The sequence below is a fragment of the Carya illinoinensis genome, chromosome 3 (genome assembly GCF_018687715.1).
Source record: "Carya illinoinensis cultivar Pawnee chromosome 3, C.illinoinensisPawnee_v1, whole genome shotgun sequence".
Taxonomy (NCBI): domain Eukaryota; kingdom Viridiplantae; phylum Streptophyta; class Magnoliopsida; order Fagales; family Juglandaceae; genus Carya; species Carya illinoinensis.
Genome location: NC_056754.1, coordinates 44615988 through 44688076, shown reverse-complemented (window position 1 = coordinate 44688076; position 72089 = coordinate 44615988). Strand labels below are relative to the sequence as shown.

The following is a 72089-nucleotide window of genomic DNA, read 5'->3' as shown; positions in this document are numbered from 1 at the left end:
AAATAATAAACTACTTAAATCCATTACAATTCTATTAATATATTGGTTTTCATATTTTCATTTATTTTAATTCAATTTAATATAATGAATGATTTGAACTGGACAAGTCACATAGAAAAAAGAAAATCTCAAGAAAATAAATAATTATTACGAAAAATTCAGCAAATTAACTTTTCTTAACTTTTAGGACTTTTCAATTATGGAAAAATATAGTTGTAAGTATAATTGTGTATTAATCTGTATATCAATGTGATGTGATTGGTCAAAAAGTAAATTTTATTGAAAACAATGTTAATTTAAATTTGAAATATGAATAAATCAGTATTGGTACACAGATTAGTGTACAACTGTGATTGTATGTAATAAAACTCTTCAATTATTAACAGCTGCCAAACGGTGTGTTCTTATCTCTACGATTTGACTAGGCAGGATGAATAGCATGCAGAAAAGTAATTATTTATGCTCAAAATAAGATTTGGTTTCGCCAAATTTGGCCAGCGAAGATAATTTATTTGCAAAATAAGTTGCTGATGGCCATTCTGTTGGACCAAGGGGTGTCTACCCCGGGCACGAGGATACAGTTGAAGATGTGGCATTCTATCCATCCAGGTACCATCTGCATTATCTATTTGCAATGTACCCAAGGGTGGTTTGTCATCTGTCTCATAATTCACCATTTTAAGTTTCATTTTTTTTTTTTTTTTTTTTTGGTGTGAATTCAGATTTCTTTCATGCCTTTTGCTAATCAGACATCATCTCACTCCTTGATAAGATACCATGTTTTATTAAAAAGTGCCAAGGGAACATCCAACGGGACACGTTTTAAGAAATGGTAGGTTAGCAAGGAATTGTAAAATCTATGTTGTTAAATATTTTAACATGAACATTAATAAACGGATCTTTGATTTTATATTATTTACAATAATAAACAATAATAAATAAATACATATCTTTCCCCATCAATTTGACGAAGAATTAGATCTGGCTATGAGGGAAGGGTCACCTTAACAACTTTGTCTCACAAGTGTCTCACGATAGCAAAATGCACTCTAATGCTGTAGGTGAGAACCATTTATCCCTAAGTGCTATTTATAGATTTCTGACCATCAAAAAATCTAAGAGTTTGTATCTGACTATAATTAGAGATATAGAGTTTTAATCTTATCTCTTAAAATTTTTCTTATCTCGTTATCACTCATATTTTATTTGGTAAGTTTGAGCTATTTCAAACTCTATTAAAATGGGTGTGTGGGACATAGAGTTTAAATAAAAACTCTTACATTCTCCCACTTGGCCCATACACCCATAAAATAATATTTTCCGTTCATGAGTTTATAACAGGAAATTAACCATGCTATGCAAATTCATTTTCTGAAACTTTCATAACTCAAAGTACATTATATGAGTTCTGTAATATCAATGTTAAATCAACTACTGATGTGAGTCATGGCGATCCTTTGTTATATAATCAACAAATTCCCTTCCATGTACCACAACACTAGCAACCAATTTTACATATCTTTAATTTGGATAATTAAGGCTAATACCGTAATGTCTTGGGTTCCAATTCATGTCTGTTGCAGACATTATCTTGTCATCATTCTTCCAAACCATTCAATGTACAAATAAGTAGAAAGACAAAAAAACATAAACAAATCAACCATAATAAAATAAAATAAAACATTTACGAGTTTAATAACATGTTTACATCATAAGACCCATTCTGTCAACATACTCTTTAAACTGCTTCGCTACTAGACCCTTTGTTAATGGGTCTGCTATCATAAGCGTAGTACTAATATGTTCTATGGATACTATTTGTTTCTGTACTTCCTCCTTGACACTTAGGTATTTTGAGTTCCATGTGTTTAGCACCTTTAGAATACCTATCATTTTTGGAGAAAAATATTGCAAAGGAATTATTATAATAAATTCTCAGCAGCCTGTCTATAGAGTCGATGACTCCAAGCCCTGAGATAAAATTCCTCAGCCATAAACCATGCATTGTGGCCTCAAAGCACGCCACAAACTCAATCTCCATTGTTGATGAAGTAGTGATTGTTTACTTCATACTTTTTCATGAGATCGCTCCACTGGATAGTAGGAAAACATATCCAGAAGTAGATTTCCTACTATCAGAACAACCGGCAAAATCAGAATCTGAGTATCCAGTTAACTCTAAGTTGTCAGTTCTCCTAAAGGTAAACTGGTAATCTTTATTTCCTTGCATATATCGCAATACCATCTTTGCTGCTTTCCAATGAGACATCCCTGGGTTACTCTGGTAATGCCCAAGCATGCCAACTGCAAAACTAATGTCTGGTCTCGTGCAAATCTATGCATATATCAAGCTCCCCACAACTGAAGTATAGGGAATTTTTGCCATTTCTTTATGCTCCTACTCAGTTTTAGGACATTGTGATAAGCTAAACTTATCACCTTTTGATATCGGAGTATCAAGTAATGAGCAACTTTTTATGCTAAATCTCTCAAGAACTCTTTCTATATAACTTTTATGAGACAATTCCAACAGTCCTTGTTTTCGATCCCGGAGGATTTCAATTCCGATTACAAAGGACGCCTCACCTATATCTTTCATTTCAAAGTTCTTAGATAGAAAACCTTTGGTTTCATAAAGTAGGCCAAGATCACTACTAGCCAACAATATATCATCAACATACAGGATCAAAAATATAAACTTGCTCCCACTTACCTTTAGGTATATATATCGATCAACGATGTTTTCTTTAAATCCAAAGGCAGTAATGGTATCATTAAACTTTAAGCACCATTGTCCAGAAGCTTGCTTAAGCCCGTATATTAATTTCTTAAGACTACATACTAGGTGATATTTGCCCTTTTCTGAGTAGTCCTCTGGCTGCTCCATGTAGACTACTTCATTCAAATTTTCATTTAGAAATGTTGTTTTCACATCCATTTGGTGTAATTCTAAATTAAAATGAGCCACCAATGTCATAATGATTCTGAAAGAGTCCTTTTTAGATACTGGACAAAATATCTCTTTGTAATCAATGTCTTCTTTCTGGGTGAAACCCTTAACAACAAGTCTGGCCTTATGTCGTTCGACGTTGCCTTTAGAGTCGCATTTATTGTTAAAGACCCATTTACACCTGACTCTTTTACACCCTTCAGGCAACCCAACGAGATCCCAAACTTGATTTTGATCCATAGATTTCAACTCTTCCTTCATGGCATCGATCCATTTACTAGAATCACATCTCTCTATAGCTTGTGAAAACGTTAGTGGATCTTCACTTGTCCCAATGTCAAATTCAGATTCTTGGAGATATACCACATAGTCTGCTAAAATAGCAAGTCTTCAATCTCTCTGAGATCTGCGTAAGACTATCTGTTCTGGTAACTCCGAGCTTGGTTCATCAATGGTATTATCATTCTGAGATAGGTGATCATTTTCTTATTCCAATGTATCATTGTGATGATCAATTATAGGAACCATTATCTTTTTTAAGGATGTAAATATGGGGACATCTACTCGTACTTCCTCAATGATCACATCTATAGATTTTATTTTCTCACTGATTTTGTCAAGTTCAATGAATTTGGCATTCCATATTTCCACTATTTTCAGACTGTGATTAGGACAGTAAAACCTATACCCTTTGGATCTCTCTAAGTAGCCAATAAAGTACCCACTCACTGTTCTGGGATCTAATTTCTTTTCATGTGGGTTGTAAAGTCTCGCTTCTTGTGGGCAACCCCAAATATGCATGTGTCTTAAACTTGGTGTCCTAGCAGTCCATAGCTCGAAATGAGTTTTTAGAACTGACTTATTAGGAACTCGGTTTAAGATATAAGTTGCTGTCTTAATGGCTTCACACCACAATGATTTGGGTAAGGTAGAATTGCTTACCATACTTCTGACCATATCCAATAAAGTCCGATTATGCCTTTCAGCAACACCGTTCTGCTGTGATGTCCTTGGCATCGTGTACTGTGCAACAATGTCACACTGTTCAAGAAGTTTGGCAAATAGACCAGGGTTACGACCCGATTCGTTATACTTTTCATAGTATTCTCCACCTCAATCCTACCTAATAATTTTCACATATCTATCTAACTGCCTTTCCACCTCTATGAGAAATACCTCAAGTACTAAAATAGCTTGAGATTTCTTATGTAGCAAATAGATATATCCAAATCGTGAAAAATCATCTATAAAGGTGATAAAATACTTTTCTCCACCAAAACATTCAGTGGAGAATAGTCCACATATATCTGTGTAAATTATTTTAAGCAGCTCTTTACTTCTTGTGGCACCTTTCTTAGTATGTTTGGTTTGCTTTCCTTTAATGCAATCCACACATACTTTAAAATTAGTAAAATCTAAATGCGGAAGTATCCATTCTTTTACTAATCTCTCTAACCTTTCTTTGGAGATGTGCCCCAATCTCTTATGCCACAAGTCATAAGAATGTTCATTCATCATGTTTCTTTTAGTTCCAATACACATTTCATGGTTATGGGTATAGGTATTATGAATAAATGTATCATCGAGACAAAGTCGATAAAGACCATCGGAAAGAAACCCGGAACCAATAGATAAAGAGTTTTTGAACAAATTGAAACTACCATTATGAAATGAAAAAGAATAATCATTAGTGTCCAGTCTAGAAATGGAAATTAAATTACACCTTACAGAAGGCACAAAAACTGTGTTATGAATGTCTAAACAATGACCAATACTCAAAATTAAACAAAAAGTTCCTATGGCCAAAACTTCAGCCTTATTCTCATTTCCCATAAAAATGAATCGCTCACTGGGGCTTGGTGTTTGGCTTGTAAGATATCTCTACATGGTTATAGAAACATGAACATTAGCACCTGAATCTAACCACCAAAAATTAGTAGGAACATTTACAAAATTTGATTCAAAACATACAAGGGCAATAGGCTTACCCTTCTTTTCAAACCAAGCCTTACGTTTCTGACACTCAAATTTCATGTGTCCATTTTTTCCACACCAGTAATATTTGATACTACTATGTTGAACCTAATTAACTTTTCCAGGCTCCTTTCCTCTTGGTGGTCCAATTTGTTTCTTTTTACTGTAATGGTGCTTTTTCTTTCCAGCTTCTTTAGTCACAAAATTAGCAGAGTAATGCCTTTGTTGTTTCAGTCTTACTTCCTCTTGAACTACTATACTTGCCAACTCATTCACATTCCATTTATCCTTAATAGAATTATAATGCATTTGGAATAGACCATACTGAGGTGGCAATGAGTTTAGAATAAACTAAACAATAAATGACTCATCTACTTTCATTCCCAAAGTTTGTAATCTGACGACAATATTTGTCATTTTAAGGATATGCTTTTGTATTCCTTTGGCTCCCTCATATTTCATGGTGGTAAGTCTAGCCATCATTGTTCCTGCTAAAGACTTATCTGCAAACTTAAATATCTCCTCAGCATTTTTCAAAAAATCTTGGGCATCCTCAACATTAGGGAGTGAATTTTTAATATTTTCAGATATAGTCATTTTCATGAACATTAGACTCAGCCTGTTTGATCTCTCCCACTATTTAAATGACTCTTTTTCATCCTTGTTACTCTTTTCAGTGAGGGGTGATGGTTTAGAACTTGTAAGGGATGAGTCCAGGTCAAGGACCCCTAAAGTAAATCTGACTCGCTCAACCCACTCAGAAAAATTATAACCATTCAAAACAGGAACTGATGAAATTTGTGAATGTAATGATGTCGATACATTTACTGCAAGAAAATATTTATCACATAATGCTTTGAGTTAGATACTTATAAACAATAATCAGAATTTAAATAATTATGGATGAACTAGTAGTGTCATCAAAACCCTCATTTGGGAGTAGATCTTAATACACAAAGTGTTCTCACCAATATTAAATTCTATAAATGAACTAAGTGTATCATCAGAATTCTCCTTTGGGAGTAAACTCTGACATACAAATTGTTCCCTCTAACTTTTGATGGATGAACTAGTAATGTCATCAAAACCCTCCTTTGGGAGTAGATCTTGATACACAAAGTGTTCACTCCAACCTTAATTTGATAAATGAACTAATAGTGTCATCAAGATTCTCCTTTGAAAGTAAATCTTGACATATAAAATTGTTCACTCTATCATATCCACCTTACTATGGAATTTAATGATTGTTAACCAAAATTGAAGAAAATCTTGTACCTTTGGGCAACCAAGTTTTTCTTTAATTTTGATGAAAATCACTCGTCCATATTGGATAAATAATTATATATAGCATAATAATAAGAGCCAATTCATACATGTATTTTATGTATGTAATAATAACATGCACATGACATTTAATAAAATTTAATACATGTACTTAACAATAATAACATGCATATAACATTTAATAAAATTTAATAAATGTATTTAAACATGCATATAAATTTATCAATAATAAAATTTTCATACATGTAAATACAATAATAACATGTATATATAAATAAATAAATAAACAAATTTTTTAAATTAAAAAAAAATATTAAAATAATAATATTTTAATCTAACCGGTCCGGGTCTGAATTGGACCGGTTCAGCAAACCGAAAAGGGACCAAGTCAACTGGATGTGTTGACTTGGGCCGGAGCAACTGTACAAGCCCAATTGTTCTTTTTTTTGGTTCTTTTATTGGGCTGGGCCACTGGCCTGCTTGTTTCTTTTGTCTTGTACTGGGCCAAGCCCAGTCGACCCGCAGTCTAGATAGCATAAATTAGTTTATTTGTAATGTACTGGACTGAAGCCCACAACCCTTTAGTCATTACACATTGAATGAAAACCTAATAAAATTGTTCTTCTTCCTCAGGAAAGAACCAGCGCCGCACTTCAACAAGCACACAGTATGCAACACTTCAAGGGTCACGGCAACTCACGGTGGTCCTCGCCGGCGAGGAGGAGAACGGCAAGGCATCCCCAGCCTGCACCCGCCGCCGAGGTCCACCTCTTCTCCAATTTTTTTTTTTAATTATTAGCCACAGAACCTCTACGGCAGTGGGCTTTTGAGCTCTCTGCCGCCATTATAGGAACGCCGATTTCTCAGCCTCCTCGTCGCACTATCCTCCCCCTTTCTTTTTTTAATAGCCCTTACGTCGCCTTTAAGGCCACCATACATGCCACCGGTAGGGATTTCGGCCATCACATACAGCGGCTCTCAACTTCGTTTCTTACATTTCCAAAACAGAAACCTTCAACTTTCTCCATCGTAACACAATGTACAAATATAAAAGCAAATAACACGCAGAAGCTTATGCACAATACATCAAGGGTCAAGAAAGAAAACAGAAAATGCAAAACCCAAAATTATATATGTGTGTGTGTGTGTGTGTGTGTGTGTGTGTGTGTGTGTACTACGTTGATCATCGTGAGGAACAAAATAAATAAAAGAGAATTTTATCGTAATTCTTTTTTCCAATAAAATTACAGTTATACATAAATACATATTCACTTTATATTTTATCGAGATCATAAAAATCTATAACCTGGCTCTGATACCACATGTTAAATATTTTAATATGAACATTAATAAATGGATTTTCGATTTTATATAATCCACAATAATAAAAAGTAATAAATAAATGCGTACATTTCTTCATCAGTTCAATGAATAATTAGATCTAGCTATGAGGGAAGGATTACCCTAGCAATTTTACCTCACAAGTGTCTCACGATGGTAAAAGGTACTCTAATGTTAAAGCTGAGAACCCTTTAATCCCTCAGCGCTATTTATAGATTTCTGACCATAAAAAAATATAAGAGTTTGTATCTGACTATAATTAGAAATATAGAGTTTTAATCTTATCTTTTAGGATTTTTTTTATCTCGTTATCACTCATCTTTTATCTGATAAGTTTGACCTATTTCAAACTCCATTAAGATAGGTGTGTGGGACATAAAGTTTAAATAAAAACTCTTACATACATAAGATCTATATGGACTGTAGTCCACTCATCCAAAGACCTAAGCATGGAAGTTTTTAACTCTGTTAACTTTTTCTCCCAATCTTCAAAGGTCTGGTCATTCCAATCCATCAAAATACTCCTCATTAAGCATACAGAATTGTTCACCAGATGTTTGGTGTGCCTCCCTGTGTTGCCATTGATTCCACAGACATGGTATTATGCATTCATCCCAAGAAGTTGGAAGATTGCTGCCCAAAAAGTATTAGCAAGAAGGTTGCAAGCATAGGTTGAGTCATAACTAGAAGATTCTCTATTGGGTGGGCTGTTACAGATTTTAGGTGCCATAGTTTTGGCTAATTGAGCATGATGTATCATCATGGGATCTGTGGATTAAGTTGATCAATTTATAGAGAGATTTCACCTTTAAACTTATCACTTGTTTCTAAGTTTTAAAAACACCTAGTTGGTTAGGTGAGATTTTTTCCGAGTGTACTTTTAAGGCGAAGTGTGACTATGGGGGATCCGAAGTGTGACTATGGTAAGGAAGTATGGATCCATTTACTCGCCTCTACTGTTGTTCGTAAAAGTACACGTAGTATAAAACACATGCTACGGTGAATTCTCTTTTAAAAAAAAGCATCTGCCTAATCTATCTCAATGCACAATCGAAATCTTAGTCTGGTTGCTATCTCAATGCCTAACCAAGGATATCCTTATTTCTCATTTACTCAATATTTTTTTACATTCTCCAATCCACTATAGAAGATTAGCCTAAAACTTATCTTGCATCAGTGCAACCACGAGTAATATTTTTATACTTTATTAAGTTGTACCTAATTATTAAGACTTTTGCTATAGTCACCATGCAAACCTCCAAAATACTTGGTATTACATTACTCTCAAGGGGTGCTCTTAAGTTCATATATATACAAAAACCTATTTGTTCTCACTCTAGAGAAATAGGGTTAATTTCACTTTGACCCATTGAATTCTCACGCAATTTACAATGTGCCATCTAAACTAATAATTTCGTTATGATGGATCCTCTAACTTTAAAAACTTATCAATTCCCCCATTCCGTCTACTAATAGCGTCAAATGCAACTAAAAGTGATTTCATATGCTATCATGTGCATAACATTTACTACAAAGACAAAAGCACACCTGACTGCATCGAAATTAGTTTAGGGGGCATATTGTGAATTGCATGAAAGTTTGAGAAAACAAAGTGAGAGATTATGTATATTTTAGAAACTTTTATACTATTAAAAAATACACATGAATATACTATTATGTATAAATTTATTTTTATTATTTGAATAAAAAAATTAAATCTAGCATAATTTTATATAAATTTTATTGTTTTATTCAAATATATTCTTAATGATTCTAATAATGACAAATCGATAGAATACATGTCATTCATATTAATTTATAAATATTTCTTAAAATATATTAATAAGATTATTTGCAATTGATGTTTTTTATTATTGTTAAAAAGGGGTTAATCAACAAAAATCCTATTTGCAAGCATTTTTACGTATTTTTTGTACACTCCAGTAATATGATTAGCTGTGTCACTTTTTTTTAACATAAAATAATTGTTTTAACCAATTACATCAGTAGAGTGCGTAAAAAATATGCAAAAAATTTTAATATGCAAAAAATTAAAAAATAAGTAGAACTCTTGGTAAAATTGTTTAAATTTAAAAATAAATAAATAAATAAAAAGGTCATTGCAGCACAACCATTTCTTTCATATTGATAGAGATCTACATATATTTAACCAACATACTTTAGACTATATATTTCTTTTAATTTATTTTGCATCAAATTTATATTTCCTTTTTATATTAGATTTATTAATTATGATTAATTTCACTTTACCTCTACAAACTTTCACGCAATTCATAATATGTCCCCCAAACTAATAATTTCTATATAGTCAAGAGTGCTTTTGTCTTTGAAGTAATGTTTTGCATGTGAGTAGCACGTAGAGACACTTTCTATTGCATTTGATGCTGATAGTAGATGGAGTGGGGGACTGATAAGTTTTGAAAGTTAGAGGGTCTATCACAACGAAATTATTAGTTTAAGGGATACATTGTGGATTGCATGAAAGTTCGAGAGGCCAAAGTGAAATTAACCCAGAGAAATAAAATTTAAGTAAGATTGCCAATACTATTACCATAGAAAGTGTACTGATAAAACCTTTAAAATGAACGTGCTAATCAAGAATGTCCTCAACACTTTTGTACATTTAGATTTTAATATCCCTACTTGTTAGACACACTAGCAAGTTTTAAAGAGTATGTGCTTATTTGTGATTTAATCTAAGTTGCTTTAAGATTATAATGGTTAACCTCAAATATAAGAGCAATTAATCTTTGTGTTACAATGCGTAACTTCCATTATTACCCACAAGATTCTCAAAGGTAAAATAGTAGTTTAGCTCTATCATTCAACTTATATGAAAATTATAGTTTATGCATATCGAGCGCACTTCCAATTTTACTCTAGACTTTTTAGAAGTTTTTACAATAATGATGGTCTAAGACTATATAACACTCATAATAATTTTCATTTATTTCCAACTATTGTTTACGGAGGAGATTAATGTAACAATTAAGTTGCATATACAATCTTTAGGCTTTCTTCTTGATTATCTCAAAGTTACTAGTTTATGCGCTTTTAATTGCACACATCTAAAAAATTTGTCACATCAATAGAAGTGAGAACAAAAATAATTAACACACATTACAAGATCAAAAATTCGCTATTTCCTAATCGTATATTGCATTACAATGCCTAATTATTAATTTCTAACTTAATTTTTATACAAATTTATATCATATAGGAAATTAATTCCAAATCAATCTCAACCATACTCCTACTAGAATAAGCAATTTACCGAGTCAGTCACATGCAAGAAAGAATTTCTTTTCAGATCGAAGAAAATCATTTAGGCTAATCATAAGCATGGATAGTACAAACTCAGGCGACTTAATCCTCTATTTTATCATATTCTAAAAGTTTGAAAACTAATTCCTCTAATTACCGTAATAAATTCAAGTGGTATAATAAGTTTACAAAAACTAAATGTAATCACAATACATGCACAAAAATAGTCACATTTCATCCAAATATTGTTTATTCACAAAAAATAATAATCTAGGTAATTTATAACATAAAATAAATTGTCTGACAAACGTGACAAAATGACATCATAATATCATGACATGCATGTATTTAGTAACCAATAAAAAATTATAAAATCTTTCCAAAATACATAACATTTTAGTAAAAAAAATATTCATATAGCATAAGTATTCGCTATATAATTTAAATTATACACACTTAAGCAAACTACAAACAATGGGCAAGTATTTGCCCAATTGTTGAGCTCATTATCCTAGTGTGTGAGGGTTTGGATTTAAAACACCATAAGAAATTTTTGCATCTAAAGATCTAAACAGAACATAAAGCTTGGATGGGCAATGCGCTCAGTGCATTGAGCTACAACCTTTAGCCCAATCATGCACATGAAGAGGCTTGGGGCTACAGCAGATCATTGGCCATCTTCTTTTTTGGCCCAAAAATAAGCTTGTTGGGCCAAGCCAAAAAGCCTATGGGCTGCCCTCCTAGGTGCCTAACCTAAGTAGGTCCTAGCCTGCTAGGTTGAAGGCCCAGTTTTTTTTTTTTTTTTTAAAAAAAAAAAGAAACTAGAATTTTTTAAATAGATTGAAATGATATACGGGTTGGGCTTAAAACTCTTTAAAAAAACAAGCAGCCCCAACCTTAACATAAATCTCGGCCCAAAATTGATTTAAAAACAAGTCTATGCCCTTCCTTATTCATCACAAATAACCCACAGTGCTTTCATCTCCACCTATTAAGGTTATTGTTCATATAGAAAGAAAAAAAATTATCCACCACATATGTGCCTCTCTATGCTTTGTTTGCCCTTATTCTTTCTCCATAACAAAAAAGATTATGTTACTAGGGAAGTGTCCATTGCCTCCAATAAGGAGAACAACGAGTATGAATGGGATCCCCTGCGTCTTTTAACCTCTGAAATCCTCTAATATCGAAAACTTTATTATTAATCCGTATGCAATAGCTTTGAGAGAAGGGCCAATGCATTCAATCATGAACTTCGTTCCAAATGGAGGATAGGCCCAAGCTTTCTTGGCCATGGTGTCTTCCAAATCAACCATCTTACTTTCATGCGGTAGATCAGCCCGTAAGCTTTTGTGGCCTATGACCATCCATGGCATAAATTGCCACTAGGCTTGGTACGCAACAGTCGTTGCTATAGTATGCTTGACAGCGTAGTGCCTTGGGCTATGCTACAAACATTTAGTGTCGCATCGCCCATGTGCACTACTTTTCACACAGCCAAGCTTGCTGCACTGGCCACATGCATAGATTTGCCAACTTTAGTGTGCAACTGCTCATTGAGATGCTTCGGCATTGAGATGCCCGCATTGGCTAGGTGCGCAGCTTCGCATGCAGCAGTGGCTGCACTGCATTGAGATGCTCGTTGCACCTCCAAGTTCGTGATATCGTTGGCAGCAACACCGAGATGCGTAGGCATTTTGGGTTCTTGCTATAGCCTTTTAGTACTCAAAACATCGTGGTGGTTGCACCACCAAAGCAGTGAATAAGATGTAGCACCCATATTGTGCGTCTGTTACCTCACGTGGTGCTCGCAACACCTAAATTCATAGTACCATCCATTTCACACTGTTATGTCATAGTTAAGATTTTGCAAGCTTGACTCATTTGAAATTCTCATAGACATGATTACGGAAAAAAAATCTTATTATAGAAAAATTAATTCATAAAGAAATCACAACATGTGCAACAAAATATAAGTAAAAAATAATTGATTTGTCTTCGATACCAATGTTAGGAAAATTGGATCAAAATATATAACGGAAGCGATATTACCTCATCGAAAAATCATAAGTTTAGTGCGGTTATTCAACAAACTTCTCCATCATTGTTGTTTGTTGGAAATCGTCATTATCGATGTTGGAATGTGTCAAGTGGTAAAACTAAAATAACACTCACATATTCTACAACCTAAATGTTGGACTAAAGAAATACACACATTTGAGAGAGATTCTATTTGTATCACCCATCCATACTTTTCACTAAGGGGGAAGGTTTATATAGCCTTGCCAAAAGGGCCAGGAAGACATTTCTAGGTCCAAAAATGGTCCAAAGCTTGTTTTTGGGTCATTTTGAGCTTAGAAATGCCATTGTACAAAACTAAAATTTAAATTCAAACCATTATGCATAAATTTAAAAATAAATAATTTCAGATATTACAATAACAAAAATTAAAAACTTGTATACTTCTAAGTTGTAAGTAATAGTCCTAAGCTATTACAACAATACAAATTAATTAAAACTATTACAAAATAATTTGCAAATATTATAAGTTTTCTCATAATTTATGTGACGCCCCCAAATCCCCACGCACAGATACGAGGAAATCGAGACGTCCGGATAATGACATCACGAGTCACCACCCTATCGACAAGTGCCAAATGTGTGTATAAGTAACGAATGTGCAAGAAGAAACACGCAGCGGATAGCAAAGTCATATAACTAAGTACCAGAATTTTTTCTTAGTTTAATACAAAGATGTTTAAAACATACATAATAAAATATTATAAAGCACAAATATAGATTCAAACCAAACTACAAGCTTAAACTTCAACTCAAAACTCCGGCGAAGCCGCATCCTCGGGCTCAGCCTCCTCCTCCTCCTCGAATTCTGCTCCAAAAACTACAGTACCAAAAATGGTGCTGCAGGTAAGTAAAATTCAAACACCACTAGATAAAAGTATATTAAAACTCAAACAATATGTATAAAGAATGCCAATGTACGAAACTCATAAAATCATATTTTTTTCACACATGCCAAAAATCTCATTTGGTCCAAAAACATATTATTTCCAAATATCACGCCAAAAGTCACATTTGGGCCATAACCAACTCAATCCATTAACCAATTAATCCGTATACACCATGACCTCCCCTAGGGGTCATCCGCACACCCTAGCTCCTGTGCTACACCGCAGGTAACGACCACGCATGTGACACCTAAACGAGCAATGCCCAGTTCCGGCCCGGCGCGTTCGTAGCCAAGCATCCTCTAGCCCCTGCTCCCGTCGTCGCCCAGCGACAACTCAGGGGACGTCACTCAGTATATTACGCTCCCGAGTGACCAAAGGAGCTCCACCGAGATAATAACCCATCCCGGCTTGGGCTCGTGAGACACACGCACCCAAAAATCCATTTACGCTAATAAAACAGGATTTTCTTAATTTAAATAAAATGCACGTGCATGCACCATGTAAATGCAATCTCAATGCACAAAACAACCAACCAACCATAAATCAACAAATCAAGTAACTCCGTCCTCAATCCATCCAACCCCCAAACTCCTCGGACTCAGTCTGGAATCAACCGACCAACAGATAAATATTTATTGTAAGAGTAAAATATATTTAATTCTAAAAATAGAGTTTGGAAAAATACTGACAGCGCTATATGGTATTTTTCGAAAGCTCGCGGCGTTGCAAACGGCGGAGGAAAAGCAACGTAACAGTGTAATTTACACTGTTTCCGTGGGTAATAAATTACCCACTTTCGAACAGGAACAAACCAAGGTACGAAATTGATAGGAAAAGGTCTTGAGATATTTATGGAGGTAAAGGAAACAAGTTTTGACCGTGGGTGGTGGTGGAAACAGCGGAGGAAGCGAAAAAAGCTCAAATCGGAGTTCAGCTCATGGGAGCTGCTTCGGCAACGAATCGAGGCCGAAAATGGATGGTTTAGGTCGGCAAGAGGTAGGGGAAGAAGCTGTGAAAAGATGGTGGCCGGAGGTGGTGTGACGGCGCCGGAATTGGTGAAAAATCGTGTGGCTTGGAGAAGCTCGTGGTGGCTAACGGTGGCTCGAATGGAGGTGAAACTTGGTGGGAATGTTTATCGATGAGAGGGGAAGAAAACTGGGTGGGTGGTGTAGGCCACGCAGCTGGCGAGCGGCGGTTCTGGGCTGCAAAAGCAATCGGCGACAGGGGAGAAAAACAGGGCAGGTGCCGTGACTTCCAGGGGCTCGTGGCGGCTAACGGCTGGTCTGATGGCTCTGAAAATTGGTATGGATGATCTCTGGTGGGAGGGGAAGAGAATGGTGGGGGTGGTGCACTACACGGCAGCCGGACGGCGGCGCACCGGGCGGTCAAAGGGGCGGCGACGGTAAGGAGAAAAGGAAGAAGAGCTGCACTGGGAGAGAGAAAACGGGAAGAAAAAGAAGAAGAAAGAGAAAGAAAAGAAAGAAAAGAAGAAAAAGAAAAGGAAAAAGGGAAAAGAAAAGAAATGAGGTCCAATCCTCACTCCGGAAACCAAAAACCGATCCGTCGAAAACGATATTAAAAACCGTAAAACGATTAAAATAAATTAAACACAACATCAAATAAATTAAAACCAATTTAAAATACATTAATTTAAAATAAATAAACCAATATATTAATTAAATTAAAAACAACCATTCAGTGAAAATACACGTAAAAACGGGTCATCATAATTTAAATGCATAATAATAAAATAATTAAATAACAAATTGTAGTAAGATTACAATTGACTCTTTTCATTTCATTTCGCATTGTTCCAAACATTAGAATTTAGAGTGGTCACGATGCTAGGAAAGTGAGTGAGCTGTGCTGTGAGATTATAAAACTTAAACCTGAAATAGTAATAGGAAAAAAAATTAGAATTTCAAACAAGAAACAAAAATCATGAATACAAACATTATATAGGTATGTAAAAATTATAAATATTATATAAATACAAAACATAACTGCAGGAGAAATGATACAAAACATTGGCAATTGTGAGTCCAATACACATAAAGTCATATTGCGGCCAATGTAGAACTACCTTCCTGCATCCCTACAACAATTAAATTCAAAATTAATATCGGTCAGATGAATATAACTGAATTAAAATAATAACAAAAGCAAATGAATGAATTCAGAAATATTATCAGATCTAAGCTGATCACCACTGTCTTCTTCGTCAGCCTCTTCAAAGTCCCTCACATCTGGAATATAACTTGGAATTCTTTTGATTCAATTATAAGTATAATATTAATGTCTTCACAGTGGCTAGGGACAATGAACTCTAGAATGGATTCAATATGCATTGTCTAGTGTTAAATGCTGACTCTGAGGTTACGATACTAATTAGGATGACCAAAATATCATGGAAAATCTTTCTAATGATAGGATACTTGATGGCAATGGTTTTCCACAAGATAAGATATCAAACCCTGCATAAATTGGTGCGAATCTAATGCTAAGTATCTATCCAAATCCGATTGGGCCTCTGCAAGATGACAGACTAGGAGTCCTTCTCCAACCTCTCACCCTAGTCCAAATTATGTCTTTTCCTCATCTCGACTTGGGGAGGAGGCGGTGCGGTAGGTGTAGGTGCTTAAATATTACCACCCTTAGACACGACAAACTCATCAAAAAATCTACTAAGAGTTTCTCCTAACCCTTGTTGCAATATGATCAGCCCATGCCTTCTCGTGCGCCAATCCCAAACTATATATCATGCCATCAATTTTGTACTGGAGTAAAAAATAATAGCCATATATAAGAAATAGTTCATTCTACTCAAATCTCTCCAATACTTGTCATACTTAACCCTCATGCTCAATGCCATTTCCAGCATCTTAGTTTGGTCACTCCCACACATGTCATCAAATTCTTCTTTTTTATTACATATTTAATGACATAAATCATTGGATGGAGGGTACAAAGAACCAAAAAGTTTGGTTGTGACCTTGTAGAAAAGCCTAAAAAAGTCTACAAAGATCCAAACTACCTTCTAATCATCATGAACATGCTTCCTAATCCCCTGTCATCTTCAAAATATTCGACATATTGAATGTTTTCATCACCCAATAAATTAAAGGCAACCTTATACTCTTGGGCTGTCTCCAACGTTAAGAAAATTGAGTTTCATCTTGTAAAAATATCAAGATAAAAACCTTTCCATTTAATACCCACAGACCTCACATCAACCTTGAATTTCTCAAATCTAGCAAGTGAAGATCTCACAAACCTCACTGCACTTCTTGCGCTTGTAACCAAATCATCAAGATCTTTGCATTGATCTCCTACGTGGATCTTCAATTAAAATGTACCATGTCTTTTATAGTGGCGTCTATACACTTTACTACAATGGTTACATTTAGCTTAGGGTTATTGGGGTTAAAAACCTCTATTTTGGTGAAATGTGACCAAATAATTGAAATTTGTTTCTTACTTGGTGAAGGCATGGGGGCAGAGGTAGGGGTAGGTGTAGGGTTAGCGTTTGTAGTTGTGGTAGGGGCAGAGATAGGAGAGCTACCACTAAAATCAGACTATCCATTCCCGTTGACTCACGAAAATCTAAAATGATGCAAAAATTACACAATAATTAAAACCATACAATCATGCACATCACAACAAGTTGGAGTTTCGATATCCAGACCCCATAATTAATTTAGGAGTTCGGATTGAAACCTTACACTAATTTATGATTTCAATAAAAAACCCGTAACTTTTTATACAACATATTACATAATTTACAATAAAAAATTCACAAATCATATAACAAACAACCCAATCATCACAGCATACAATTCACATTCTCATTCTCCATAACTCAAATAAAACTCAAAAGAAAAAAAAAATTAGAAAAGAATTAGAATACTTACATTGACAATGATAGAGAGAGCTTTAGGTAGCGATGGTGACAAAGACCTTATGACAACGGCTTGCGATAGACGGATAGAGAGTGGGAGAAAGGCTAGATCTCAGAGAGAGAGAGAGAGAGAGAGAGAGAGAGAGAGAGAGAGAGAGAGAGAGAGAGAGAGAGAGAGAGAGCAGTTTTAGTTTAAAATAAAAATGGCGCCGTTTCGGTATAAGCTAGGCGGGGGAAATTAACCTATACCCAAAACAACTCCGTTTTGATATATAGGTTATTTTTTTTATGTATATATAATTATATATATTTACATATATAAGCAGGGTGGGGAAAATGAGGGCTGAAACTGGGCCTAATCCGTCCCTTGCAGCCGTTGGGGGCTCGACACTGGCAGGCGACCCCTTTGCCCTCATTTAGCGGACGAGAAAACCACCCTGCCCAGGCAAGAATGGGACGGATGAGGACAGGGTGGTAGGGTGTGGGGCCCCGCTGCCCTCCCCTAGGTTGGGCTTAAATGTCTAGTCATAATGTACAAATAAAATGAATTTTATATGCCAAGCATAACTATTAGGAATATGAAGTTAGTGTGCGCCCTTTATTATAATGACACAAAGATTATGTACTTTGCGATCTAAACTCTCACAAATGTTGTGATGCAGTATTCAAACTAAGATTATTGAGAAATTACAACATTAAACTACCATTTTTTGTGGAACAATACCCTTGCATGATTTCAAATATTTAAAATTAACAAAATAAAATAGATCATATGATAGAATATTGATTGTCGAATCTTGACGGGCTGGGCTGGTAAAGTAGGATCCAGATGATTTGCAAGATCCATGAACATGTCCATGGGCCGAGGAGCTGTTTAGGCTTAAAGCCTCTTCTCTTGACTCAAAACGACGTCGAGTCCTTTTGAAAGATGCTTCATCACCAAAACGCGACCTTCTTTTTAAGCGTTAACGCCTCGGCGAGTTCTAGAGCAAGAAGAGCAACGGCACCGCCACCCGAGGTCCCGAACAAACAACTGCGTTGCCTTAACGCACCGTTTTTGTTCCTTAACGGTCCCTTCTCGAAGAGCGAGCAGCGAGACCGAGAGCTTGAGCACGAGCTCGAGCAATAATGGCAGAGAAGCCCCAACCGGTTCGCGTGTTGTACTGTGCGGTCTGCAGTTTACCGGCGGAGTACTGCGAATTTGGACCTGATTTCGAAAAATGCAAGCCCTGGTTAATCCAAAACGCCCCGGAAATCTACCCTGATCTAATCAAAGGTGCCGCACAAATCCGATTGACGCTGTTATAATCAATCCCTAATAATTGGCGTTCTATTTTTGTATTTATATTTTATCGAGTAATTATTTATGCATTTTTGTGAGCAGAGGCCAATGCAAAGGAAGCTGATAAAGTTTCCGAGCAGTTACAATCCACTGGTATGTCTTCAGATGGAGCTACTCCTTCAGGTATGCCTTTGTTACTGTTTTGTTATTTTTATTTTATTTTTTTAATTTCTTCTTTTCTTTGAAGAAAATTTTGTGTTCTTTATTTCGTTTTTATTTATTGCATTTTGTAAGAATTAATTACTTTATGATACGAAAATAAGCTATTTGATTTTATATCCGAAGCACACACTCTGTGCGAAAAAGAATTGGAAGGAAGAAGCCGGGCTTTAGCGATCCTTTGACCTCTTACGGTACATTCCCTCCCACCTCCATATCACAACTATTACCTCCTTCCTCCCTCCGTAGTGCTGCCAGCATCATATCCGTCTTCCCTACTCACCGCCGCCGCCGCCGCCACCGCCACCAACAACACCTCTTTCGCCCCTAGTCCTCCCCCTTACTGTGCTGTCACTATCCTCCCTCCCCAACCCCAGCCCATTCTCATCACTAACTCCACCGCCAGGGGTGGAACTACTAAGGGGCTTGGGGGGGCCCAAAATTTTCAAAATTTGATTAAAATTAAAAATTTAAAGGTGTTTTTATAAAGTAGGCTATATGAAGATGAGTATTTGACCCCCCTAAATTATTTTTTTGTAACTTGCCCACCCAAACCAGATTTTCTGGTTCCGCCCCTGACCACCGCGTCAAGTTTCCTTGTGTCATTCCTCCCATCACCACTGCCATGATGACTGACACTGCCTACATACTTTAATGGTTCTTATTGCTTCTAACTTTGAGATTTTCATTGCAATCAACATTCAAAAATTACATTCAGGTTCTAAATCAAATTTGAGAAAACATCTAATTTTCTTTGAAAATATGCTTTTATGGTGAACAATCAGAGCCTTACACTGTCATGCCTAGCATATTGCCCATAAATTCTGTGGATTTGGCATGCTGAGAAGATTTTAGTTTTTTTAATTTGTATAGACTGCCTCATATTATAAATGAATTGCGTGGCACTGCCAATATGGGTTTTATTACAATTTAAAGCCCCAAGGGAGGCCCAGGCCACATCTGGGCCCATACTCCAAAAGGACTAGTTAATGGGGTTCCATACACCATCTACACTCAACAGTCAGCATTTTTGGTATCAAAATCTCCACCCCTTAAATTCTGATGACCTCTTCTGGCCATTCCATTGTAGGTGGCATGACTCAAATTCCACACTTTTAGTTGGGATAGACTCTGATACCGTGTGTAATGCCCAGAGGGAGGTGCAAGCCACATTTGGGCCTATATTCTAAAAAGAATGGTCAATAGTACAATTGGAGTCCCATTGGAATCATTATAAACAGCAAGAACTTCTCCCTCCCAAGCAATGCCGGATCCTATACACCACCTTCACTCATCAGTTAGAATGGGGTATCACATTTTCTGATGCTTATTATTGTGTTACACTTTTGTGCTTGTAGCATCACACAATTTGTGATATGCTATGCAACATGCAGACTTCTCTTTGTGGTTTGCAACTCATGGTTGAAAACCGAGGGAAGATTGATCTGCAAAAGAATCAGGACACCAAAAAAATAAATAAAAAAATAAAAAAATCAGGACACAAGAATCTCCATTATCCTTCCTTATAATGATGCCTCCTGATTTCTTCTTGTTGAAGACTCATCTGTGCTAACTGGACAGAGCCCCTGTAGGAGGAGCAACCTATTTGCAAATAAAAATAATGAACTTGGTAGCTTTGCTGGCTTAACTTTAGAACTTATTTAGTTTACTGGGTTATAAAATAGTGAAAAATAATATCATGGCATTCACATGTGGCATCTTGCAAGTGATTCTGAGCATGGATATGTTTTGTTGGACTGGTACTGTGCCACTAGGATGAATCTCATCTATTCTGAAAATCCACAGGAACAAAATTAATGTAAATTGATATAATCAGTTTAACTGGAAGCACTGTGTGCTACTAATATGTCAAAATCTGTCTTCCTTGTTTCAAAAAGAAGATCATGGTGCTTCCTTTAAGTTCGATGTCAAATTTCTCCGCCATTTTTTTTTTTTTTTGAATGTTTCACTGCAGGGCATTTCTTTATATGCGAGGTCTATACTTCTCTTCTCATTAGATGTGACATTACTTGGGTCATTCACGTAATTGTGATGTCATCTGGCTGTTGTTGGGTTAATTTTGGAGCATATATATGTTTCATGGTGTTTTTCGGTTCTATTTTTATAATAAAGTTTGGCATCAATTTGCAAGTTCGAACTAAGCTGAAATTCTTTACTCCCTCTCCCTTATCCATCTCTTTCTCTGTGGGTTGGGGTTACTTCAGCACCAAAGCAAGAAGAAGTAAAACGTCTTCCTGGTGGGAAGATAAAGAAAAAAGTAAGCTCTGAAATTGTTTCTTCCATTCAATTCTGATTAATCTCTTTGCAAGAGACTGATAATGTAATATTTGTTATTGGCAAACATTGAGATCAATATCATTGAAATTGCCATTTGATTTTTCTGTAGGATAAGCAAGAAGTAGTTATTGAAAAGGTTGTACGTAACAAGCGAAAGTGCATTACCACTGTAAAAGGGTTAGAACTTTTTGGTGAGCGCTATGCTTCTTTAAATTTTTAGATTGTTACCTTATTGCCATCATTAACTCAGTTCCTGTGATCACATTCAGGTGTTAAACTTAGTGATGCTTCAAAGAAACTTGGGAAAAAGTTTGCCACAGGAGCTTCTGTCGTTAAGGTATAATAAGTTTTGGCTGTAACTATGAATCTTTGTTCTGGGGAAAATGGTTCTGATATCATTAACATTTTTCAGGGGCCTACTGAGAAGGAGCAGATTGATGTTCAAGGGGACATATCCTATGACATTGTGGAGTTCATTACAGAGAGCTGGCCTGATGTAAGATGCTATCTCTTTCTTTGAATGTTATGTGGAGGTTAATTGCTTGTTTATTTGTTATCTCGAGTCATCTGAATTTGAATGGCAAAAGATTTCTAGAGACTCTGTTTATTCTAATAAATGCTGAAATAATACTCCTAAGACTCTTTTATTAGTATTATTTGCCCTTTGCCATGCTGAAGACCTTAAGACCCGAAAAGCTAAGCAGATTGGGTGTCAATATTGACTAAAGTGTTCTCATCCTATCATGGCTTATCAACATAAGAGTTTTTTTTTTTTTTTTTTTTTATAAGTATCAACATAAGAATTTATCAAAAAGTATCAACATAAGAGTATTAATAATGTGTTTCCTCTAAACCTAAACTAACTGACTTTTGCTGATGTTTTGATTTGAATAAACTACTTTGTTGGTATTGTAGACATGTATATTTGAGGAAGTCTTTATTTTTTTTTGGGAGGTCGGGGCATGGAATTCAGGTTTAAAACCTTGATTAGTTTTTTAACTTTTTTTTTTATTTTTTATTTTTTTTAATTTATTTATTTATCACATTGGCTAATCATGATTCGTGTTTCTTAAAAGCAGATCATCATTCATACATGTACCTTAAAGCCGATAGAAAGGCCAAAACCCTGTTTTACTTGTTCAAAACGGGAAGGTTGAAACCCTTTTTACCACTAACGCTGTTCAATTCTACTTCTCTAGAGACCTATTCGCCTAAATTGAAAAATTTTCAACTTTGGTCATGCTGAAATTTGTAATGATGGTGGAATACTGGGAATGAAACATGCAATTTGTAGCTCCTAGTATATAGAAGACATTATAAAATCTTGAGTTGATACGATAGCGGCTGTAGAGATATATTATTTATTTGGGTGCAATAAGTTGGACATACAACTGTAAAGGAACAGATCAGATGACTTTGATGTTACTGTCTGGTTAATTACCATTTCGGTTTCATCGCCCTTCATTATTCTTCCAGTTATTTTATGCTCAAAACTTTTCTTGATCAAAGAATGAAACTTGTATTCAGGACGTGTTTAGTTACAGCACTTTCTCACTTTCTCAGGTTCCAGAAACAGCAATTTTCTTTATTGAAGATGGAAGGAAGGTCCCAGCTGCTTGACTGAAACTGTGGTATAGAAATAAAATGGAATGCAGTAACTTCCGTCCTGCCTGTGTAACTCCTAACCGGATATATGTTATCTCGGTGAAAAGGGTTGCCAGACTTACTAGTTAATGTTATATGAATCTGTGGCTAGTGAGTTTTTTTCCCCGGTCAACAATCTCTTCTTATCTTTGTTGCAAAGAGTAGTAAATTATTTTGAAGTTTTGAACTGTGTTCTATATTGGTGGATGTGCTTTGCATGGGGGAAAATCTGAGTGCCATTTGTCTTTGTTTTGTTTTTTGTTTCTTTATGTGTATCATGTTAATACCTCTTGGACAAGCAATAGGGAAGCTGCCAATTTAAATTGGGGTAAATTGATATTAGCCATATCTTTTCCCTGTTTGAACCTCTCTTCTCATCAAGTGCGTGGATTTTTATCACAACGCAGGGAGCTAAAATCGGTGCCCCTATGAAACTTTAAAGAATTAGGAGTGAATATGGGGTAATTGGTGCCAAGGTAGGGAATTGACTGAAAGATAGCTTGAAGGAAACCTTTATTGATAGAAGACTTTTCTCTTGCAAATCTTTGAGTTAGAATTAGGAAAGTCCTCTTTTTATGAGAAGCTAGACTCACTCTTGAATTATGTAGAATAAAACGTTCTCAATTTCAACGAAAGAGGACAAGGAGGGCATTCATATATTTCCATCACTGACACGTGCGTGTCTCTAGTTTTAGATCCGTTTGGTTACGTAGTTCAGATGAGATGAGATATTTTAAATAGTAATAATAAAAATATTATTATAATATAATTTTTTAATATTAGCTTTGTATTGAGATTTAAAAAAGTCAAATTATTTATTGTATTTTGTATAAGAATTTGAAAAAGTTATAATGATTAGATAAGTTAAAATTATTTAGTTTTTGGTAACTAATTCAAATTGTAACGTTCTATTGGTAACAATTATCAAATAATGATGAATGTATTATATCTTACTTAAAATGAATATAGGATCATTGGAAACCAACATGCTTGAAGTTGAAGGCCGGATACCAATAATGCTTAGATTCGGAAAGGTGTAACTAGATGGAAAGAATCGACATGCATGCCCCCCACAACTCGTGGGGGCTTACACACCTGATGCGCACATTGGTTGGTCGCAAAATGGGTTGACTGACGACGGTGGAGCTAGCAAGGGAGGACGACAATACCTGAAAGAAGAAAGATAAACGCAAAAAACCAAAACACAAAATAAATCAGGACTCTTAACAGCTTATAGACACCATGAGAAGGTGGCAGAGGGTTTTGCTCTTCCTCTCCAAGGTGCCGACATGAAAAAACCCTTGTAATGGCCAGTGGGAGAACAGCTGAAATCATATGGGGAGATTCCAACAAAAAAAAAAAAAAAAACACGAGAGTAATTATTAGCGAAGGAAAAAGAGATCAGCTAATATCAAAAAGTGGCACTAGGGAAGTAGTACTACTGCTCGCCCCCTTCTCAAACCAGCTGAACCTGGAAGAGGGAAGGAGATAATTACTATATATATATATGAGGCGAGAGTATGTGTTGAGAGATCAAGAGAGACAAGAGGGAAAGTCTGCACTGGGAGTAGTATTCTATCAATGTGGGGCCAAATTGATGAAAAATGTCACAATGCTTCTATCCTTAATTTTTTTCCTTTGGAAATAAATGATTGCATGCCGGCCACCAGTTTCCTACGTCATTTTCATCTTCAAAAGAGCACCAAATTTACTCAAGGTTAATTTGTAAGAAATTATAACAATTCTCAGTAATGGGAAGCTCATGATTCTATTGGAGGCCTCCACAATCACTACTCCGCCGGAACATTTAGATTTGAGTGTTCCACAGTCAAAGAATGTATGTAAAAAAAAAAAAAAAAGGGGGGGGTTGGAACTAAGAATATTGATGTGGCTTTCACGCAGAAGGTTCAGATGTTGATAAGGCAAATAACATAAAAGCCTCACAGGAGGACCAACACCACAATCTGACCATAGAGAAATCACCCCACAATGTATATGCTCCTCTGCTGTAATATCTTGTAAATTCTAGAAGGAATCACTCATAACCGAATGTACAGGTGGACCAATAGTTGAGAGGAATGTACTCTATAAATAGATCACTGTATTGCTCTGTAAAGTGTGGAAAACAAATACAAGAATACACTTTGAGTAAAAACGATCTCTTTAGACCTTTTCTCAAGCATTTGGTATACTCTGATATTTTATTCAATATGGTATCTAGAGCCAGCCAAGGCTAACGTCTCTTCATTTTTTTTTTTTTTTTTCTTCCTCTTCATCTTTTCCGTTTTACATCTCTCTGTTTTTTATTTCTCTTCTCTCATGGCTTCCGAAAACCACAACTCAGAAACAGACTCATCTCTTTCCCCACCTACTTCACCTCGTTCCCCACCCATTCCACCTCCAGCTTCTAATCCCGTTCCTACCTCCACCATAATATCAGCTGCAAATCATTCCATCAACATCAAGCTTTCTAAAGATAATTACCTCCTTTGGAAAGCTCAAATTGTTCCTTTCTTGAAGGGTCATCAACTCTACTCTCATGTTGATGGTTCCTCTGTTCCTCCACCACGGATGATCAACAACGCTGAAAATCCTGAGTACACTCGATGGGTACTTCAGGACCAGCTCATACTTTCTGCTCTTAATACTTCACTCTCGGATACAGTCCTTGCGCAGGTACTAAACTGTAGTACTTCAGCTGAGGTCTGGTCCACATTGCAGAATATTTATGCGGCTCATTCATCTGCTCACCTTTTTCACTCGCACTTTCAACTTGCGACCTTGAAAAAGGGTGCCGACTCCATCACAGAATATTACAATAAGGCTCAAGCTCTTTCGGCCTCACTCAGTGCCGCTGGGCAGTCTATTTCCTCTGCTCAATTCGTTGTCTATCTTCTTGCTGGGTTAGGGTCCGATTATGAGTCTATAATCACCTCCATCACCACTCGTCCTGAACCCCTTTCTCCTCAGCAGATTTTTAGCTATCTCTTAAATCATGAATCTCGTCTACTTCATCAGAATCAAAATATTTTGGCTTCAACCACCATTTCTGCAAATTCTTCTGCTACTAAAATGATTTCCGGACAGTACCAACGTGGGAGAAACAATCTCTCTCGTGGTGGGCGTCGCGGTAGAGGGACTGGCCGTGGGCTTCTCCCGTCCCCACATTATCCTCGGATTGACTCACGGCCCATTTGTCAAATTTGCCAAAAAGTGGGTCACACAGCTCTCACATGTTATAATCGTCTGAATCAATCCTATCAGGCGTCACCCCCTTCGTCTCTTGCAGCAAATTTCACCTCACTACAGCCCCCTAATTCTTCATCCACTTACTGGTTCCCAGACACTGCTGCTACCAACCACTTTACTGCAGATTTTGAAAATCTTAACTTAGACTCTATGGCATATCAAGGTCCCGAGCAAGTCAGCATTGGTGATGGCACAACTCTTCCCATTCACAACACTGGTTCCGCTCATCTCTCCACTACTTCTAGAACTTATATTCTCAATAAACTTTTGCATGTTCCTTTGATTACAAAGAATTTACTTTCCGTTCGTCAATTTTGCCTTGATAATCATGTTTTCTTTGAGTTTCATTCTTCTTATTTTCTTGTGAAGGATCTACAAACCAAGGAGGTGCTGCTTCAAGGTCCCGTTAAGGATGGTCTTTATGTTCTCCCGCTTCCACCCCCACCTTCATCCAAACCATCTCCTCAAGTCTACCTTGGTGAACGTACCTCCTCTCAACTTTGGCATGCTCGTCTTGGCCACCCGTCATCCCGGACCACCTCCATTACCATTCGCAGATTTCAGCTTCCTGTAATAAACAAATCTGCATCTCATACTTGTTCAGCTTGTTCTCAAGCTAAATCTCATGCATTACCTCATCCTCCATCTAGTTCTCGTTCTTCAAAGTCTTTTCAACTTTTGTTTTTAGACGTTTGGGGACCTGCTCCTATGCTCTCCTCAAACGGTTGTCGCTTTTATCTTTCTATTGTGGATGATTTCTCTAAATATATTTGGATCTTTCCACTTCAAACTAAGTCCAATGTTTCTACAATTTTTTTGGCTTTTTTACGTTATGTGACTAACACCTTTGCCACCAATGTTGCTTCGGTCCAATCCGATTGGGGTGGTGAATTTCGACCCCTTCGTCCAATTTTTCAATCATATGGTATAACTCACCGACTCACGTGCCCATACTCTCATGCTCAAAACGGAACTGTTGAGCGGCGTCATCGTCACATAGTTGAGACTGGTTTATCTCTTCTTGCCCATGCTTCAGTTCCTCATAAATATTGGTCTGAAGCTTTTCAAACTTCAGTGTATCTAATAAATAGAATGCCCACTCCCATTCTTTCCGATAAATCTCCTTTTGAAGTTCTTTTCAATAAAATTCCCGATTATAATTTTTTACGTGTTTTTGGTGTGGCTTGTTGGCCAAATCTCCGTCCTTTTAATCATCACAAAATAGACTTTCGGTCACAACTTTGTGTCTTTATGGGATATAGTCCTGATCATAAAGGTTATTGTTGTCTTCATCTACCTACCGGTCGAATGTATATCTCTCGAGATGTGCGCTTTGATGAGTCCTCTTATCCTTTCCTCACCACGCCTCAGCTCACTCCTTCAAATTCTAAATCTGTTCCTCCGGCTACGCCATCTCCCTTCAATCCATTTATTCACATTCAGTCCACTTCAACCTTGTCTCCAATACACGGTCCAAAATCCCATCCTACATTGCCAATTAATTCCAACGTCTCCCAGCCTTCACCAAGCCCGACCAACACCACAACCACATCCAGCCCATACACTCATTTAAGTCCACTCGGTCCAACCCATTCTACCTCTCAACACTCACCCAGCCCGAATACTTCCACCAACCCATCCAGCCCACACACTAACTCAAATCCAACCCATTGCTCGGCCAGTCCAAACCCGACCTCTTCATCTTATTCCACTAAACCTAACACTTCTTCCAGCACGCCGTCATCCCCTTCACCCGAACTACCCTCTTCATTTTCTGCACCACCCATCAATGCCATTCCCTCTTCTCATCATCCCATGCTAACCCGTACTAAAACTCACACATATTGTCCCCGTGTACGAACCGATGGCACCATCCCATGGCCATCCAAGCATTCCACTTCTCTCACTCAAACCACCCACTCTAAACCGAACCTCCCCTCCCCTGTTTCTGCCTCTATACCCGAAGAACCCTCCTCCTATACAGAAGCAGCTCGTTTTCCTGAATGGAGGGCTGCCATGGCTGTTGAATTTGATGCTCTTCTCCAAAATCGCACATGGGACCTCGTACCCTTTTCTTCCTCTTATAACTTGCTCGGTTCTAAGTGGGTTTTGAGAACAAAACGCCGGTCCGATGGGTCTCTTGAGAGGCGCAAGGCTCGCCTTGTCGCCAAAGGCTTTCATCAACAACCCGGTCTCGACTACACGGAAACTTTTAGTCCGGTAGTAAAACCAGTCACCATCCGTCTCCTTCTCTCTCTTGCCGTTACCCATAAATGGCCTTTACACCAACTGGACATTCAGAACGCATTTCTTCACGGTGACCTTGAAGACGATGTCTACATGCAGCAGCCTCCTGGGTTTGTCAATCCTGAGCTCCCTCATCACGTCTGTAAGTTACGGAAATCACTCTATGGCTTAAAGCAAGCTCCTAGAGCTTGGTTCTCTAAACTTTCAGATCGATTGCTCACTCTTGGTTTCACTGCCTCTAAATCAGACAGCTCTTTATTTATTCTTAAAAATAAATCTGAGTTCATTTATGTCTTAATTTATGTAGATGATATTGTTGTGACTGGTTCAAACTCTGTGTTAATATCTCAATTCATATGTGCTTTACGTGCTTCTTTTCCTGTTAAGGATCTTGGACCACTGCATTATTTTTTAGGCATAGAGGTCATTCGAAATGAATCTGGTCTTTACTTGTCTCAGTCTAAATATATTTCAGACCTGCTTTCTCGTACAAACATGCACCAGTCGAAACCTGTTTCCACTCCTCTCTCGGCTTCTATAAAACTTACTGCTCTTGATGGACCTACCTTTGAGGATCCTCATTTGTATAGAAGCATTGTAGGTAGTCTACAGTACTTGGCTTTTACTCGTCCCGACATCTCATTTGCTGTCAATAAAGTGTGTCAATTCATGCATTATCCACGGCTGTCCCACTGGCAAGCTGTAAAACGCATACTTCGTTACCTTCAACTCACCAAAAATCTTGGTCTTCACTTTGGCTTGAAATCTTCTCTTACGTTGTCTGCTTTCTCCGATGCTGATTGGGCCGGGTGCCCGGATGACCGTAAGTCTACGGGAGGATATTGTATTTACCTTGGTGCTCATCTTCTTTCTTGGGGCTCTAAGAAACAGCCCACTATAGCCCGGTCTTCCACTGAAGCCGAATATAAGGCTGTGGCAAATAGTACCTGTGAGATTCTGTGGTTACAATCGCTACTCCAAGAATTGGGAATCTTCCTTGAAGAAGCACCCACATTATGGTGTGACAACTTGGGTGCTACATATCTCTCTCTCAACCCGGTTCTACATGCTCGCACTAAGCATGTCGAACTTGATTATCATTTTGTTAGAGAAAGAGTGGCTGCTAAAACTCTTCGTGTCTCCTTTATCTCCAGCAAAGACCAACTTGCTGATATTTTTACAAAGGCTTTGTCTTCTGCTCGGTTTTCACAACTACGATCAAGCCTCACTCTCACTCAAGTGCCGCTTGCATCGAGGGGGGCTGATAAGGCAAATAACATAAAAGCCTCACAGGAGGACCAACACCACAATCTGACCATAGAGAAATCACCCCACAATGTATATGCTCCTCTGCTGTAATATCTTGTAAATTCTAGAAGGAATCACTCATAACCGAATGTACAGGTGGACCAATAGTTGAGAGGAATGTACTCTATAAATAGATCACTGTATTGCTCTGTAAAGTGTGGAAAACAAATACAAGAATACACTTTGAGTAAAAACGATCTCTTTAGACCTTTTCTCAAGCATTTGGTATACTCTGATATTTTATTCAATAGATGTCAAAAATGGTGGGGCTAATGATTTCGCGGGAAGTATAATTGCGGGCGGGGGTGATTTGTGGGCAGTAATACGTAAGATTTTCAACTCATGATCTCCACATGAGATACAGGAGTAGTATTTCGATTTTTAACTTTAGGACATGAGACAGTAAGATCATAGACAAGTGCATGGAATGATCATAGTTGTATTAATGTTCTTGGAGAAACATGATGAGAAGCTATATATATCGATGTGTGGTCGGGTCATGCATTAATGCATGCTCATGCGCCAATCGTAGATCGAGGCAATCGTAGTCAGATCTTAAAGATTTGAGGCCAAGAAATCTAACGAGATCAGGGTACTAGTGGACCACGAATTTCTTTTGGAAGTACTTGAACTTCAACCCAAGGCGTGGGGAATCGACTTAACAAAATCTAAAATGCTATCACATTAGTCTTATAAGTCAATTCACTAGCTAGCTAGGGTCGACTGAAAAGCTAAGGACCTAAATCTTGCTGCAATATTGCGTATAAGCCACACTACGCCTATATATATCTATATATACATAGTAAAAGGGATGGAACGGCCTATAATGTCCGTAGAGTAAAATGATCTTCATAGCTTACAAAGAAAGTCCACCACAACATGTATAATTTCTTTTAAAGTACAACTCGAAACAAGATGAGATCAACATCAATCCAAAGTTGCTGAAAAATGTAGACAGACCCAGGCTTAATAAAAGGACTTACCAAAAAAAATAAAATTATTGCATACATAAGATTTCTCTTTACTTCTTACGAACTCTGGCATACATATAATATCTTTAGAGTAATACTAGATATAATCGGTCTAAATTGTGCAAATCTAATACATTCTTTTAAAGAAAAAAAAAAGTAAAATTTACTGTTAAAAAAATTAATTTATTTATCAAAATTTTATATTTATTCATTTTTTTTTTAAAGAGAGTGCATATAATTTACATACTAATATAAGACAATAAGAATCATTTCTTTAATTTTTAATATTTAAATTACCTTTCTTTTTCTGAAAAAAAAAAAAAAACTTGTGACGTCCTTGCTTATTAATAACTAGGGATCATAATGTTTAGTGAGTAGGGAGGCTTTATCCTGTTATGTATATAATATTGGATATATTGGAGAGCAATATGAATCTCTTGTTGCTTTATTTATTTTTTATTTAGGTGAATTTTATTGGACCGTGATCTGATTATTTTTAATAATTTTCTATAATATTGTTCTGAATTAATTTTCTATAACCTTTGTGCTTGCCAAAACTTAAAAAGGGATAAAAAAGAAAAAAGAGAGAAGAAAATAATGCCTATTAAAAAATGATAATGAGAAAGGAAAAATAATGAAATATTATAGACTTAGGGCGGCTTAAAAAGAAAATATGAAGAACAAGTCGAAATTAACAAACCTAGCTAGAAGGAACGACAAAATACTCGAACAGATATCATCTTCAATTCTCTCGTTATATCTGATATATAGCCAACTTGATCAGAAAGAGATTAAAATGTCACGTCGACCCTTCAATATTTAATAATATTTCTGTAATAAATAATTAATAATACAAACTTATTCTATAAATTCTCTAATTCTTATTATAAGTACACATATATATAAATAATTCAAAACAATACATTGGTACACTATGGTACGTCCAAACTCATGAAAAGAAATTAAAAGAATTATATCATATGGCTAAAATATTTTTCACATATCTTAATTTTTTTTTTTTATACAAAAAATCATCCATTCTCTCTTATATGTTCATATACAATTAGAAATTAGTGACTTTATTCGTTGGTTAACCAACGCATAAAATCAATAATGTATATTAACGGTACTATTTTAATTTATAATTTCTTTTTTATTTTAATTTTGAATTAGTTACTAACTGAAAAGTGTCTTTATCTCTTGTTTGTGAGCATTTTTTAGAATTAATCAATAGTTTCGAAATGAAGAAGCAATTAAGTTAAATGAAAAAAAGGGAAATTCAACTTAATCTAAAAGACAAGCTCATGAATCATAGGAAACTTGTTACTAACGCATTTTGACGAAATTATAAGAAGATGATATTGAAATACTAAATCAAAATAATGTAATATATATATTTATATTTTAATCAAGAAAAAAATGGATCCAAACATGAAAAAATATGAGAAAATTAGCAAAGAAAAGGACAGGTCCTAATAAAATATCAAAAATATATTTAAAAATATTTAATACATATAGAGATTCAAATAGAGGTGATAATTTAGATTTTCAAGTTATAATTTGCATTATCATCTCTAAGACAAATGGAGGAAAGCGTGATATATAGAAAATGGCTAATGTATTTACTTTTAGCATACTTGAAAATGGCTAATGTATTTAGAAAGTGGCTAATCTTCTTGCATGGCAATGGGAGGTAGCAATGCGGGGAATCGAGTTTGCCTGCAGTGAGCAATGGAAGCGTTGAAAAGCTTTACAACTCAAAGCTAGCTTTGGGCTGCATATATATATATATATATATTGAATTGAAAATACTTCAAAACAACTATAATTGAGAAAAGCTTCAATAATAAAAAGTCTGTGTGTGGTAACTGGTTTGATTTGACAGTTCACCAACTCTGATTTCGACATTTTTAATTTTGAGTTTTTTAGGCATTTCCCTTATAACCCACTTTACATCAATTTGTATTAACAAGATGTCAACATGTGTTCACCAAAAATAAAAATAGATTTCAAAATAATTTTAAAACAAAATATTTAAATCAAAACAAATCTTTTTCTCATACAATCCTAGCTTTTCACAATTCCCAACACAACTCTATTTTAAAATGAGTTTTATTATATATAAGTAAAATTACGTACTAATTTACATATTAATATTAATTTTTTTATATTTAAAATTTTAAATTAATACTATATTTAATAAAATTTAATTTTTAACTAATCATATTAAATTGATACACACATTAATACACAATTATACTTGCAATTAAATTTTTCCTTTTAAAAGATATTGAGCATTGTTATAAAACAAATTATAAAAATAACGATTTCTTTTTTTTTCTTTGAAATATCTTCAATTTAAAATATAAAATAGATTATAAATGTATTGTATACTCTTAAGCAAATTAATATTCAATGGGTGTGCGCGCGGAACCTCTACAAAGGGAGGAATTGTCCCGGGCATCTAGCTAGCTCCCAACTTATTTTTTTTTTATTTTCCTTTATTTTCTAATGTTTTTTAGTTTCTTTTTTTCTACGCTTTCTTTTTGGATTTTAGAATGGATTTTCATGGGCTTTCCATATTATTATTTGTAAGTTTCTTTTAATTTTTGGTTATTGATGATTCGTAGCATGCAACATATAATATATATTATTAACAATAATTTACTAACAAAACGTTGACAAACAAAAATTAATAACCCACATTTAATATTCAACAATTTAAAAATATAAGTATCTTTAAGCAAAAGTCATTAAACGACTTTTGGTAACATGTTCTCTCCTTAAGATAAAGTATTAATAAATCATCCAAAGTTCTATACTCATTTATTAAGCCTTAATCCATATTTATTGATCAACTCTTTTCTTAAAGTACATTGAATCAATATCCATATATTATAAAAAATTGTTTTCGAAAGTCAAAAGCATTATAAATATATAGGTCGGTTTCGGAAAGTACTCAAAGTCAAATTAATTAACAACCGTGCATGGGACGTAGCTTTCCTGAAAAATTAAACATTTGTTGTGACTAAATATATTATTAATTAATTAATTATTTGATTTCATCACTCAAGTACGTTACTATTTATTATATTATTTGAATATAAATGATATTATCTTTATATGTCCCATTAATAAATTGATTTGGAAATTATCTCAAAACAGTTTAGAAAACAAAGAAAAATTAATTACCAAATTAATGAGAATATTATTGAGAAGGAAAGATCACCGGCCAGTAGTACTAGTACTATTGCTGATTATTTAATTGGAAACATTTATAATTCATGAGTTCTATTACATACAGTTATTTTTACGTATTATTTATACATTTTATTGATGTGATTAGTTAAAATAATTATTTTATATTAAAAAAAATGATACAGTCAATCACACTAATAGAATACATAAAGAGTATGTGAATATAACTGTGCGCATATAGAATTTTTAATAATTCATACCTTATATATTCGCTCACTCTTGATTAATACCTAATATATATGACCACGGGAAAGAATTATATTATTAAATATAATTAATGACGAATATGAATGCGATGTTAATTTCTCTTCGCACGTTGTTTTTGTATAGGGGGTGAAAACACATAAATATTTACAAGATCAATATTGTATATATATGTCTTGTCCTTTATCTTCAAAGAGGAATGGTCTTGTCCATGCGTAGAATAAAATTTTAACCGACCTTCTTGGGTTTGTTTCCATGTCAATCGCCAAAGATTTCTCTTAATTATATATAAATTATAGCGATGATTCCGAAGATTTCTCTATATAATTGCTCATGCGACGTCCTTCCCCCATTACATATATTCCTCAAATCTTCATCTGATCTTCTTCTTCCCCGCTTCCAGTTTTGTCACTTTTATCTTTGAAAAATGGCTGAAAACTTCGTCCTAATTCCAAAATATTTGACGACCGTTTTCATTATCAGCATCTTTCTGATCGGGATGTCGGATCAAGGGACAGCCTTTTTCCCACCCAAAGACATTGCAGATAAGTTTCGTAACGACCCTGAGACCCTGAAACTAGCCTCTACAGATTATGGCCATATAGTTCATGAAATCCCAGCAACAGTCTTTCGTCCAACCTCTGCAAATGACATTGCAACCCTAGTCAAATTCGTATACAACAATTCTCTCCCCATTAAAATAGCCGCAAGAGGTCATGCCCATTCGGTACGAGGACAAGCTATGTCTCGTAACGGTGTTGTGATAAACATGACAGCCTTGAATGATCCTGATCATCTTAGAAAGGCCGGTTCAAGGATATCGGTCTCGAGGAGTCCGTCGTTGGGGTTTTACGCTGATGTTGGAGGGGATCAGCTTTGGATAGACGTGTTGCAGACCACACTAACATATGGACTTGCACCGGTTTCGTGGACAGACTACTTGTATCTAACGGTTGGCGGGACTCTCTCCAATGCAGGGATCAGTGGGCAAACTTTTCGTTTCGGACCTCAGATCAGCAATGTTCATGAAATGGATGTTATCACAGGTATGCATGTAATCTAAACTAATATTTTCTTTTTTATTTGTCCAGTTTTAGAGTGCATAAATCTCTTGTATTTCTTTAAATAAAAAGTGAACAGATTTAAGACTCGTACAAAAAATCTCACATTTTAATAATAGGTCTTACTTTTTTTCCAGCGTCCCGAAAATTACACGTGGCAATATTAGTTCTTTCTTGTTTTTGTATTTTCAGGTAAATTTCCTATATCTAGAGGATGATGAACTTGTATAGAAATATATAGATAGATGCAAGATCAGCACCTTAATTATATTGCTTAAATAAGCAAATTATGACAAGGATATCATACCGACGATCGACCGTACGTTAAACATCCAAATAAATCATGAAAAGAACCAAAAATGCCGACCAGTATTATTCCGAAAGCAAATGAATATAATATGAGTAGTAATCAAATATGGAAGTACGTACTAAAAACCTATATAGTCGGAGAGTCCAACACGATTAAAAACACTTTATTAAATTAGTTAGAAGAATTGCAAGTAAGGGAATATCCTAGTGAAGAAAACTACGAAACCATTGAGTTGAGAAACTGCATGGATTAATATATATTGTATTCAAAGGCATGGCCGGCGCCCGGCTGGCGGGCCGGCCATTTCTTTTAATATACATACATACATATATATATAATATTAGTTTTAATTTTAATTTTGTTTTATATATAATATACAGGAAAAGGTGATTTTGTGACTTGCTCCGCTAAGGTGAACTCGGAGCTATATTATGCCGTGCTTGGAGGTTTAGGCCAGTTTGGGATTATAATCAGAGCAAGAATTGCTCTAGAACCAGCTCCAGAAAGGGTACTTACATGAATAACAATTTATATGCACCAGATAATTGACGTGCTGTGACTTAAATTGTCTCTTATTTGTTCTTAGTACTGTCAGTCTTAATGCCAATTAATAACCCATGCATGCACGTTTGAATTGATCATATTGCCATATATAATACATACATACATACATACATAATTGTGCAATTTAATTCACTCACGGATTAAAGTACTTGCCAAAACTAATAGATATTATTGCTTGCCGTAAAGAAAAATCCTATATATATAATATATTCCATGAGCAAGCTGTCACACATGATGCATGTATATATATCAAACTCTTTTTTTTTTTTGGAAATCGTGGGTTGCCATATTGATTAAATTGTTTGTAGGTTAAGTGGCTACGAATACTGTACACCAACTTCTCTCAGTTTTCCAAAGACCAAGAACGTTTGATCTCAGCAAATAATGGCGGAAGATTAACGACGTCACATAAGAATTATGGATTTGATTATGTAGAAGGTTCGCTTCTACTGAATCAAGGTCCTCCAGATCTTTCCTTTTACCCTAAACCTGACCAGCCAAGAATTTCTTCTCTGGTAACAAAATATGGAATCGTTTTCTGCCTAGAAGTCGCCAAATACTATGATGATCACACTCCAGCAATTACTGTGGACAAGGTACGCGTACACTTAACATCGTAATCATCGATCATGGATATATATATATATATATGCATGAATATTTATATGAACTTAGAACTTTGTGCTGATCAATATATATATAGTAATATTTGTAATTATATTAATTAATCTGACGTCAGGCCATTTTTTTTTTTTTTTTATTTTTTTTTAAAGGAACTGGAAATTTTGCTCAAAGGATTAGGGTTTGTTCCTGGATTTAAGTTCGTGAAAGATGTAGCAGTTGTAGACTTTCTGAATAGAGTTGCAAGTGAAGAGAAAGCCCTTAGATCGAAAGGTCTATGGGATATTCCTCATCCATGGTTGAATATCTTTGTACCAAAATCTCGTATCTTGGAGTTCGAGTCCGCTGTTTTCGAGCATATGATTCTTAAAGAAAACATTTCAGCAGGGCTCGTTCTAATTTACCCCACGAACCGAAACAAGTAAGTTCGTCTTTAATTCTTTAATAAAACTAATTAAAAAACTCATTTATTTTATAAGTCAATGCTATATATATATGTTAAAATATAATTAAATAATGATAATTAATGCATTTTAGGCTCCATTATTAAGAGAGGTCACTACTTCTCCAGTACGTAATTCACATGCGCGCGCGCGCCCACACACACACACATATATATATATATATATATAATATGTATGAGGGGGAGTGAGATCGAGCGCGCCCACACACACACATAGATATGTATATATAATATGTATGAGGGAGAGTGAGATCGAATATGGTTATATATAGGCTTATAAAAATACTGCATGCGTAGATAATAAAGTTTATAGAAGTTATTCAAATCTTTCGAGTCTCAACCTAATTTCATCGATGAATATTAAATAATTAAAACATGAGTAATCTCTTTCTATCAGTTTAAATTTTTGAAATTATATATTATTTGTGATCATTACATACATGATTAACATGCCAAATGATCATGTTAATGAATTAATACAGGTGGAATGATAAGATGTCAGCAGTAATACCCTCGGAGGATGTTTTCTATGTGGTAAGTATGTTGCGGTCAAGTGGATACAATAACTGGGAGGAATTTGACACCCAAAACAAATTGATATTAAAGCTTTGCGTTCATATGGGCATCAAGTTCAAGCTCTATCTTTCACACTACGAAACACAAGAAGATTGGAGAAACCATTTTGGCTTGAAATGGGCAACTTTTCAATACAGAAAAGCTCAGTTCGATCCAAAACATATATTAGCACCAGGACAGAGAATATTCAATTAGAAAGCAATAATTCATTAGCTAGCTGGATTCTGGTAATTTAATCCCCAGCCTCATGCCTCAGGATGAGATTATTTAATTATTTAGCATATGAATTTTTGAATTTGAGATATATGGATCTTACATTTATACATGATGATCAGTACTCGATCTGGTTGTATAACTTACTATGGTTTGGGCCAAGATCGATATAATTAAGCCCTAATTACAAACTAATTACTTTAATTTTTGGGCTAGGCTGACCCATTAACCCATACTTCATCTGCAGCCCAAAAAGTGTTCGATCCGTACCGATTATGCATGCTCATCAGCTTTATTGAATTATATATAATGGTCTGATACGTAGCTAGCGAGCACATATATATGAAGTCGTCGAGAAAATTAAGATGATAAGATAATCAAAGTTTCAAATTAAACAATAAGTAATAGATTTGTGTCAAATTGGGTTTGAACCTTTTTTTTTTTTTTTTTTTTGCTTTCCATAATAAAAGTCTCAACTATCGATGCGCGCAATTAATTTAGTCATATTTTAATTCATTTGACAAGGAAATTCTAAATTGTATATCTAAATTACCAAATATTAAAATTAAAAAACAAACTTTAATCACAAAAGAATATTATAAAACTAAATTCATAAACTAATATGGTTTGACGTTGTATGTATGATTGTAAATTTACTTTTATTATAATTTTTTTATTATAAACAATATCATTCATAAGAAAAAGATATTACATATATCTATCAAGCCATATGAAAATCTAGAAAACAATCCCACCACATTTCAAGTGTTTCAACATTCCAAACATGTCGAGCTAGTCTATGAGCAAGCTCATTTCCTAACCTACCAACATGCTGAAATTTGTATTCGCTAAATAAAGATAAAAGTTTCCTTGTTTCTGTCATCAAAATACCAAGCATAGATGATAAACCAGCTTCATTTTGAAGATCCTAAATCAGCAACAAACAATAACTTTCAACAATAATCTTTTGGATTCCCATATTAGCACATAGTTGAAGGCCTCTGAAAATTGCTAAAAGTTCAATATCCTCTGGATCTACAACTTCATGTTCCACCTGGCTGGCAGCCATGATAATGTCTCTTTTCTCATCTCTTAAGACAGCCCAAACACCTGCTCTGTGTAAGTCACTAAACATGACCCCATCCATATTTAGTTTTAGGAAACCTGTTGATCGGGAGGCTTTCGGCTACAGATTTTAACCCACTACTAGGTACATATTGAATAACAGTAAAGTCATTTTTAAAAAATAAGGCATGTTCAGTAACTTGTCTAGGCTCAATACAAATATTTTCATTCACTAGCTTATTCCTCCTAAACCAAAAACCCCATGCTAAAAGGAAAAATACAGCCAGATCTTCATCTCTTCCACACTCATTTATTTTAATAGCAATATCCATCACATCTCTCTTCCCATCTCACCCATCATAGGCAATAAACTACTCTAGTAGTTCTTTATTTGAGGGCAATAAAATAAAGCTTTCAACACTTACATTTATTATAAATTAGATCTAATATTTCATACACAACTATTATATATATTTTATGAAATCTTTTAATAAATACATGAGTACGTAGCATCACTTTTGTTTTCCCATTAGATCTATTTACCATGCATGATGGCCTTTCAATTAATGTTTGTTATTCTAATTAGGAAAAGAAGGGCTATCCAATAAAGCCTGCCAACCTATGGTTTGCATGTTTAGCAACATGAAAAACCCACCAGGGAAACACAACATTAATGATTGAAATTCATGATATTTAACTTTATAGCTGGACCTAGGAATGTTGTTTTGCCCCTCCTTTGTAGCCTTGAGTGGGATCAATATCTTATGTGGAATTGAAAGCTTTTATCTTGTTGGAGATGAACCCAACTCAAAACCCTTTTTCTGCTTAATTTGTATTTTCACACCCTCCTAGCTCTTGCTGCTCGCCTGTGGTGATACCATAGGGCCGGGATATTTTATTTTTTTAGCATGTTCAGATCCCAAGATGGGAAAGAACTTTTGTCACTATATATAAAAGTTTGCTGTCTAATTAATTGTTATATATCCTTCTAGATGGTAATATATAATTAATCTCCTTGTTTGTAAAATATGATTGCTTTGATGTTTTACCATTCATTTTAAAATTGGAAAGATTGATGGTTTTAAGGTGGAATATTAATGAAGATTGGTAGCTGAAGAACTCATGGAAGAATTAGCAACAAATTAAAAGAGATTGATGATCAGATAAGAAAAAATAATCTTTCAGTAAGCTAGCTTGTTATTTATAATTAACGCACTGATCAACATGACATTACTGATATTAAAGTCTTAAACAAGATGATGCCATATTTTTTGTTTTTTTTTGTTTTGGGGGGGTCCTTAAAACTACCGGCCAGTATATATCTTGAAAATGGTCCAAGATGATGCCTGCGGGGGGATTATGCTGCTGCTCTTCATGATCATGATCATGAGTAGTGTTGGCCAGCAGTTTGCAAGCAAGCTGCAGCTTTCTTAATTTCTCGCTGTCATCCATTTAAAAAACAAAAAAGAACTCAATACTATATATTATATAATATATATACAGCCTGGCCGGTCCAGATGATCAGCAAGTCCCATGCACCTTTGTTTCACATTTTATCCTGAATTCCCCTTGATGTGAACTGATGATCTTTCTTTCTTCAGAATCTTGAAATGGGCGTTTGCGCGTGTGTTATCTGGGACCCTTGGACTGATCAATATATATTTTTATAGATCATGAGTTCAATTTCTCATCTAAATGAACATGTGATGAGCTGTACATGATTTTCATATGAAAATTATGAAACTCATTATATGTAATTAGCGAGCTGATCATTTTAAAATACCGCATTTAATTAATTCATCATTAGTACTTATATTTTTAAAATCACGTACGTACAAATTTGAGAGTGCACTATAATGAGTTTAAGTAACGCTATGTGGTTTGTAATTGCGTTCCTTAAAATTTTTTTAAATATATGTTACTGTTATACATTATTAAGTGATCAAATACAAAATTTAGTTTATGATTTACATATTCTTATAATTCCTATTATATATAGAAAGTTTCCATAGTTCAACCTCACATTTTAATATGAAAAAAATTAGATATAAAATCACCATTATTCATGGAAAAATCGAAATTTAAAATTTATCCCCTTTTTATTTTTTATTTTTTTTTAACATGTTTTTTTATTTATTTTTATCATATCGTTAATTAAACTATTCCTAAAAGTCTCAATTCAACTATTATATATTTATTCTACGTACACCAAGAAGTATATTATATAATCTTGCACGGCTTCGTCCTTTTGTGTGTGTGTATATATATATATATATATATATATATATAAACTATTTTTTCTATATATAATGTCTTTGTAATGAGGTTTTTGTCTTTCTAAGGTTTTATATATTTTAGCACTTGATTATAAACCTTTTTGCAGCGTGGGGATCATATAAGGATTTTGTGAAATGATTGTGAGTTACATTTTTCAACACCAAGAATCCTGCAGATTGATTGCTGATCAGAAAGGAAAATATTGCACGTACTAATCTGTATAAATGCACATTCAGTGCATGCATCCTTGGAAAGGCTTCTTGGGTTAAGAGAAAGAACCACCACACAAAAAGGGGAGAAATCTATCATATATTATATAATTTATCCAAAGATATTTAATCGATCATAACTTATATATTATAAGAAAAATGAATATTTGCAACGATTTATTTGTGGTTAGAATAATTATTTGTGACAAAACTATATTTATTGACAGAAAATAACTGACCATAAATAAATAATTCATGCATAAAAATTTAAACCCTTCGAATTTCTAATATGTTCTTGCTCCTATATATTGATGTTTGTCAATATATATATATATATATATATATATGTATTTATACTACAGATCATGAGTGACAAATTATGGAATATGGATTATTAATGACTCATGAAAACACATAATAATTATGTAATTAAAGTAAATTGTAATAGAAAATGTTGCTAAAATATGAAGAATGGCAAAAATATGGCCAGGTACTGTTATTCCGACACGAACCCGAATGATCCGAACTCGATTGACATTTAATTTATTATTTGGATCGAGTTAGTATTGGTCGATTGACTACTTGAACCCAAATAATAATTAGACACTAACTCAAATGACCACTCGACATGTATGAATTGACACCCGGTCTATGCAAAATGACAAATGTGTTCTGTATATAGTCGAGGCTTTGGCAAATTAGTAGGGAGGGAATGCTCTAGCTAGATAATTAATAATGGGGGCAGAGTACTCCTCCAGTACTTGTAGTTGGTTGAATTAATGATTATTTTGAGAGAAGATTGCTTAATTCAAATCTTCAAATATTGCTGCTAGAGAGCCGTCGTTAGAAGTATACTTGGATCTTGATGTGTTCGTGACCAGGCCACATGCATCTTTTTCTCGAAGTATGGAGGATGGAAATTAATTTATACCTTTATATAGAGTACTAGGAGTCTAATTGACACATGGAAACCGCGATGGACTGATTTTTAGGTTTTTGAACTTTGCATGGTCCGGATAGGGGGGACTAGCTCCAATTTTAGGATCTACAAAGTACTCTGTTTGCCTAGCTAATGATCATCATAACCTTCCCACTTGGGTGAATATGCAGATCATCATGTAAGGACTAGCTATATATCTATATACATATACGTACTTGAAGATTCAAATAAAACTCCATGCAGCAACATTAATTAACCGCGTCATCGATCGAAGAATATTGCATATATTCAAAAAAAAAAAAAAAAGTACTAGCTAGTTAAGATCGATAATGTCATTAATTGGAACTCCTTATAATCTTATAATCCGTAAAATCTAAGTTTTCTCTGCAAGACAATATGGCCGCTTCTCACTCATTTGGTCGCTCTTTTATATATATATATATATATAGAGAGAGAGAGAGAGAGAGAGAGAGAGAGAGTCTCATCTCATCTCCTTCTCCTTCACGTCCCTAGTTGTGAAAATGGCGCTGATTCATGAGTACCACAGATTAATATATAATTCAGTTGAAAAAAAAAAGAAAAAAAAAAAAAGAACCTGGCCGAGCTAGTTCAGATCATGAAAACAACCAATCAAATCTGTAAAAATGACAATATAAAGCAGATGGGGGCCGGGTTTTCATAATCTTTTCCAAGCATAAGAGTCCCCTGGCCTGGGGACAATGCAAGTACGCAAAGAAGATACAGTACGTGACCCCTCGTCCACTAAACGGCAGATATTCAGGTACATATTACACGTTAGATTTAAATTAAATCACTGACGACAGGCAGCAGAAGTACAAATATATGTAGTACTACAGGGTCACGTACGTACGTACGTAGAAAAAGATTAATATAATTGCATGCAAAAATATATAATTGGAGAAAAGAATGCATGAGCCAAACCTTGATGATCATTTTGATATCTAATACTTTGATACTCTCGTAAACTGACTCTATATTTTGATTGATTGATGGATTGATTGATGGATCTATTGATTGATAATTTTTTAATTTTTAAAAATTATTGAGCAGTCGAAAAATATGATCACGTACCTAGCTGTATTAAATATACTCCCATCAATGGTTTGCTAAATATGTTTCTGAAAGGCAGCTGCGCGCAGCGTTTCAAAAACACATCTCACGAGAAGCTGTATTTGAACATGCATGAGTATCAGATATTGTTCTCATTTATATATATAGTACATTGTTTAATTTTCAATGGTGTTAAAAATATAAACACAAATAAATGAATAAAAGCTTTAGATCGATCGATGATATTTAATGTGAAAGAGGAAAATTAACGAGTTTGAACGGTCTCGGCCTTGAGCTTAAACAACATATAAAGTAGAATGGCAAAGAAGAGAAGAGGTGTATATACACACACACAAAGGAAATCGATGATATTGGATGGTATTGGCGGCCTGGCAGCATTAAATATTAGCTGTAGTACACGTAGTGCGTGGTGGTCTTGACTGAATTAAAAGAGTTAATGAGATGTAATTTGGTGGATGATGATTAAGAATTGATCACAACGTCATGTAGATAATAGATCATGATGGGTAGATATCTACAGTACTGTTGGATCAAATCTCTCTGCAGGTACCCCATCGTACAGACAGTATCAAAGCACGAGAGAAGCAAGCTGAGAAAGATGACCAAATTACACACAGGTGGGGTCGTTTTGTCAGTCTCCGTAGATTATAATTATTTCCGGGATCCTGCTGAATGCTCATTCCGTCTGTATTTTGCACCTTCCCTTGTCGAAGTTTTTCGACAGGTAGCTAGCATACAGCCTCCTCCAAACGTTACCTCATGAATGGTGAAACACCCAAATCATCATAAGATGTGCGCCCATGTATTAAGCACACAGATTGGAGATAGATAGATATATTATATTATTATTATTATTATTATTATTATTATTATTATTAACAAAACTTGACTTTATTCATTCACCATAAAAAATTATAACCATAGTCGAATGTATACAGAAAAATTTTCAGATCACAAGTCAATTGTTGTGTTTGAAATTCTACCAGTATATAAAACTTTTTTGTGAGTAGTATAGTCTTAACTACTATTATAGTTCCTACTACGGATAAACCGTCTAAGAGATATCATTTTACGTAAAACAAAAACTCATACTCCACCTTTCAAAAGATGAGAGAACTTAATCTCTATGGACAAAATGTCTAAGAGAATATCTCTTTTTTATTTATTATTCAACTAAACAAAAGGAAATAATAATAAAAACAGAAAGATATGTATGAAAATGATGAATTACAGTCTAGATCTACTCTGCTAGACTTTAAAATTAACTATAAAAGTCAGATTTGAACAATCTGATAGGGGAGAAGCTGAAGGGGTGATCCGCTACTATCTTCCTAATGATCGACTTGGGAAGCATATTCATGTGCTACTCTTACTTCACAAGAGGTGTTGGATGACTATAAATCTATCTTTTCAGCCTTAAAGATAACAAAATAAATCAAGAAAAGAAGAGAAATGGGATAAGGAGGGAGAAGATATAAGGAGGGGCGGAGGGGGGGAATGAGAGAGGAGAAAGAGGAGGAAGCTCAGTCCAGTGATTTGAAGGCCATTTCTAAGAGAGAGTTTGAGAGGGAGAGTGACTATATACATATTTATATATGTATATAGTCATACATGCATTAATACTTATGAATATTAGTTCTTCTCGCTATAATATTTTATGATATATGTTTTTAATTAAACGAAAAACCCAAATCATGATATATATAGTCCGATCAAAAGAACAGGATATGATCGAGATGCATTATGAAATTAATTAATTTTTTTCCTTTTTCTTTACACAGAGAGAGAGAGAGAGAGAGGCAACAGTGGTTTAAGGCACGCTGCTCGCAGTTATAGTTTTTGTCTTTTCTCTTTAAGATGTTGATTTTTCTGTTTAGAGAGGTACAAAAGGAAGGATTTCCGCTTTAAAATCTCAAATTGGTGGGGGCGAGTCTTTGTACTTTATCATTTCACCCTATTATACTCGATTGATCATGGGCAGATACGACGTTCATGCACATGATACGAATATTGGACGGATATGATTGCGTTAGTACGTGAGAAATAAATAAAAATTGATCATATAGGTTTTGGTACTACTGGTGGAATTGTCTTTGTTTTGGACCACGTGATCTTGTCATGGGCTGGCAGGCTTCGATCCCCGTAAAGATTTTCAGTATCTTAGAAATAGTCCCCCACTCCAATATTCCTCTCTTCCCCCATGTCCAACCTATCGCCTTCTTCACAAGCATATCTCTCTCACTCTCTCTCTCTCTCTCTCTCTCTCTCTCTCTCTCTCTGTGCATGTATGCTGAAGATGTGGTCTTCAAGGATGACACATAAGAACTCAATATGTAATATCATTTCACCTATATTAAAAAAAAAAAAAAATACTAGGAAAATCTTTTGAATTCCCCGCAGGATCAATGTCTAGTACTACTCCAAACTAAACCTTAGTACGTAGTTGGAGCTGATCCTATATATCTGTTGGACAATCAAATCTTTTCTTTCATATTTTCGGATGAGATGTAGTTGTCATCATATGGAGATGCCACTGTACCTTACATAATAATAGAACCTTATAATTTCAAAGGTTGCCATCATATGGGAGATCATCGATCGATGCCACTGAGTTGTACTTTTGTCTTTTCAGATCTTTCAATTATTCTACAACTAAATTACACTAAATATTATTGAATCTTGAAGCATGGCTGTCTCTATACCCTTTGCTCTGTTTTTTTCCCATTTATATTTTCCAAGAAAATATAGCACAACAACCTTTATATACCTTTGGTTAGGTAGTGCATCACCTAACTATGACAATTTAGACCTGTGGTAAGACATGCTAATCACTTTTTCTTGTTCTTTTTTTTCATGAAATCTTTTGAACCATGCATCATCCCTATAACCATAGATCGATAATTTTAATAGCTAGATGTGAGAATAAAGTATCGATCGTGATTTTTTTTTTCAAAGTTACGTATAGATTAGGCATGCATGGGGCACACATGCATGCATCCAAGTTGTGGGAATTATATATTATATAATAGTACTTCATGCATTAATAGAAAATAGAAGTATGCATGCATGCATGCTGCATGATGGATTGGAGGAGGAATTATGGGTCAGCTTGCTCGCTATACGAAAGCAACTCTTACCTGTGAGATCTTTAGGTCAAAGATCATCTTTTGAATTGGGCATAGGATAATGATCTCTTTAATTAGTCTAATTTCAATTCCCAATCATCAAAATATTCTATGCTCGATCCCCCGGATACTGGCCATGGCCTGATCATAATATCTTTGCGTATACTGTTCCAACAACATTTGCAGGAGAACAATATGAGAAATAATAAATATTTGATTGATGATCAGAGTATATAGTAATAGGCCGGCTAGCTAGCTACTTATTATTCTTCTATATATCATGTATATATACAAATATATATTCTGAACCATATCGTAATAAATATCAACGTAGATTCTCGCTTGTGTGCATGCGGCCGTACGCATGACATTGTTTTCTTGCTATATTTTTCTAAATGCATGCAAAGTGCGCGCGCAAAATTCATAATATTATTTTGTTTTTTTTATTTGTGTCAATATATATATATATATATGTGCGGGTGTGAATAAATTCACAATATAATACTTCGTCGATCTTTGATGTTTTTAGAAATTAAAAAAAAAAAACATTTGAGTTTTAAGGTTAACTTGATTACACAGAATCAAACTATATATCTCATTTCATGTAATTATTATAATTTTTTTAAATTATTATAAAAAATATAATAAATAATTTAATTTTTTCAAATCTAAAAAAAAAATTAATATTAAAAAATTTTATTATAATAATATTTTATTTAATTTTTAATAAAATATTTCATCTCTTATCATCTAAATTATATAATAAAATAAAATGAGACCTTAGTTATTAATATTAATCCAATAAAAGTTGATAATAGAAAGCTGATAAGACGTTCATGCAGTAGTCTTGTCCCACGTACAATAGTAGAAATTCTAAATACTTTCGTTTCCTTTTCCTTTTGTATTTTGTAGTTTTTCTAGAAAACAACTTAATTACTCCATTGAAAAATTCAAGTGAATTAGTGATCAGACAACAAGGGGTGGCTGTAATTATCATTCGAATCCCAAATTGACTTCAACAGATTACCATGTTGTCTTAGATAAGCACAAACAAGATCCCACAATGAAGAAAAATCTGGTTTGATGTCTACTAAATTAACTACCCCCCCCCAAAACAAAAACATTCATTAATTTTTGCCCATATCAGGGACTGAATCTCTCGAAGGTTGAATACAAACAACCCTTTGATTCACAAGAATTTTCCACAATCGAAAAAGAAAATCTCAACGATCTTATTAATGATGATTGCCCGATTTTGACCGCACAACTTTTTCAAGTCCTGGAATTGGAAACTGCCATGAATTTTCTAATGTGAAAAACGACAATTTGGTACAATATATAAAAATATATAACATAAGAATTAATATATTTACCACGCAAAAATTGACCAAAATTGACCAATCTTGACCCTGATGAGATCATGATCCAACGGTCCATATACTTATCGTACGTTCCTTGGGAGGTCCACAAGAATGAATTAAATAATAGACTTCTCGTGAGGGTGCCCTTCTAATCTTCATGATCATGATGACTGCAGACTCATGATCAACACACACGAAAAACGTAATAAAAACGTAAAATTTTGATGCCATGACACGAGCAATTCGTGATGTTGGTTGGGCAAGGAAAGCAAGAATATATATATATATATATATTTTAATGAATCCAAGGTCTTTGTCCTTGCGTATCTTTGAAAAAACATACAAGTCCTGCCACGATGTCGTTTCCTATGCAAACGCCAGCAAAGATTTTCTTCCCTGGCCTGTGATCTGAATATATTAATTTTCATATCCTAGGTCTCATGCAACCTTTTCCACCCTATAAATACCACCCATCTTTGCCTCTTCTTCCACCACTACCACAAAAAAAACCTCCGAATTCCCTTCTTCTTCACTCTTTTCTTGATCTCTCTCTTCCAAACAAAAAACCAAATGGCTGAACAATGTTCAGCTGCAACATATTTCATGGTCATACTCTTTATATGTGTAAGCCATTTGATGTCCACCTTAGGAAATCCAAAGTCGTGGATAAACTCTCTCCCAACCAAGCTTCAAACCCTCAATCTTGCAAACAAACTTCGTGATGACCCTGTTGCCATTAAATTAGCCTCTACCGATTTTGGCAATATTGTTCGAGAAATCCCAGCAGCAGTTCTCTATCCATCTTCCATCAGTGATATTGCAAGCTTAATCAAATTTGCGCACACTACCAGTTCTGCTCCATTCAATATAGCCGCTCGAGGCCAGGGCCATTCTGTCCGAGGACAAGCAATGGCTCGTAATGGGGTTGTGGTGGACATGACATCCTTAAAAAACCAGAAAAATGGGTATGGTATTAAGGTTTCCGGAAGCCCTTCCATGGGTTGGTTTGCCGATGTTGGGGGAGAGCAGCTCTGGGTAGATGTATTGCATGCCACACTCGAACATGGACTAACACCTGTGTCGTGGACTGACTATTTGTACCTGACGGTTGGAGGAACTCTATCCAATGCAGGGATTAGCGGGCAGACATTTCGTTATGGTCCTCAGATCAGCAATGTCTACGAAATGGATGTCATTACTGGTATTCATTCATAATTTCTTCTCTCCATGTTCCCAATTTTTAAAGCAGGATGCCGACGTTTTTTTTCGTATATACTTTGTGTCAAACAAAAATACCGTCATTTTCGAACATATCGATTGATTATCAATATATGAGGAGGCTTTTCGTTGGGGACCCACCTTTGAAAAGTTTTCGAGCAGGAGTTCACACGCTTGTCTGAACAGACTTTAAATTGTCTTCATCGTGTTTACTTTCTAGCTGGGTTTGCTTTAATTATTAATTCCTAATATTCTTGGTTGTTCATGTAAATATTTGCTAGCTAGCTGCATGCATGCGGTTATATATATGTATATATAAATATATGTAGGGTTTACTAATGAGAGTTTTTGTGCTTGTTTGATATAGGGAAGGGAGATTTTGTGACTTGCTCCAGAGAAAAGAACAGGGAGCTGTTTTTTGCGGTTCTTGGAGGTTTAGGGCAGTTTGGGATTATAGTCAGAGCAAGAATTGCCCTGGAGACAGCACCAAAGAGGGTATGTTCAGAGCACATGGACTTAATGTCCTGTCTGGTGTCCATTTCCGATGTTCCTTAATGCACTAATATGTGGTTAATTATGTTCCGTCGACTGTGATGATGATGATGATAAAGATAAAGACTAATATATAAAAACTACCCATCAACTACCACATGCACAGGGAGTTTTGCACCACCAAAAAACAATTAACTTGATTAAGCAAATAAAAATAATTAATATTAAAACAACAAAAAGCACAAAGGCATCTGATCAAGATCTTTTTAACTTTTCAATAAAAGTGTGTTTTCATGTCTCATTGAAACGGCCATACGCTAACTAGCTATAGGGTTTTGTTCTTTTTCCCTAAAGTGATCATAGCTTATGTGTGTTGTTATTTTCCAGGAATATCGACCGACCCTCCATATTGTTTAACTGTGAATTAGTACGTACGCCATATATTCATGTAATTTGTTGATTTGTGGTGAATTTTTTTTGTACAGGTCAAGTGGGTACGAATGCTTTATAATGACTTCTCTGCATTCACAGAAGACCAAGAGCGTTTGATCTCAAATAATGGATTCAAGCAAAACAATGCACTCGATTATTTGGAAGGTTTACTTCTCCTAAACCAGGGTCCTCCGGATAATTGGAGATCGTCATTTTTTCCATTATCCGATCACGCCAACATCATTTCCTTAGTAACCAAATATGGCATCGTTTACTGCCTAGAAATTGCCAAGTTTTATGATGACCACACTCTTATTTCAATGGAAGAGGTAAATCGTAATGACCATCATCAAATCAATATTATAAGATCTTATACCAAATTACATTTGAAGTTTCTGGATTCAAATCCACTGGAGTTTCCAGCTTAGAGTGGAAGAGATCAGATAAACATATAAAGTGAATTCTACAATATTTAATTATAATTCTGCCTAATACTAAATTTAAAGGGTAGAATTAATATTTGTCTATGATCTCTATCGATCTTTCCTACTCTAGAGTTCGGGTAGCTCTAGGCTAGGCTAGGCCGGACAATCTAAATCCAAAGTTTGTATATATATATATATATAACTTCTAATTAGCAATACGACAAGTACTACGTACTAATATGAGAAATACTGTGCTTTTCCTGACAGGAACTCAAAGTATTATTTCAAGGATTGAACTTTATCCCGGGATATACATTCGAGAAAGATGTCTCATATGTGGATTTTCTTAATAGAGTCCGAAGTGGAGAGCTCAAGCTTCAGTCACAAGGACTATGGGATGTTCCTCATCCGTGGTCAAATCTCTTTGTGCCAAAGTCGCGCATCTCGGATTTCAATTCTGGCGTTTTCAAAGATATTGTTCTCAAACGGAATATTACCACAGGACCTGCCCTTGTTTATCCCATGAACAGGAGCAAGTAAGTATAGTACGTACTGTATGGAGTATCCTGATAATTAATTTGCGAGCGCGCACACATTTCGATCGATCGGTACATGCATGATCAAACGATCGAATTAATTTAATAATTTTTCTTTTTAAATTTACATTTATATTACAGGTGGGATGATAGGATGTCGGCAGTTATACCTGAAGAAGATGTTTTCTACGCCATAGGGTTTTTGCATTCAAGTGGGTTTAATGACTGGGAAGCCCTGGATGCACAGAACAAAGACATACTGAAATTTTGTTATGATTCGGGCATTGAGGTTAAGCAGTATCTTCCCAATTACAAGACGATGGAAGAATGGAAAAGCCTCCATTTTGGTACAATTAAGTGGAGGACTTTTGAAGACAGAAAAAATCAGTTTGATCCCAAAATGATATTATCACCAGGACAGAGAATTTTCAATAAAGTCAAGCAAAGATAATTTAATATATTAATCGACTAGATCATGATCATCATGATGAGTACTTCAGGATTAGATTCATCAAGAGGAAAAACTTACAAGGTTTCCTGGCTGGCCTCTGTCTTAATTTGTTCATGTAGAACAAGACGCTTTAGATTAGCTAGCTAGACTTGCAGTAGTACTTGATCGATCTTCGATATCATGATCTGGGTATGTATGTATTTATTTAGGGTTTTGTATCAATATTATTTATTATCTGTAATTTCGGGATTTAAAGCTAGCAGAAATTAAAAAATACATTAAATATTATGTCTTGATCGATTCTCCACCAACGAATACGTTAAACGTATCATGCTCATGATCATGTTCTTGTCTCTTTCGGCTTGCTAGCTTGTTTATTTGTGTGACAACATATATTTTGATCGATCCGATCATGTGATTTGCGTTTAATGGGCCCGATATCCAGTTGTACTAACTCTTGATCATTTAATTTTGTTGGTGGAAAACTTTTGTGGTCAAATTCAAGGGTAGCCATTTTCTAACTTAACAAACACGCTTTCATTTTTAATGATGGGAATCCTATGATAACGTAATTTTGAAACAATGGGAAGATAATTTCTAGGAATTTTTTTTTATACTTATGATAATAATTATGTAATTAGCCCGCCACATGGTTAATATCATTGAGCGAATCCCTTCATGATCTAATTACACAACAAGCTAGAAAAATGTTTATTCCGAATGAGATATTTGCGACGAAAATGACTCATAATTATATATATAAAAAAAAAATCCACTTTGGACAATGTACGTTCACCATAAATTATCAATATTGATGCATTATCCATCAACTTTATATTATACATATAGAGTATTCCTAGTGTACAGAACTAGGAATATTTTACGAACGGATCAGCATAACCTACTTTTACCTATTATTTTTTCATATATATATATATATATATATATATATTACGGTTGATTTATCACTACAAGAAACATGGATTTTTATGACCAATTTATTGCATGGCTGCGAATAATCTTTTCGTTGTAATAAATTAATCACAAAAATCTATTTTTCTAGTAGTGTATATATTGATGAAGATGGTATTGGATTATATGAGATAATTGAATAGTGACACGTCTCAATTTTGTCACAAACAAAAAGTGAGGATTGGAGACCTCTACAATCATTCAAGAATATTTAAATCTAAGTGCAAAACAACCAAGAAATTATAAAATATATATGCATGGAGGGAAAATAATTAGGACCCAATCCCACAATCTTTTAAAAACATTTTTTTTATGAGTTTAATTAGAAAAGTGAAAAGAAAAAGTGGAATCAATCATATATGACACAAGATTTAATATATATACACGTCATGTATTCCTTTAAAACATATGATATATCTTAAATCTTGTTTTTTTTTAAGTCTTATTAATATATTAATATAACATATTTTAAATAGTTTTATAGATGAACTTGGCGCTTATCACGTGCCACATAAGACATGTGATAAGCACAAAGAAGCTCGACCAAAAGCCTTTGTGTAAGTAAGCACAAAGAAGCTCGACCAAAAGCCTTTGTGTAAGTAATTTAGTTTTATATATATACATGGCAGATATGGCCAACATAGAAATATAAAAGAAGGTGGGTGAAGTTTTTAAAGTAAAGATTCCAAGCTAATCTAGTCTACTCCAACCCCACGGGCGGGGAGCCTAGAAAAGGTATGATTGATAATGATTAAGCAGCACGAAAAACCCATGCTTTTCGGCCTCGAGACGGGCTAATCAAAGACAAGTTTGTTTCATACGTTTATATGCGTAAAAGCATGCTCCCAACACTTGTTGCAGCTCGCGGGCAACAAGGAGACATCCAAAAGCTGGCTAAAAGTCTCTCTCTCTCTCTCTCTCTCTCTCTCTCACACACACACACATATTTGACGTACGTCTCATAGTGCTTATTAATATATATATATGTATATATATAATATAGACGTTCGTTCTTTAATTTGTGGCCCGTTTGTTGAAACTGGTAGACAGGATTCAAAACATTCACACGTTGTAAAACTACTTTACATAGTGGTAATAGAATATGTGTTGTTTGTGAGCTAATGTTGAAATTCCTAGACAGGATCCAGACATTCAGACAGTGCAAATTATGAAGATCTTTGACGATAAGATCATAACAAACGTGTAAATGCTAAAAGCGTACTAGATAGTGGTACTGCTGGGATACCAGCAGTGCTTCTGCATGCTGCGCACGCTGCACCTTCCCTTTCCTCTTTGCGCCGTAATTAATTACATGATTAAACACCCACGTCCTTTTTCTCTCCTTTCACTTTCAACCTTCCTAGCTGGCTTCAAACTCCGAATTACAAATATCAATAGAATTTAGGATCGGAGATAACTTATTCTTTAGCATTTTCTCCTTTCAAATATCTTATAATTTGTTCTATAAATCAATTAGAAATCATTCCAATCGATGCTAATTAGTGCATGTTGGGGGGTCAATAAACAATTAACCCAAATCTTAAAGCATAGAGCTGATGGTTTCTTTTGGGCTTGCTGGCTTATGCCCAAATAGGAATTTGATATCTCACTTGGGCTAGGCCAGATGCCAGCCAGGCCATGTAATAAAGAGACTGCTTAACTGGATATTACATGTGCCTGGGACGGGGCATTACCGAATCACATCCACATGATCCCACACAAATAATTCTTATAATCTTGTTTTTTTTTTTTTTTTTTCCCAAGAAACGATTTCATTATAATAACTAAATATAATACTTAGGGTTGGGGACCTCTACAGTCGTCGTGCCACAAGTTTCAGGTTACATATTTTCTTGTCTAATAAACTAAGAGAAGATCAACCATAAAGATGGTTGTTATTGACAATCCTCGAAGAAGTCTACACAAAATTTCTACTGCACTGTAAGTGACTGTTATAGGTAGGGCTGTACCAATTCTAATTAGAATGTTGCAGTTGAAGATTGAAGGCTTCTATCTTCTACCATAACCATGCATGGATAGTAAGGGTGTAACGGGTACGGTTCGGTCCGGTTTTGGATAAGATTTAGGACTGAACCGGTATGTATCGGTTTTGCATTTTTCAAAATCAATTACGTACCAGTTATCTCCTAAATCGATACTCCGGTTTTACTGATTTTCGGTCTGATTTTTCGATTTTAAGGTACTATATTATATATTATAATATAGTATATTATAATATAGTATATAATACTTTAGTGATAATATAGTGTAGTATATTATAATATATATTACAATTGTATTATAGACTATAGTGAAATATTATAATATGTAGTGATATAGTATTAGTACAACTATGAATACAATAAACAAAATGATATAAGATTTTAAAATTTATTATTATATTAATTAGTAATTTATCATATAATACAAAACTATATATAAAAATTATATACGATAGAAAAAAAATAAAAATAAATAAAAATATATATATGAATTGGTCCAGTTTAGTTTTAGAAAAAAAAATCGAAACCGAACCGATTTTGACCGATTTTAAGAAACATAAAACCGGTATAGGACCGAACTAAACTCGGGACTGGACCAATCCCATTGGTCTGGTCCAGTTTACTTGTTCACCGGTTTTGTTTTACACCCATAATTGATAGCTTATGGCAGGAGAGTACATCAACTCTAGATTTTAGATAAAGCAACAAGCTAAGTGGGAATGGAGGGTTGACTCAATCACAATCTCAAGGACATCCAAAAAACACACAAATTTATACCGGAGCATGGCCCAATGCATCGTCTGAGGATTGATGTGGATGATCAGATCTTGAAGATCAAAGGCCCAATAAATTTTTAGTGCTTGGCAATTATGCCCACGCACCACTTTGGGTAGTGCTTGAGGTACATGCAGCCATTGTTTTGCAACACTGTATTTGGTATCTTGTAGATTGGCGGCTGGGTAAGTTGGTGGTGTGACACATGCCACTTAGAGATGAACACAAGATAGTAGATTGGCCATTTTTTTTTTCCCAAAAGAGAAAATACAACAAAACTTCACATCAATGGCTTTTAAAACATGGGAAGGGAAAGGGGAAGGGAGATGGAGAGCTAGAGCTCCTCCCCACACACACATCATTAGTTTCTTTGGATTGAAAGTTGACGGGTTTTGAGAGGGAATGTGTGGTTTAGAGAGGGTCAAGTTTAGAGAGAAACTTTACCTTGTCTCTAAATTTATACCCACAAATCCCTTCCTTGTTGCTATGCCGAGCCTTCCTCCCTCTCCATTTACCTTATGCTTCCATTGTATGTATAGGTTTATCGATGTCATTTTTCTTTTTTTCGGTGAATTTTTCCATTTTTCTTTTTTTGAAGCTTGACTTAGGCATGATTTAATGATTTCTAGTGTCTATAGATCTGCATATTCTCTACCATGCCATTCCCCAAACCCTAGTCTACTAATACAAGGCAAACACAATTGCAAAATGAATGACGTGTGAGGTTCATTTATGGCCTAGCCCGTGCATGAACTTCATGTGTTGCCGCAACTTAGAGCATCAGGTGACCGGACATGCCGTAAAAGTGGAATCGGCATCTCAAATTTGTCAAATCCATCCCGCCCCACTCCAACACCCTCAACTTGTGGTCCCCAGGTGTTGACACAATCGCATTCAACAATCCTCAACTATCATCAACTCGAGCTGGCTGATGTTTCCTATCTAGCTATGTTAATGATTTCTCTAGCCAAGGATCTTAACAATGAAAAGCATGTCTCTATCAAACAATTCAAATCAAAACAACCATCGACTCCATCAGTCGTATTAGGCAATAAAAAAAAATCAATTTTTAAGAGCTTCCTTTCGTGCGGAATGTGTAGAGATCAATTTATTAGTCTCAAGATACCCCCCCCCCCCCCACCCCCCCACACACACACACACACTTCTTTTTCTGTCTTTTTTCTTTTTATACATTGTAATGGTTGTAATGGGATATTTGTCAAGGAACCCTACCCCCTCCTTTTGTATCATGTTTCATTTAATTTAAACAAATGTTTGCTTAGAAAAAAAAAATAGTTTGGTCTTCAAAATTACAAGCTTTGATATATATATATATATATAAATGAAGACTTTTTTATGTCATTATTGATCCAAGATGTTCAAGTAAAATGAAAAATAGGGAGCAAGAAACACACACAGAAGAATAAGCGAGAATAAGTAGTAGTAAAGGTAGTAGCAAAGAAGCGTGGAAACCAGGCTCCAGTTAAAAAATAAATGAGTTTTTGGATGAAAATTTGGAAATTTTAACATTAAACCTTAGCATAGTTTTTCAAGTTTCTAAGCTTAGGATTTTGATTATACATTCAAAGAAAAGAAGGGTGTGCTTTCGATTTCTATGCCACGTGATAAGGGTGTAGTAAGTAAATAGATCAATGAACAAGCTTGAGTGCTTACAATTGGTGTCACCCCAAATGACATAGTACTTCCATATACGAAGGAGAATGATGATATTGGAAAATAGGGATCCCACCCGCTCTCCTGAATGGGGGTGGCCCTGTCTGGCTCGCCCCCACATTTGGGGGGAGGGGGGGCAGTTTGGGCCCTTGAAACACCAACTCCCTGTGGACAGATGAACGAGGCTTAATGTTGGTGGGCCTCGATCTTGCCCGGTCCTAGCATGGTTTTTCAGGTGCAGGGGGAAGGCCTACATCCCAACATCTAACGGCCGAGGGCACCTAGCCTCCCAAACGAGGGTGGGCAGATGGACAAATAATCTTTCATTAAGTATCTTTTACAATTAATCAACGTTATTACAACATTTGATTAAAAAAATTTGGAGAAATCTCAATTTTAATTATCTTTCATTTGACATAAAATTATAAAATAGTCGTAAAAGAATTATATGTTTATGTTTTATCATTTTATTTTACATCTCCAAATAATCTTCATTTTTCTTATATTTTATCCCAAAGTACTACCACATCATTTCAATTTGCACCCTAATTAATTTGAAACACCATCAATTTAAACCCTAAACAACAACATATATATTTTTTAATTAGCATCCCACATTTTCTGAAAATTCCTAGCCGAAAATTCAATAGTAAAATTAATAAAAACGATAAAAGTGCAATGGGTTATCTGTAGGTGGCGGTTGACCCCAATTAATTTTATTTATCTATTAGTACCATCATCATTATAATTTATTATGTTTTACTTACTATTTTTTTAAATTTTTATTACCATTATTTTTATATAGAAAATTTTCATTAATTTGCACGCGTTGTACCCTGTTACCCTTTTATTTTGTTGTTTTAATGATTTTTAATGTAATTTTTTTTTTATTTTTGGTCTCAGATTAATTAATGTGAGTGAGAGAATTTAAAAAAATGTGGAGTGAAAAATTAAAAAATAGGTAGTATAGAGTGCAAACTGCAAAGTGACAGTTAGATAGTTTGGGGTGTAATTGAAAAAATTTTTGATTCATGAAATTGTTAGTTTTGGTACTTTTGGGTCCGATTTAAAAAAAAAAAAAATTATAGTGGTGGTTAATTTGGACTTGAAAACGAAAATTTTATTTTTTCTAAATTACATTATGGTTTTTATTTAATTAATTTTCCGTCATTTTCTTTTCAAAATATTGAGGATCAACTTCTATTGTGGCATCATTTTCAAATGTGGGCCTTTCTAGGCCCACATGAATGTCAGACATATCTCTGACTCGTCACTCATAATTGTTGCTGTTGTAGTAGGATCCAAATGTAATGGTCCATAGTCTTGTCGTTGAAGATTACATTTTAATTGAAGTTTGAAAATAAATCCAAGATCCCATCTGCCCATATCTATGAATAAACATACTTTGTTCTTGTATGCACACCAACTCCCTTTACTCCACATTGCTTAGAACTTGAAAAAAGAAAAATTAGGAACTCATCCTCATGTATAAGTACTACAAACATCACTAATTACTAGGGGAATGAAAGTAGTCCCTCACATTTTAGAGGGATAAAATTTATTAGCATTTAACTAAATTATCATAATTTTCTATGAGTAGGCCCCTACAATGAAATGAAAATCAAAAAGATGAAAATGATTGACGGGAAGAAACAAAGACATTAAATGTAAAAAAAGACTTAAAGTTGATAATGATAATGAGATGACAGATCATAATAAGAGGACGAAAGAGAAGTCTATTTAATTGAAAAGAAAGAAATTTTATATTTTTATTATTCCTTTTTCTTATTGATGGCTATTGTAACAACAACGAGGATGAGAGGATTTGAGATCCCATATATGGGAATATATAGGTCATATTGTAATTTTATCTTTGTCTTTTGCATTTTATTCAATAAGCAAATCATCATGATGGGTGTATGCCATACGTTAGAACATTTTTATTGGTTGTACAACTAGTAATATATCATATCTCCATTCTAATTTCTACTCCCATCTTATCATATTAACGTGACACTATCTATCAACAATACATTTAATCAGTCTATAATCAGTAATATTGCTACCGTGCCATCCACTTTTTATAGTTGGACGTGTGTCTATAATCAGTCTTTCTTTTTTTTTTTTTGTTTTTTTTTTGTTCAAACACTTTTGAATATTTTTTAAATATTTTAAAAAACACACAAATCACTGGCGGTCATTTTTTTAAGCATTAATGAAAAATATATAAAAAAATAAAATAAAATACTCTTAACGGTCAAATCTTGATGACAGATCCAGAGGACAAACTAGCATTTACCATACTCTAATTATGAGCATTTCCTCATGGTAGTACGCCGTTAAAAATAGTACCATGTCAACACTAATGACTTTGTGCCACATGTCCTTCGGCATAATACATTAAAAGAAAAAAAAAGATAATGTTAGGGCTGTTGATAAAGGTGACTCTGGCAATGTACCGATAGTACAAATTATACTCTCTTTTTTTTTTTTTTTTTTTGTTATTAAATATTTTAAAAAAGAAAATCATAAACACATGAAAAAATATATTTTCTCTATGGATAACTTCTCTCAATGGCTTCTCTCGTTTGGAAGAAGCATTTTCCTTAAAACGAAAAACAAAACGAAAAAAAACAAAAGGAAAACTAATGTTGAATCACTCCAGGTGCTGCTTGGGGCCACTTGGGCTACACGACTCGACCTTGCACAACCTATGCCTTACGTGGGCAACCTCTTCTCTCTTCAGTCCCCACCCTCCCCCGTCCCCCCTCCCCGCCGGGTATTTTTTGTTTTTTTTTTTTTTAATTTTGGTTTTTAGATGTGGGACATGCGACACATTTCTTTAGTAGTGTCCGCGTGTCTTTTTCTTAACAGAGTACTAACTAATTATTGACGGAAGGAGTAACTTTAAACGATAAAAACGAAGACAGGGACCCAAGTCATCCAATCCAACCTCCCCCAAATAATGCCAAATCACCTTAGTTATATCAATATTGGAAAAAAAAAAAAAAAAAAAAAAATAGCGCAAAACTAGCAGTACCCTATCAGCATAATGAGATATAGATAGAATGATTATATTACGAAAAATGCTGCTATGCCGCCGGGCTGTACCGTTTGAATTTTTATTTATTTTTTATTTAATAATTAAGAAAATAATTTTAAATATATTGATGTATTTTTTTTTATTTTTTAAAAATATTTAAATCTATTAAAAATTATGAAAAATAAAGAAAAAAATTTATAACTTGAGTGGTTATAAACGTTGGGCGTGATCATAGTAACCATGCTCTTATATTATTGTTAACAATAATCATATATATGTTATATGTGAATTTGTTGATGTGGCTGGTTTATGCTATCAAATTATTAAAATTATTCTATGCAACTATTTTTATGTATTTTTTACATATTCTATTAATATGATTGACTGTATTATTTTTTAATATAAAATAATCGATTTAGCCAATCACATCAATAGAGTATAAAAAAATATATGTATAAAAATAATTATATGTAGCAAAACTCATTTATCATATTTTCAATTAGCATGCATGCTCTCCTCATCCCCTTCCGTGATTTTAAATTATTGAAAAATTATATATTATTCTTTATTTGTCATTCAATCATTTGATATCACCTGAAAAGAAAATGAGAAAATAATAATTATAAAGAGAATGACAAATGGTATTGATATTAGAATAATGATTGTATATACAAATTTTAAATATAGAAGTATCACGTATACATTTTATAAAAGAATAATATTACTGTTTTTTAATTTATATTACTCAATTTGCCCTATTGACATGGCATCACAATGTTGTGCCACGTGACTTATTAAATAATTAAAAATATAAACATAAAAAAGGTAAATAGAATCTAAGATCTTAGTTTTTATCTCTTTATATTTCTGAATGTCATTTTATTTTGAATATATATTTTTAAATTTTTTTTAATAAGTCATGTGCCGCCACATAATTGTGATGTCACATTAAATAGGCAAATTCAGTGGTATAAATTAAGAGTAATAGTAACATTTTTTTAATAAAAAAATGGATTTTACTATTAAAAAAATATAAAAAATATACTTTTTCTTAATGAGACCTATTTTTTATAAAACGTTTGCACAAATATTACACATTTGAGAATTGTGTTTAGCATTAGTCTCCTTATTAAAAAAGTGAAAATGCTAGGTAGGGTGCAGTACACCAAATGAACATTTCAAATATACACATTAGTGCCAATGAATTTTTTTTTTATTCTTTATTTTTAAGTACTTTTTAAACATTCTCCATCAATAATATATATATATATATATATAAAATGATTAATAATCACTTATTTAATTATTAAAAGTAAAAATAAAATAAATAAAAATATATAAATAGACACGTGTTCTCTCAAGATGTAGATTTTATGTTTAAAAATAAAAATTAAATAATAATAAAAGAAACCAACAACCAACAAAATAACCAAAATTTAAAGCCTGACAGTGCTGACAAAAACCTATCTCTTCGTACGTCGAACAACTTTTGCTTAACTTGTTTTTTTAAGGAGTTTTGCTACATACAAATATAGTCATGTATTAATCTGTGTATCAACACTGATTTATTCATATTTAAAATTTAAATTAACACTGTTTTTAATAAAATCTACTTTTTGATCAATCACATCACATTAGTACACATATTAGTATATAATTGTGCTTGCAACTATACTTTTTCTTTCTGCAATGCATGTAACATATGTTTAAAAATAATTTTTATTTTATTTTAGTTTTAAATATTATTTAAATATAAATAATTTTAAATTAATCATTAAATTTTTTTTAAACTAATCATTATTTAACTTTTTTTTTCTTTTCTTTTTCAACTAAAACCTAATAAATATTTAACTTAAACTATTTATTATTATTCATAAACTATTTTACTACTCTTCAAAAAATATTCATCATATTTTATTTTCCAAACATCCTCTAAGATTTTCGAGGAGCAAAGAATCTTGATTACATTTTTAAACATCCAATTCTCTCTCAATTTGCTTATTTTCTTGACATCCAAACATATATATTACAATATAAAAACCTTGCTCTAACACGTACAACATTCCATCCCACGCCACATCAAGTTAAGCCTCGCTATCTTTCTAATTGATTTGCAACAAAAAAGGAAGAGAAAACGGTAAGGTACATATATAAAAATTATAGATATTGCCGAACAGGAAAATGCGACGTGATAGGTCAAAAGGAGTTGAAGTTTTGAAATTGAGATTTTGACAACAATATTAAAGAATCTGGATTTCATATTCAAACGTAACGATTCCTATCATTTTCCTTGATTTTCTAAATTAACAGTAAGTACATCATGAGCATGCGTCGAGATTTGAATATCAAAGCTAGAAGAGCTACAGCTAGACCTGATCTGATAATGCATGAGATCAAACAAATTTAAAATTAACACACCCAAAAATCCAAGGAGGAGGAGGGCCTACTGATCTACGTCGATCATACCCTGATCGATATATCATTGGGGAGAAATCTAATCAAAATCTCAAATGAAGAATGGAGGAGACAACCGTAGGGTCCAACTTGGCGGTGCTGTCATGTCTTGGGACCCTATTTTTCAGTTTTCACGTTGCTGAAACTTCATGCAGATACGTACGTATGGTGTCGGATATGATTATGGTAGTAAATAGTACGCGGGAAAATGCTTCTCTTATCAATAATTTTTACGGGTGATTTTTACTGCCTTGATTTTTTTATTATTTTTTAACATAATGATTAAATAAATATTTTTTTAATAATATTATAAATATTTTTTTATTTTTTTAATAATATAACAATTTTTTTATTTTTTTTTAAAATATTTAAATATGTTAGAAATATATTAAAAAAAACACATAAAAAATGCATAAGCACGAGCTCCTAGCGGTGAGAATAGGACCGCCCATAGTACGCGTGAAGGGTAATAAAAACGACATTTGATTTGGCACGATTTGGCGGCGGGTGTACGGACGTAGGTGTTAATGTTTTTTGGGCCATGTGATCATGTGGGCTGGCAGATTTGGATACCCCCCGATAAGATTTTTTTATATGCATGGTTTACCTTTTGACTAGTGGCCGGATTCCCCTCCAAAAAGAAAGATTTTCTGTATATCTCTCTCTCTCTGTGTCTCTCTCGCACATGAAACATCAATATTCTGCGATACCATTTTGAAACGAACTTACTCCACCAAATATTCTTGAATTCCCTCCACTCAAAAGTCAGTCATAAATGAAGTAGATCAAGTGTGATGAACAGATGACTTGCAAAAACTCTGTCCAATTCATGATGATAAGTCTTGTGGACAACCAAATCTCTCCTCTATGATATTTACGGGTGCAACCCCCACAAAGGGTCATCATTTTCTTTGATTTTCTCGACCAGCAAATTATTTCAAGGCCCTACAATAAGAGGACGTACATGATCTTATCCAGAAAAAAATATATTAGAGTATTCTTTTTTCCGCACTGCATGTGCATGCATGCATGCATAAAGAGTCAAAAACGAATCTCGTCCGATCGATCGAGTTCATATGTTATACAGTTATAGTAATTTATAAGAAAGTTTTGATATGTTTTCTCCCTTACATATAAGATTGATATGGCCTTAATTTAGCCTTTTTTTCTCCATTATTATGCATGGATCATGTATGCATGCGACACAAATCAAATCAATAGTGTATCATATGTATGTATGTGTGTGTATATATATATATATATCAAGAGTTATCCAAATCTGAACTGTCGAATTCTATATATGGGAATGTGTTGACAGATATCAAGCATATGCAGACCAGATTGCAAAATTGCTCAATTGTGCATGTTAATAGACTAGCAAGGTATTCAAGAAATGTTAGTGATACAAGTGTATGGTGAGAGTCTGCTCCTCCTAGTATTCAACAAGTCATATAGATTGATTTACAGTTGTAATGAAGTTTGGTTATTAATGAAAGTGTTTTTTTCTATTAAAAAAATAATAAATAAGTAAATAATTTGGTTCATAATTATCTCGGTAAATAAATCACTAAAATTTATACCCATGATAAGAACAATTTAATTAATTAATTAATACACTACTCTTACAAAGTAGCTAGATCAGGGCCGGATTGGATCAAGCTGGTCAAGGATTCTGATTTAAAAGCTGAAGATCTTGATCTGCAGGGATCATATATATAGATCATCTACTACGTATATACAAATAGAAGCTTGTTAGAGAATTTTCAAAAAAACATGCAAAACATTAATTTGTTGAAGTACATGACAAATCATGTTCGTACACTTATTATAATTAACATGCATGCATGTAGATCACGTAAGTCATCATTCATGATATTGAAATCATGCATGCATGCATGCTTTTTTTTTTTTTTTTGCAATACACGTACTTAACGTTTAATGAATAGACGGCGGCCTTGTACGTGATAGATAGTAATTAATTTCAAAGATGCATACTTTGGTATATGATGGCATTGAGATATGCCTTTTGTCTTTTCAAATATTAATTGAGTAGTCTTTAATTATCTCGATCGATCATATATGTGTAATATATATATACACAGATAATGGATTTAATTTGAACGTCCATATATGCATGCATGACGACGTTATTATAGAATATGCGGAATTGATTCATTTATATGAGAATGTCCTATATATATAAGGACTGTGTACAGGATATTACAGTTATAAGTTTAAATATAAAAAAACATCCAAATAGCGTAAAAGGTTCCTAAACTATTGGATAGCATATTTACAGAGGATAAATTACAATTGATTTAGTCAAAAGAAATCAAGTTGGTTACAGCTACATGATTTCCTTTATACGCCCCCTCAATATGGGTGTGCCATTAGATAAGCCAATCTTATTGCACAGGTTCTGAAATTTCTGTCATGATAGAGCTTAGGTTAGAAGGTCTGCAAGCTGATTGTGGGTGCTAACATGAGAGACTTGTAGCATTCCTTTGGAGACCAGATCTCAAACGAAATGAAGATCAATAGAAATATGTTTCATTCTTGAATGCATTACAAGATTAAGACTCAGCTAAGTAGCACCAATATTGTCACAAAATAAATGTGGAGGCTTAAGTATAGGAATACCAAGCTCATGAAACAATGAACGAATCCAAATGAGTTCGGAGGTAGCTGAAGCAAGAGCCCGATACTCTGCCTCGGTGGAAGGTCGGGCTACCGCACGCTGTTTTCATGTGCTCCAGGAGATGGGGCATTCACCCAGAAAAATAAGATATGCAGAGGTGGAGGATCTATTATCCTTATCACCTGCCCAATCTGGATCAAAGAACCCTTGAAGAGTGAGATTTCCAGTGCGCTTGAGGAGGATACCATGATTAAGAGTGCCCTTCAAGTATCGTAAACACGTTTGGTAGCAGTCCAATGAAACTGATACGGTTTATGCATAAACTGAGCCAACTTGTTGACTTGGAAAACGATGTCAGGCCGAGTAAAAGATAGATATTGGAGAGCTCCTATAACTCAGCGATACTCAATTGGATCAGTAGGAGAAGATCGATCATGAAGCTGAAGTAAATCCTTGGTGGCAAGTGGAGTCATTACGGCCTTGGCGCCGTCCATCTTTGTGCGAGTAAGAAGATCCCGAATATATTTTTGTTGGGATAAGAACAACCCTTGTTTTACTGAAATGACTTCAATACCAAGAAAAAAATTTAATAGTCTAAGATCCTTCAGAGAAAAATGATGACCTAGCTGTTCAACCATTTTTGAAATAATAGTAGAGTCATTGCCAGTGAGTAAAAGATCATCCACATAAATTAGAAAAAATAGCGTAACTCCATCACAATTATAGATAAATAAAGAGGAGTCCAATTTGGACTGCTGAAATCCCAACTGAAGAAGACAAGTGCTCAGTTCTTGATACCAAGCACGGGGTGCTTGTTTTAAGCCATATAAAGACTTCTTTAACCTGCAAACATGAGAAGGTAGATTAGAATCAACGAAACCCAGAGGTTGAATCATGAAGACATCCTCCTCAAGTTGGCCACACAGAAATGCTTTATTAACGTCAAATTGGCGAAGGGGCCAATTTTTCTGGACAGCGATGGATAAGACAGCTCGGATGGTCACCAGTTTCACAACTGGGCTGAAGTCTCATTATAATCAAAACCATGCCGTTGATGAAATCCTTTGGCCACCAATCTCGCTTTGTAGCAAGAAATACTACCATCAGGATTTCGTTTAATTCAGAAAACCCATTTGCATCCCACGGGTTTCATGGTTGAGCTTGGTGGAACAAGCTCCCAATTGCCATGTTTAACTAAAGCCATGAACTCCTTTGACATAGCATGTTGCCACTTGGGATCCTTCAAGGCCTGAGACACACATGTGGGCTCTACAGGTTGAGGAAGAGGATGTTTTGTGGCTAGATAAAGGTGTTTGGGTTTATAAATATTATTCATAGATCTGGTGGTCATGGTATGGGTACGAATAGGCTGCGTTAGAGCTGTAATTGTTTCTGGTTGAGGTATTTCTGCAGGACTAGGTTGTGCAGGTGAAGAGGATGATTGGAGAAATGTAGTTGGAGCTGTAGGAGTGTTGTTCGCCATGGTAGCATGAGAGGAAGGTGTCAATCCAATGGGAGGCAGCGCTGGTATTGCAAGAGCTTGTGTGTTGGCACTTGAAACTAACAGAGATGACATAGTGACCTGGGCAGAGAAAGGAAAAATGCACTCATCAAAGACCACATGCTGAGACAAGTAGTTGCAAGAAGTATCAAGGTCCATACACTTATAGGCATTTTTTGAGCTTGAGTAACCTAAGAAGAGACATGGCTTTGATTTTGGTTGTAGTTTACTAGTGAAATAAGGTTTTAGCCACAGATAACACTGGCAACCATAAATTTGCAATTTCTTTTAATTAGGTAGACGACCAAATAAGCTTTCAAATGGACTCTTGTTATTTAAAATAGTAGTCGGCATACGGTTTATTAAATAAACTGCTGCCTAAAATGCATAGGACCAATAAGATGGAGGAATAGTTGCTTGACTCAATAGAGTTAAGCCTATTTCAATAATGTGACGATGTCGTCGTTCACTTGTGCCATTCTGTTGAGGTGTATGAGGAGCGGTGGTTAGCCAATTAATGGAATTAGAGGAAAGATATTGTCGAAGACCATGATATTCCCCTCCATTATCCAAGTATAAGTGCTTGATTTTAAAGCCAAATTGTTTTTCAAGTAGCCCTTTTAACTGACCGAAACTGGAAGGGACATCACTTTTTCGATGGATTGGAAATAACTAAGAATATTTGGTAAAATGATCAACAAACAATGCATAAAACTGAAACCCATCAAGCGACATGGAAGTCGTAGGTCCCCAAAGATCTGTATAGATGTATTCAAGAGGATGAGTACTAATGAGAGAGGTGGAAGAAAAAGGAAATTTATGACTTTTATTGCATTGACAAGCAGTACAAAGAGAGGGTAAAGAAGTACGAGACTTGACAATTGGAAGAGAAAATTGACGAATAACCAAATCAACAATTTTATTCGACCGATGCCAGAGTCATTTATGCCAAATATCAGACATTGTTCGTTCACCAACCAGTGCTAAAATAGAGGACTTGGTAGTAGGAGAAGCCATTGGCATTGGATAGACACCATCCTGACATTTATTGCGAAGAAGAGTGGCCCTCGTGCTCTGATCCTGTACAAAGAAATGAAATGAGTGAAACTCTAGATACACATTATGAGAGCGAGTGAAATTATGAACCGAGATCAAATTCTTGTGAATATTAGGAACACAAAGAGTATTACTTAAGGTAAACGTGTTTGAGGAGGAGGGAAGAGTCATAGAGCCAACATGTGTGACTAGCAAACCTGAACCATCGCCAATGACAACCTCATCCGTGCCATCATACTCCAAGTGAACAGATAAATTGGCAAGATCAAAGTTAATATTATGGAAAGCAGCTGAATCCACAAGCCATTTCTTGTTGTTGGACCCATTGGTAGTGGCACAATTTACAAACTTCTCAATGGAAATTGAGCGACGGGTCTTTGCCGAGTGTCCCACTTTGTCACATAATTGGCAAACAATGTGAGGCTTACCAGACCTCTCTTTACGACCATAATGACCAGAGTGGATGCGTTGCTGACCAGAGAAACTAGTGTTGTAGCGTTGAATATTGCGGTTGGACTTGGAAACAACAGGGCGAAGCTGAGTTGGGTTTGCAATAGCAACTAAAGTTGAGTTGGAGGCTTCAATGCATTTCAAGTAGTTTTCATGACCAACTAGCATGTCATGAAGTTCTTCAATATAATGGAATTCACGTGCCCGAATAGGTGTTGCAATATCATGGAATTTAGGACCGAGGCCATTGAGGACATAAAGTGTAATGTCATCTGCTGAGACGGGAGAGTCAATCACTGCAAGCTCATCAACGAGAACCTTAATGGCATAAAGATACTCCGAGACCGAGCGAGACTCTCATTGAATGAGAGTCAATTCCTCCTTAAGCTGCATAAAACGGGTACGTGAACGATTTGCATACAATCGTTGCAATTTGGACCATGCATCACGAGCAGTGGATGAAGCAGCAATGAGTGGCATCACTGGTTCAGAAATAGATGCAAGGATGGCGTGAAGGAGTAGCTTATCTTGCCTGAACCAATGCCAGAAAGCTAGATTAGGAACACCTGTAGAAGATGATCCAGCAGAGGAGGTGCTGGGAAGCATTGATGACGGGCAAACAATGGTGCCTTCAAGATAGCCTTGGAGATCGTAACCAATGAGCAAGGACATCAGTTGAGCACACCATGAAGGAAAGTTGGAAGGGGTGAGCTTTAGAGGAAGCTGGGAGTCGACATTGATGGCAACAAGGTGTGTGTCACCATTGCCAGTAGGCTCAACGTGATTGACAGTTATAGACTCAGGGGTAGACTCAAGGGATGTGGCCATTGAAAAAAAAAAAACTCGTTAGAGGACTGTGGCTATGATACCATATAGAATATGCGAAATTGATTCATTGATATGAGAATGTCCTATATATTTAAGGACTGTACAGGATATTGCAGTTACAAGTTTAAATATCAAAAACATTCAAATAGCGTAAAAGGTTCCTAAACTATTGTATAGCATATTTACAGAGGATAAATTACAATTGACTTAGTCAAAGGAAATCAAGTTGGTTACAGCTACATGATTTCCTTTATAGTTATAACTTTAGTATTAGCTAGAGGCCGACGTAATTAGCTAGTATTAATTATACTTTCTTGATTTTTCTTCATTTTATAATATTCATTATATATAAATATATATAATATGTTAATTATTATGGTTACAGATCAAGATCAAGATAAAGATCAAGCTCAAGATAAAGACTTACTCCCAGATCAAGATAGAATCCCTTCTTGATAGGCAACGGATGTAATTTGTATTTGATTTAGACTTAGCAACGTATACATGTAAACACCATTGAAAATACAAACTTCAACCACCCAAACGATTACGGTGGTTTTTACAGAACCTTTACATGGTATCATAGAGCAGTTTTTTGGATTAACATCCTCGATCCCATGGCCTCCGTCAACCCCACTCTCCCTTTCACCACCATGGTTCATCTTCTCATCATCAAATTATCATCTTCAAACTCTCTCCTTTGGCGCAGTAAAGTCTTGCCGCTGCTGCAGTGCCAGAATCTTCTAGGCTTTGTTGATGGTTCACTTGCCGAGCCCTCTGCCACCATCGTTTCCGGTGACTCTGTTTCACCAAATCTAAAGTTGGTCGAATGGCACCGCACAGATCAACTTGTGCTTAGTATGCTACTCTCTACCTTAATAGAGGAAGCCATATCCGTTGTTGTTGGCTTACCCACGTCTCGTGTAGTTTGGTCTCGGCTGGAAAATACCTTCAACAATCGATTGAAGTCTCGAGAGCTTCGACTCAAAGATGACTTTCAGACCATGAAAAAGAATGATAAAAGTGTTCATGAGTTCTCCCAGGATTTTAAGGCACTTTGTGATCAACTCGCGGCAATGGGACGTTCGGTTGATGATCTTGATAAACTCCACTGGTACTTATGTGGTCTCGGCTCCTTTTCTATTTTTTCAACCACTCAATTGTCTCTATCCCCCCCTCCCTACCTTTGATGATGTTGTGCCCAAAGCCAAAAGCTATGAAATTTTTGTTCGATCATTGGAGTTGACTCCCTCTTCATGCTCCACTACTGCTACCTTCACTGCATCTCGTAGTATCAAAATTGGTTCACATGCACGTCGACGTGGAGAAGGCCGTTTCTCTCATGGAGGACGAGGTCGTGGTGGCCACATAATCGAGACCGCAACTGCCCAATCCAGTGTCAGATTTGCCATGGAGAAGGTCACTAAGCCTCCTTGTGTCGAGAGCGTTATACTCGATCTTCTAATGTTGCTAACTTGGTCGAGGCCTTCACCTCCAGTTCTCTTAATGATGGACAAGATTCTAATCGGTATACAGACACTAGCAATACCACTCATATGACTCATGATGTTGCTCAGTTGGACAAGGCCAACACGTACTCTGGTAAGGACTATGTTGTAGTTGGTAATGGTGCCTCTCTTCTAATTTCTCACACTGGTACTTTCTCTCTGACATCCTCTCTTCATTTAAAAGATGTTTTAGTTGTGCCTGGCCTCACTAAAAATCTTATATCCATTAGTAAACTCACCTCTGATTTTCCCTTCTCTATTACCTTTACTAATAATCGCTTCACTGTGCAGACTCGTGACACACAAAGGGTGGCGGCAATCGATCGACGTGAAAATGGACTCTATGTTCTTGAACGTGGCCATCAATCTTTTCTTTATGTTTTTTCTAATAATTGTCCGCGGGCATCCTTTGATGAATGGCATGCCCGTTTGGGTTATGTTTCTCATAATATTATCTCTCTTTTGAATAAAAATCGTCAACTATGTATTACTTCTTTACTTCCAAATCCTACTGTGTGCTCTAGTTGTCAACTTGCTAAAAGTAAAAGACTTCATTTTTCTCTAAATACAAACCGTGCTTCACATGTTTTGGATCTTGTTCATTGTGATTTGTGGGGCCCATCACCTATCCCTTCAAATCTTGGATTTCGATATTATGGTATATTTATTGGCGATTATTCTAGATTTACTTGACTCTATCCTTGAAACATAAATCTGACTTCTTTCATATTTTTCTACAATTTCAGAAGTTTGTTGAAAATCAATTTTCCACTAAAATCAAGATATTCCAAAGTGATGGAGGAACTGAATTCACTAATTATCAATTTCGAAAATCACTTAATTTTCTCGGGCATCTGTCATCAAATATCGTGTCATACACTTTATCTCAAAATGGTCGTGCCGAACGTAAATATAGACATATAATCGATACAGGTCTTGCTATGCTTTTTTACTCTCATGTCCCTCTTAAATTCTGGGTTGACGCGTTCAACACTACCACTTTTATTATTAACGGTTTGCCAACGCCTCTTCTTGGTGGTCGCTCTCCTTTTGAGGTTCTATTCGGTAAGCCTCATTCTTACTCTAATTTTCATCCATTTGGTTGTCTTGTTTTTCCCTATTTACGTGATTATGCCCCTCACAAATTAGCTCCTATAGTCGTTCTTGTGTTTTTCTTGGCTATAATATGTCTCATTATGGTTTTCGCTGTGATTGTCTTACGAATCAAGTATTTATTTCCCGACATGCTGTCTTTGATGAACATAGCTACCCGTACAAAAATAATAATTGCTTTGGGCCTTTACCTCCTACCTCAATTCCTACCTTTCTAGAGCCCACTGCACCCTCCTCCTCAAATCTAGTCACATTAGGGGCCA

At 34.9% G+C, this 72089-nt stretch overlaps 3 protein-coding genes across 3 annotated transcripts; all 3 read left to right on the top strand.

Annotated features, from left to right (window-relative positions):
* Positions 1 to 18644: 18644 nt before the first annotated feature.
* LOC122304354 (translation machinery-associated protein 22) lies at positions 18645 to 23486 on the top strand. Its single transcript, XM_043116582.1, has 7 exons — positions 18645 to 18977; positions 19086 to 19166; positions 21428 to 21480; positions 21610 to 21691; positions 21770 to 21837; positions 21913 to 21996; positions 23064 to 23486. The coding sequence occupies exons 1-7, from the start codon at positions 18830 to 18832 to the stop codon at positions 23118 to 23120; spliced, it is 573 nt and encodes a 190-aa protein (XP_042972516.1). The 5' UTR covers positions 18645 to 18829; the 3' UTR covers positions 23121 to 23486.
* Positions 23487 to 34606: 11120 nt separating this feature from the next.
* LOC122304353 (cytokinin dehydrogenase 2-like) lies at positions 34607 to 38304 on the top strand. Its single transcript, XM_043116581.1, has 5 exons — positions 34607 to 35427; positions 36133 to 36260; positions 36625 to 36912; positions 37090 to 37358; positions 37883 to 38304. The coding sequence occupies exons 1-5, from the start codon at positions 34809 to 34811 to the stop codon at positions 38169 to 38171; spliced, it is 1593 nt and encodes a 530-aa protein (XP_042972515.1). The 5' UTR covers positions 34607 to 34808; the 3' UTR covers positions 38172 to 38304.
* A 10461-nt stretch (positions 38305 to 48765) lies between these two features.
* On the top strand, positions 48766 to 52061 carry LOC122304352 (cytokinin dehydrogenase 3). The gene is made up of 5 exons (XM_043116579.1): positions 48766 to 49459; positions 49844 to 49971; positions 50454 to 50729; positions 51093 to 51361; positions 51503 to 52061. Exons 1-5 carry the CDS (start codon positions 48829 to 48831, stop codon positions 51810 to 51812), a joined length of 1614 nt encoding a protein of 537 aa, XP_042972513.1. The 5' UTR covers positions 48766 to 48828; the 3' UTR covers positions 51813 to 52061.
* The last annotated feature ends 20028 nt before the right edge of the window (positions 52062 to 72089 follow it).

Coding starts and splice junctions, on each gene's coding strand:
- LOC122304354 (XM_043116582.1), top strand. CDS start 18,830: ATGGCAGAGAAGCCCCAACCGGTTCGCGTGTTGTACTGTGCGGTCTGC. Junction 21,481..21,609: donor GTGGGAAGATAAAGAAAAAA/GTAAGCTCTGAA, acceptor ATTTTTCTGTAG/GATAAGCAAGAAGTAGTTAT. Junction 21,838..21,912: donor CAGGAGCTTCTGTCGTTAAG/GTATAATAAGTT, acceptor AACATTTTTCAG/GGGCCTACTGAGAAGGAGCA.
- LOC122304353 (XM_043116581.1), top strand. CDS start 34,809: ATGGCTGAAAACTTCGTCCTAATTCCAAAATATTTGACGACCGTTTTC. Junction 36,261..36,624: donor TAGAACCAGCTCCAGAAAGG/GTACTTACATGA, acceptor AATTGTTTGTAG/GTTAAGTGGCTACGAATACT. Junction 37,359..37,882: donor TACCCCACGAACCGAAACAA/GTAAGTTCGTCT, acceptor GAATTAATACAG/GTGGAATGATAAGATGTCAG.
- LOC122304352 (XM_043116579.1), top strand. CDS start 48,829: ATGGCTGAACAATGTTCAGCTGCAACATATTTCATGGTCATACTCTTT. Junction 49,460..49,843: donor CGAAATGGATGTCATTACTG/GTATTCATTCAT, acceptor TGTTTGATATAG/GGAAGGGAGATTTTGTGACT. Junction 51,362..51,502: donor TATCCCATGAACAGGAGCAA/GTAAGTATAGTA, acceptor TTTATATTACAG/GTGGGATGATAGGATGTCGG.